Raw genomic sequence first — 72089 nt, 5'->3', positions numbered from 1 at the left:
GGTGGAGGTGTGTGAATGTGTAAGGGCCTCTTGTGGTGAAGTCCATCCATGCACCCTTCTGGGTTCTGCGGCACTACTGCGCAGCAGGTTGCCACATTCCCCCCTAGTAAAACTCAGTACTCCTGGACTGAAGCATTTTTGCAAAACAGGTTAACATTAACATTTCTTCCCTTTATGGGAGGCACTTTCTTGAGCGTTACAGATAACATTATGAACTAATATTTATAAAGCAAGTTCAGAGTTTTTCAAGTAAATGGTGTCCATTTCACCGATGAAGGAATATGAGGGACCCGCCTGAAAACACTCAACTAAGGCCCTGGGCGTGGCTACAGGGCATAGGTGATCCAGGTGGTGGACCACGTCTTCCGCCACGCCAAACGGGTTTTTGTTCAGTGGTCACTTAAAAGGGCACTCCATGGAGTGCAACTATGTACAGGACAGTTTTTGGGCTGCTCACAGTCCTCAGCCTACAAGTCTCTTTTTACCCTTACGGGTAACTAAATGCACATATATTTAATTTCAGTTCATACAATAAACATTATGCAATACCCTACTGGGTAACTATTTATACTACAGGTATTTTTAACTTACTCCTTATACCTGACAGGGACCTGGCCTTTTGTACTGCGTGTTGACCTACGTAGTACTGGGGTGTTGTTGTTGTCTGTGTTTGCATTGTCCGCTACCCTATCAGATCTACGTGTGGGTAAATTGTAGAACTGTCTTAACCTCTCTATTGGGCTGGCAAGTACAATGGTTACTGGGCCTTCTGGCTCTGCTTCTACTGGTGATCACTCTTCCGGGGATTCTTCCTGAGCACGCTCTTCTGGGGCACTTACAGGTTCTACTTGCTGTGGAGGGTCTTCTGGCTGTTGGTAGAAGTGGATCACAGGTATTATCACTGCTCCTCCTAGTTGGGGCCAATCTGCCGGGAAATCTCCTAATTCAGTATGTATTACTGCTTCTTTAGGCTCCTCCGGTACGATGAGAGGCACTTCTTTCTGGGTCTTTAGCAGACCTGGACACAACTTCAGATGGTCTCTAGATACCGTTGCAGTCGTTTTTCCTCCGTCCTTGGTAATTACACAGGTCTTCCTGTTATCAAATCTTGAATTTAACACAGTGTAGGGTTCCCTCTCCCACTGGTCATCAAGTTTGTGGTTTCTTCTTTTTCTCTTTAGCACAACTTCTCCAGGTGCTAGGGGTTTTGCTGGCGCATTCTTGTTGTACTGTGCTTCCTGCTTGTCTCTTACCCTATTCAGACTGTCTTCGACACAGGTTTGTACTCTCCTGTACTGTTCCTGTCGCGTCGTGTCCCAGTCCTCAGTGGACATATCTGCTTCGGGTTCTACTACACCAAGCTAAAGGTCCATGGGCCACTTTCCGGGTCTTGCTCGCATGAGATATGCCTGAGTACAATTGGTGGAACTCACAGGTATGTGGTTGTACAGATCTACCAGGTCAGATAGCTTGTCTGGCCACTGGTTTCTTTCTTCTAGCGGTAAGGTCTTCAATAGGTCGATGACGATGTTATTCATTTTTTCATATAACCCATTGGTTTGGGGGTGGTACGGTGTAGTCTGTATCTTCTTACACCCGTACAGATGGCAGAACTCCTTGAACAATTCGGCTTCAAAGGCAGGGCCTTGATATGTGAGCACCTGCTCTGGGTATCCATGGGGCCTGCAGAAGTATGCCTGAAACATCTTCGCCGCAGTTTCTGCCGTCAGATCCTGGACGGGGGCGACCACCAGGAACCGGGAGTAGTGATCCACCATGGTCAGGGCATAGGAATATCCTGACCTGCTGGGTGACAGCTTGACATGATCTAGGGCCACGATCTCCAAGGGTCGAGTTGTCTTGATGAGTTGCAGGGGTGCCTTCTGCCTGCTGTAGTCTTTTCTTCTGAGGCTACAGGGTCCACAATCCCGGCACCATCTCTCTATGGAACTGCGCATTCCAACCCAATAAAACCGACCTTTCAGCAGGGTTTCTAGCTTCTTCCAGCCAAAGTGCCCCGCTTGATCGTGGTAGGCCTCCAACACCATCTGGATGTCCGTCCTAGGCACTACGATCTGCCATACCATCTCATGGGTCCTCGGGTTGACGTACCTTCGGCACAGCTTCTCTCTATAGGTAAACATCCGGCTTCTCTCATTCCACAGTTGCTTGGCTTGTGAAGACGCGTCCTTCTCCAGGGAGGAACCTTCCTGGGTTATCAGTTCTTTGATACGGCTGACAACCAGGTCACTGTCCTGGGTCTCCTTCCCGCTGTGGTGAGGCAAAGGGTTTAACGTCTTACCACGATGCCTCCTGGAGGCTCGTTGCTCGTGGACCTTTCCATTACGGTGGAAGGCAGCTAGCTCAATCTCCTCCAGGTCATCCACTTCTTCTTCAGTGTCCGACTGGTGAGGCATCCTGGACAGGGAATCGGCGTTGCCATTCTTGCGGCCTGCCCGATACTTAATGGTGAACTGGTAGTTTGACAGCCGAGCCATCCATCTTTGTTCCATGGCTCCTAACTTGGCTGTTTCCAGATGAGTCAAGGGGTTATTATCAATGTAGGCAGTGAACTTACTGGAGGCCAGGTAGTGCTTGAACCGCTCAGTGATCGCCCAGACCAGGGCCAGGAACTCCAACTTGAAGCTGATATAGTTCTCTGGGTTCCTCTCAGCCGGGCAGAGCTTCCTGCTTGCATAGGCGATCAACTTCTCTCGGCCATTCTGCATCTGACTTAACACAGCTCCTGCATCATCAGGATTAGTCTCTACTACAATTAGTCCCTGGTCCTTCAGTTCCACTCTTCCCACCTTTACTGCCACATCCTTAACCCCGACTAGGTTAAGGGGAAGGCCATTGGAGGCATACACGGAAAGGTTTGGAGCCGGCGGGCGAAGTTCGTCTATGGACCAGAACCTTTTGTAGAGTACATCTGGCATGATGGTTACTTGAGATCCAGTGTCCAGCAGGGCAGGTGTCGCGATGCCGTCCAGTACAATGGACAGGAAATGTCTTCCTCCCATGAACCGATGGTACCAGTTTGATGTGCCTGCTTGATTTACTCCTGGGTGTCGGCCCTCGGCCCCAGGGTTTGCTCGCTTAAAGGACAGTTCCGCACTGTGTGGCCTGCCTTCTGGCAGCGGTAGCAGATGAATTCTCCTGGAGGGTGACGTTGGTCGTTGGTCCTCCCATGGGGTGGCGTTGTCCTCCTCCGGGGCGGCGTTGTCCTCCTATGGGGTGGCGTTGTCCTCCTTCTTCTTCTCATCCAGGGGATATCCTCAGGGCTGTTGGCGAGTTATATCCTTCCATCTAGCTCGGGCTCCTCGTGTAGCTGCAGGGTGCTCAGGACAGTGGCAAGGGTTTTATTTAATGGGCGCACTTCAGAGAATAGGCTGTCCAGCTCGCTAGGAGGCACTCTTTGCATCTTTGTTTCGGCCATTAGTGAAGGAGCAGTGGGTGCTGCGGCCACTGGGGTGGCCCCACCCTGGTAACGTTGGACAGCAGTATCTGTTGTTTCCAGGGGCTGTAGACCCTTTATAGCCATGTCCTTCAGGGTGGCAAAGGTGGCATCTGGATGATCTAAGACCCACCACCGTACAGTTCTGCTCTCCTCCTGGGACCTTAACCCCCGGATAAACTGTTCCGTCAGCATTTTATTTTCATCTTGTATGCTGGCTGGGCTAACCTGTTTCAGGGCCCGCAGGGCTTCCTGTAAGCACCAGGCATAGTCCCGGATACTGTCCTCAGTTTTCTGGACACAATGGTAGAACCTCATCCTGAGATCCGTCTCGGTTCGGTTTTCAAACACAGTCTGCAGTCTATTAAAGATGATGGATACTGATTCCTGGTTTGTGGCTGGCCAGGTTTCAACCTCCCGCTCTGCGGCACCAGTCAATTGTCCCAAAACTACAGCAGCTCTCTGTTTGCCAGTCAAAGAATACATACAGTATCCATCACACTGCATATTCTTCTCTTGAATCTGGACAGGGTGTCCGGTTTGCTGTTATACTGGGGGAGCCACTTCGCTCCAGGGATATACGGCAGGGCCATAGGTAATAACAGGGTCACGACCCCTGCTGGTGGAGCGGCCGCTCTGGCCTATGCAGCGCCGGGCGTTAGTTGGGCATCAGAAGCGTTAACCAGTCCTCCGGCGGCTTGCTGGTCTTCAGCCATGGTTGCGCCCCCCTAGTGAACCGGAGCCTACCTTCTTCACTGTTTTTATCAGGTAGGACGCAGCTCCGCGGGCGATGGTCTTCTTCCAGGACCTTGCGTCGCTCGCGTCTGACATCAGAGCTTCCTCTCGGCTCCTTCCAGGACCTGACGCTTCCTGGTTCGACGTCAGGGGCTGGGCGTTTCCTGGGCTTCGAGAGCTTTTCACAATCACGCCTCTCGGGTTCCCGCGGTTACGCCCCTCTTCTTCCCGCGCTGCATATCGATAATGGCGGCGGTCCTCACCGCAATTTGACACACAGTTTAGTTTAATAAAGGCGCACAGTACCCGGTGACAACGGGCACACAATCCTGTTCGTGACGCCAAAACATGACGCGCCCCCAGGGCCGTGGGGTACTCGGCAGCCTGGCATCTGGTTGCCGGGAGGATATCACGGTGGCTGGCCCGATCCGTGGCCCAGGGCGGTCAGTGAAATGGGGAAAACTTCTATTATTTGGGGTATTCTTTTGGAATTATTCGTGATGCCACCTGTGGAATGCGGCTACGGGGTGCCGCCGCTGCAGAGCAGTTCTCTGAGGCAGATGATAGGGCAGCTTGTGATGGAATGGCTCCTCACAGGTGGAGCGGGCCTCAGGGCAGCGTCGGGGATGTACTGGATGGTGGTGCAGGGGAGAGACGGCAGGACAGTCCTGGAGGAAGGATGGACACTCAAACAGGGGTAAGCTTCAGTACCTTTACTGATGATGCTGCAGGCACGTTCCAGGGTACTCCAGGTGAAGGGCGCATTTCTGGACTCTCCCCAGTGAGCGGCTATAGGGCCTCCTGATCCATTTCTTTATTCTCTAAGCTTCTGGCCTGCCTGGAGCTGGGACTAGCTTGGTTACTGTCTCTCTCTGCACCTGCTGACCTCGTGGTAGGGCCTTCTCTTTGGAGATCACTTTCCTGGACGCTGGGACCTCCGAGACTCCTAGCCCTGGTACTTTAGTCAGTGTTCGGTGAACCTGGGACCTGTAGTCCTCCAGGGGTTCCGGTGGTTCCTACTGGGTGTAAAGGGGTCCCTGTAGGCGCGGACCCAGTGTCTGGTATATATATCGGGGTGAGCCTGGTATGCTTCTCTGCCTCCTCACTACTTCTTCCTTCTCATCTCGCCTTCGGCCCAATCAAGGCCCTCACTAGGCTTCCACACGTGCTTTAGGCCTTGACTCGCCTAAGCACAGCAGCCAGCTTGCTGCTTTCTTCACTGCTCTCTGAGCGTCAACACACTCTCAGCTCACTTTGAGCTCTGTCCCTCTCTGTGTCTCAGCAGGAACTAGTCTCTTCTCTAGACTGACTGCCTGGCTCCACCCTCCCTTTATATATGCCTAACAGGCTCCCTCTGCTGGTCTGAGGTGGTAGGGTGGAGGTGTGTGAATGTGTGAGGGCCTCTTGTGGAGAAGTCCATCCACGCACCCTTCTGGGTTCTGTGGCACCACTGCGCAGCAGGGCGCCACATTTGCAAAAGACTGTGGGCCAACCTCTGTCTTCTAAAGTGAGGAATCTCCTATTCTATTTCATAGAATAGCCTTGTAATCTGCGGTGTAACAATCAATACCACAATTACAAGAGACTGAACACATTATTAAGACTACACTATGGACTGAATGACCACAGCATTTAAAATGACTGACTGTCCACAGCGTTTTAATTAGTTGTGGACTGACTGACAACAGCATTTACACTAGTCTAAGGACTGAATGGAAGACAGCAATCACTGGAAAAGGACATTATACTTTGAAGTATAAATCGAAGAAAGCAAAGAGGAAGACCTGCAGCCAATCCAAAGGATTGACACTATCAAGATAATGGTGGAGAAGACCCTAGTGGACCTATGTAGTCTTTCACAAAATTGATCTTCCTAAAGATCGTTAATTCATCCAGTCATCATGGCTCGAGTTTCATTTTAAGGCCATTATTAATAAAAAATGGGCTGACTGACCACAGCATTCACAGTAGGTGTGGACTGCCTGACTACAGCATTCACACTAGGTGTGGACTGCTTGACCACATTTGCAGTAGACTAGACTGTGGGCCAACCTCTGACTTCTAAAGTGATGAATCCCGTATTCTATTTTATAGAATAGCCTTGTAATCAGTGGTGTAAAAATCAATACCGCGATTACAAGAGTCTGACCACACTATTAAAATTACACTGTGGACCCAATGACCACAACATTTAAAAGGACTGACAGTTCGCAGCATTTCAATTAGTTGTGGACTGACTGACAACAGCATTTACACTAGTCTAAGGATTGAATGGAAGACAGCAATCACTGGAAAAGGACATCATAATTTGAAGTATAGAAGGAAGAAAGCTAAGAGGAAGACCAGCAACCAATCCAATGGATTGATACTATCAAGATAATGGTGAAGAAGACCCTAGTGGACCGATATTGTCTTGCACAAGATTGATCATATTAAAGATTGGTAACTCATCAAGTCGTCATGGCTCGAGTTTCAACCGAAGGCCATTAATTATAAAGAACGGACTGACTGACCACAGCATATACACTAGATGTGGACTGCCTGACCACTTTTACAGTAGACTGCGATTGAACATAAAATTTAAAATAGACTGTGGAATGTCTGACTACAATTTTTATAATAAAATGCAGATCGACTGACCACAGTCTTTCTTTGAAATAAGTAAATTTTGGCCCTAGAGTGTTGTACTTTTTGATGTATATAGCATGTAGCAGGAACATATTATCACTCTTTTGAATATTTACAGGTGACTGACGCCCATTGACATGGTGGGATTTGAAATGTTTCATTGTGAACTCCAAGAAAAGAATGTGGAAAGTCACATAACAGGTAATTAATATTCATATTAATTACTGATAATAGTCAGTCTAGGCATAAGTTCTAGAACTGCGGAGGTGTGACAACACCTTTATGATACATAAGAATATACTGTTAGTGGTTTACATATGTATATTTTCTATACACAACTCCTAGTATAACACAACCATATCTTAGGTAGAGACATAAGGAACATTTCTTTTTCTTATCCTCTGTCTTCTAAAGTGAGGAATCCCTTATTCTGTTTCATAGAATAGCCTTGTAATCCGCGGTGCAGCAATCAATACCGCGATTACAAGAGGCTGACCACAGTATTAAGACTACACTGTGGACCAATTGACTACAGAAATTACGAGAACTGACAGTCCACAGCGTTTGAATTAGTTGTGGATTGACTAACAACAGCATTTACACTAGTCTATGGATTGAATGGAAGACAGCATTCACTGGAAAAGGACATCATACTATGAAGTATAGAAGGAAGAAAGCAAAGAGCAAGACCAGCAACCAATCCAATGGATTGATACTATCAAGATAATGGTGAACAAGACCATAGTGAACCTATCTAGTCTTGCACAAGATTGATCTTCCTAAAGATCGTTAATTCATCAAGTCGTCATGGCTTGAATTTCAACCGAAGGCCATTAATTATAAAGAATGGACTGACTGACCACAGCATTCACACTAGTTGTGGACTGCCTGATCATATTTACAGTAGACTGTGGGCCAACCTCTGTCTTCTAAAGTGAGGAATCCCCTATTCTATTTCATAGAATAGCCTTGTATTAAGCAGTGTAACAATCAATACCGTGATTACAAGAGACTAACCACACTATTAAGCCTACACTGTGGACTGAATGACCACAGCATATAAAAGGACTGACAGTCCACAGCATTTGAATTAGTTGTGGACTGACTGACAACAGCATCTACACTAGTCTAAGGATTGACTGGTAGACAGCAATCACTGGAAAATAACATCATATTTTGAAGTATAGAAGGAGGAAAGTAAAGAGGAAGACCAGCAGCCAATCCAAAGGATTGACACTATCAAGATAACGGTGGAGAAGACCCTAGTGGACCTATGTAGTTTTTCACAAAATTGATCTTCCTAAAGATCGTTAATTCATCCAGTCATCATGGCTTGAATTTCCACCGAAGGCCGTTAATAAAAAGAATGGTCTGACTGACCACATCATTCACACTAGGTGTGGACTGCCTGACTACAGCATTCACACTAGGTGTGGACTGCTTGACCACATTTACAGTAGACTAGACTGTGGGCCAACCTCTGTCTTTTAAAGGGAGGAATCCCTTATTCTGTTTCATAGAATAGCCTTGTAATCAGCGGTCTAACAATCAATACCGTGATTACAAGAAACTGACCACAGTATTAAGACTACACTGTGGACCAATTGACCACAAAATTTACGAATACTGACAGTCCACAGCATTTAAATTAGGTGTGCACTGACTGACAACAGCATTTACACTAGTCTATGGATTGACTGAAAGACAGCAATTAATGAAAAGGGATATCATACTCGGAAGAATAGAAGGAAGAAGGCAAAGAGGAAGACCAGCAACCAATCAAAAGGATTAACACTATCAAGATAAAATGGTGAAGAAAACCCTAGTGGACCTATCTATTCTTGCACACAATTGATCTTCCCAAAGATCGTTAATTCATCCAGGCGTCATGGCTAGAGTTTCAACTGAAGGCCGTTAATAATAAAAAATGGACTGACTGACCACAGCATTCACACTAGTTGTGGACTGCCTGATCATATTTACTGTAGACTGTGGGCCAACCTCTGTCTTCTAAAGTGAGTAATCACCTATTCTATTTCATAGAATAGTCTTGTAATCAGCGGTGTAACAATCAATACCGTGATTACAAGAGACTGACCACACTATTAAGCCTACACTGTGGACTGAATGACCACAGCATTTAAAAGAACTTACAGTCCACAGCGTTTGAATTAGTTGTTGACTTACTGACAACTGCATTTGCTAAAGTCTAAGGATTGACTGGATGACAGCAATCACTGGAAAAGGACATCATACTTTGAAGTATAGAAGGAAGAAAGCAAAGAGGAAGACCAGCAGCCAATCCAAAGGATTGACACTATCAAGATAACGGTGGAGAAGACTCTAGTGGACCTATCTTGTCTTGCACAAGATTGATCTTCCTAAAAATCATTAATTCATCAAGTCTTCATGGCTCGAGTTTCAACCGAAGGCCATTAGTTATAAAGAATGGACAGACTGACTAACTGACCACAGCATATACATGAGATGTGGACTGCCTGACCACATTTACAGTAGACTGTGAACCGATTGAGCATAAAATTTAAAATAGACTGTGGACTCTCTGACTACAATTTTTATAATAAAATGCAGACCGACTGACCACAGTCTTTATCTTTGAAATAAGTAATTTTGGCCCTAGAGTGTTATACTTTTTGGTGTGTATAGCATGTAGCAGGAACATATTATCACTCTTTTGAAAATTTACAGGTGACTGACGCCCATTGATATGGTGGGATTTGAAATGTTTCCTTGTGGACTCCAAGAAAAGAATATGGAAAGTCACATAACAGGTAATTAATATTCATATTAATTACTGATAATAGTCAGTCTAGGCATCAGTTCTAGGCCTGCGGAGGTTTGACAACACCTTTCTGATACATGAGAATATACTGTTAGTGGTTTACATATGTACATTTTCTATACACAACTCCTAGTATAACACAACCATATCTTAGGTAGAGACATAAGGAACATTTCTTTTCATTTTCCTCTGTATTCTAAAGTGAGGAATCCCTTATTCTGTTTTATAGAATAGCCTTGTAATCAGCGGTGTAACAATCAATACTGCGATTACAAGAGACTGACCACAGTTTTAAGACTACAGTGTGGACCAATTGACCACAAAATTTACAAGCACTGACAGTCCACAGCATTTAAATTAAGTGTGGAGTGACTGACAACAGCATTTACACTAGTCTATGGATTGACTGGAAGACAGCAATTACTGGAAAGGGACATCATACGCGGAAGAATAGAAGGAAGAAGGCAAAGAGGAAGACAAGCAACCAATCCAAAGGATTGACACTATCAAGATAATGGTGAAGAAAACCCTAGTGGACCAATCTAGTCTTGCACAAAATTGATCTTCTCAAATATCGTTAATTCATCCTGTCGTCATGGCTAGAGTTTCAACCGAAGGCCGTTAATAATAAAAAATGACTGACTGACCACAGCATTCACACTAGGTGTGGACTGTCTGTCTACAGCATTCACACTAGCTGTGGGTTGCCTGATCATATTTACAGTAGACTGTGGGCCAACCTCTGTCTTCTAAAGTGAGAAATCCGCTATTCTATTTCATAGAATAGCCTTGTAATCAGCGGTGTATCAATCAATACCGCTATTACAAGAGACTGACCACAGTATTAAGACTACACTGTGGACAAATTGACCACAAAATTTACGAGGACTGACAGTCCACAGCATTTAAAGTAGGTGTGGACTGACTGACAACAGCATTTACACTAGTCTATGGATTGACTGGAAGACAGCAATTACTGGAAAGGGATATCATACTCGGAAGAATAGAAGTAAGAAGGCAAAGAGCAAGACCAGCAACCAATCCAAAGTATTGACACCATCAAGACTATGGTGAGGAAAACCCTAGTGGTTCTATGTAGTCTTGCACAAAATTGACCTTCCCAAAGATCATTAATTCATCCAGTCTTCATGGCTAGAGTTTCAACCGAAGGTCGTTAATAATAAAAAATGGACTGACTGACTACAGCATTCACACTAGTTGTGGACTGCCTGATCATATTTATGACGTGCCCCCAGGTTCGTGGGGTACTCGTCAGCCGGGCCTCTGGTTGCCGGGGGGATATCACGGTGGCTGGCCCAGTCCGTGGCCCAGGGTGGTCAGTGAAATGGGGAAAACTTCTATTATTTGGGGTTTTCTTTAGGAATTATTTGTGACCCCACCTGTGGAATGTGGCTACGGGGTGCCCCCGCTGCGGAGCAGTCCTCTGAGGCAGATGGTAGGGCAGCTTGTGATGGAATGGCTCCCCACAGGTGGTGCGGTCCTCAGGGCAGCGTGGGGGATGTACTGGATGGTTGTGCAGGGGAAAGACGGCAGGACGTTCCCGGAGGAAGGATGGACACTCACGCAGAGGTAAGCTTCAGTACCTTTACTGGTAATGCTGCAGGCACGGTCCAGGGTACTCCAGGTGAAGGGTGCACTTCTGGACTCTCCCCAGTGAGCGGGTATAGGGCCTCCTGATCCGTTGCTTTATTCTCTAAGCTTCTGGCCTGCCTGGAGCTGGGCCTAGCTTGGTTACTGTCTCTCTCTGCACCTGCTGACCTGGTGGTAGGGCCTTCTCTTTGGAGATCACGCTCCCTGCATGCTGGGAGCTCCGTGACTCCTAGCCCTGGTACTTTAGTCAGTGTTCGGTGAACCTGGGACCTGTAGTCCTCCAGGGGTTCCGGTGGTTCCAACTGGGTGTAAAGGGGTCCCTGTAGGCGCGGACCCGGTGTCTGGTATATATATCGAGGTGAGCCTGGTATGCTTCTCTGCCTTCTCACTACTTCTTCCTTCTCCTCTCACCTTCGGCCCACTCAAGGCCATCACTAGGCTTCCACACGTGCTGTAGGCCTTGTCTCGCCTAAGCACAGCAGCCAGCTTGCTGCTTTCTTCACTGCTCTCTGAGCGTCAACACACTCTCAGCTCACTTTGAGCTCTGTCCCTCTCTGTGTCTCAGCAGGAACAAATCTCTTCTCTAGACTGACTGCCTGGCTCCACCCTCCCTTTATATATCCCTAACAGGCTCCCTCTGCTGGTTTGAGGTGGTAGGGTGGAGGTGTGTGAATGTGTGAGGGCCTCTGGTGGAGAAATCCATCCATGCACCCTCCTGGGTTCTGTGGCACCACTGCGCAGCAGGGCGCCACATTTACAGTAGACTGTGGGCCAACCTCTGTCTTCTAAAGTGAGGAATCCCTATTCTATTTTATAGAATCGCCTTGTAATCAGTGATGTAACAATCAATACTGCGATTACAAGATACTGACCACACTATTAAAATTACACTGTGAACTGAATGACCACAACATTTAAAAGGACTGAGAGTCCACAGCGTTTGAATTAGTTGTTGACTTACTGACAACAGCATTTACACTAGTCTAAGGATTGAATGGATGACAGCAATCACTGGAAAAAGACATTATACTTTGAAGTATAGAACGAAGAAAGCAAAGAGGAAGACCAGCAGCCAATCCAAAGGATTGACACTGTCAAGATAACGGTGGAGAAGACCCTACTGGACCTATGTAGTCTTTCACAAAATTGATCTTCCTAAAGATCGTTAATTCATCCAGTCGTCATGGCTCGAGTTTCAACCGAAGGCCGTTAATAATCAAAAATGGACTGACTGACCACAGCATTCACACTAGTTGTGGACTGCCTGATCATATTTACAGTAGATTGTGGGCCAAACTCTGTCTTCTAAATTGAGGAATCCCCTATTCTATTTCATAGAATAGCCTTGCATTCAGCGGTGTAACAATCAATACCGCTATTAAAAGAGACTAACCTCACTATTAAGACTACACTGTGGACTAAATGACGACAGCATTTAAAAGGACTGACAGTCCACAGCGTTTGAATTAGTTGAGAACTGACTGACAACAGCATTTACACTAGTCTATGGATTGACTGGAAGACAGCAATCACTGGAAAAGGACATCATACTTAGAAGTATAGAAGGAAATAAGCAAAGAGTAGGACCAGCAGCCAATCCAAAGTATTGACACTATCAAGATTACGGTGGAGAAGTCCCTAGTGGACCTACTAAATTAATCTTCCCAAAGATCGTTAATTCATCCAGTCGTCATGGCTAGAGTTTCAATCGAAGGCCTTTAATAATAAAAAATGGACTGACTGACCACAGCATTCACACTAGTTGTGGACTGCCTGATCATATTTACAGTAGACTGTGGGCCAACCTCTGTCTTCTAAAGTGAGGAATCCCCTGTTCTATTTCATAGAATAGCCTTGTAATCAGCGGTGTAATAATCAATGCCGCAATTACATGAGACTGACCACACTTTTAAGCCTTCACTGTGGACTGAATGACCACAGCATTTAAAAGGACTGACAGTCAACAGCGTTTGAATTAGTTGAGGACTGACTGACAACCGCATTTACACTAGTCTAAGGATTGAATGGAAGACAGCAATCACTGGAAAAGGACATCGTGCTTTGAGGAATAGAAGGAAGAAAGCAAAGAGGAAGACCAGAAACCAATCCAATGGATTGATACTATCAAGATAATGGTGAAGAAGACCCTAGTGGACCTATCTAGTCTTGCACAAGATTGATCTTCCTAAAGATAATTAATTCATCAAGTCGTCATGGCTCGAGTTTCAACCGAAGGCCATTAATTATAAAGAATGGACTGACTGACTGACCACAGCATATGCACTAGATGTGGACTGCCTGACCACATTTACAGTAGACTGTGAACCGATTGAGCATAAAATTTAAAATAGACTGTGGACTGTCTGACTACAATTTTTATAATAAAATGTAGACCGACTGACCACAGTCTTTGTATTTGAAATAAGTAATTTTGGCCCTAGAGTGTTATACTTTTTGGTGTGTATAGCATGTAGCAGGAACATATTATCACTCTTTTGAATATTTACAGGTGACTGACGCCCATTGACATGGTGGGATTTGAAATGTTTCCTTGTGGACTCCAAGAAAAGAATATATAAAGTCACATAACAGGTAATTAATATTGATATTAATTACTGATAATAATCAGTCTAGGCATGAGTTCTAGACCTGTGGAGGTGTGACAACACCTTTCTGATACATGGGAATATGCTGTTAGTGGTTTACATATGTATATTTTCTATACACAACTCCTAGTATAACACAACCATGTCTTAGGTAGAGACATAATGAACATTTATTTTCCTTATCCTCTGTCTTCTAAAGTGAGGAATCCCTTATTCTGTTTCATAGAATAGCCTTGTAATCAGCGGTGTAACAATCAATGCCGCGATTACAAGATACTGACCACAGTATTAAGACTACACTGTGGACCAATTGACCACAAAATTTATGAGGATTTAAAGTAGGTGTGGACTGACTGACAACAGCATTTACACTAGTCTATGGATTGACTGGATGACAGCAATCACTGGAAATGGACATCATACTTTGAAGTATAGAAGGAAGAAAGCAAAGAGGAAGACCAGCAGCCAATCCAAAGGATTGACACTATCAAGTTAACCGTGGAGAAAACCCTAGTGGACCTATCTAGTCTTTCACAAAATTGATCTTCCTAAAGATTGTTAATTCATCCAGTCGTCATTGCTCGAGTTTCAACCGAAGGCCGTTAATAAAAAAAATAAGATGACTGACCTCAGCATTCACACTAGGTGTAAACTGCTTGACCGCATTTACAGTAGACTAGACTGTGGGCCAACTTCTGTCTTTTAAAGGGAGGAATCCCCTATACTATTTCATAGAATAGCCTAGTAATCAGCGGTGTAACAATCAATACCGCAATTACAAGACACTGATCACACTATTAACACTACACTGTGGACTGAATGACCACAGCATTTAAAAGGACTGACAGTCCACAGCATTTGAATTAGTTGTGGACTGACTGACCACAGCAATTACTCTAGTCTAAGGATTGAATGGAAGACAGCAATCACTGGAAAAGGACATCATACTTTGAAGTATAGAAGGAAGAAAGCAAAGAGTAAGACCAGCAACCAATCCAATTTACTGATACTATCAAGATAATGGTGAAGAAGATCCTAGTGGACCCATCTAGTCTTGCACAAGATTGATATTCCCAAAGATCGTTAATTCCTCAAGTCGTCATGGCTAGAGTTTCAACCGAAGGCCGCTAATAATAAAAAAAGGACTGACTGACCACAGCATTCACACTGGTTGTGGACTGCCTGATCATATTTGCTGTAGACTGTGGGCCAATCTCTGTCTTCTAAAGTGAGGAATCCCCAATTCTATTTCATAGAATAGCCTTGTAATCAGCGGTGTAACAATCAATAACGCGATTACAAGAGACTGACCACACTATTAAAATTACACTGTGGACTGAATGACCACAGCATTTAAAAGGACTGACAGTCCACAGCGTTTGAATTAGTTGTGGACTGACTGACTACAGCATTTACAATAGTCTAAGGATTGACTGGAAGACAGCAATCACTGGAAAATGTCATCATGCTTTGAAGTATAGAAGGAAGAAAGCAAAGAGGAAGACCAGCAGCCAATCCAAAGGATTGACACTATCAACATGAAGACCAGCAGCCTATCCAAAGGATTGACACTATCAAGATAGTGGTGGAGAAGACCCTAATGCACCTATGTAGTCTTTCACAAAATTGATCTTCTTAAAGATGGTTAATTCATCCAGTCGTCATTGCCCGAGTTTCAACTGAAGGCCGTTAATTAAAAAAAAATGAGCTGACTGACCACAGCATTCACACTAGGTGTGGACTGCCTGACTACAGCATTCACACTAGGTGTGGACTGCTTAACCGCATTTACAGTAGACTAGACTGTGGGCCAATCTCTGTCTTTTAAAGGGAGGAATCCCCTATTCTAATTCATAGAATAGCCTTGTAGTCAGCGGTGTAACAAGCAATACCGCGATTACAAGAGACTGACCACACTATTAAAATTACACTGTGGACTGAATAACCACAACATTTAAAAGGACTGACAGTCCACAGCATTTAAATTAGGTTTGGACAACAGCATTTACACTAGTCTATGGATTGACTGCAAGACAGCAATTACTGGAAAGGGACATCATGCTCGGAAAAATATAAGGAAGAAGGCAAAGAGGAAGACCAGCAACCAATCCAAAGGATTGACACTATCAAGATAATGGTGAAGAAAACCCTAGTGGACCTATCTAGCCTTGCACAAAATTGATCTTCCCAAAGAACGTTAATTCATACAGTCGTCATGGCTAGAGTTTCAACCGAAGGCCGTTAATAATAAAAAATGGACTGACTGACCACAGCATTCACACTAGCTGTGGGCTGCGTGATCATATTTACAGTAGACTGTGGGCCAACCTCTGTCTTCTAAAGTGAGGAATCCCCTATTCTATTTCATAGAATAGCCTTGTAATCGGCAGTGTAACAATCAATACCGCGATTACAAGACACTGACAATTCTATTAAGACTACACTGTGGACTGAATGACCACAGCATTTAAAAGGACTGACAGTCCACAGCGTTTGAATTATTTGTGGACTGACTGACAACAGCATTTACACTAGTCTAAGGATTGACTGGATGACAGCAATCACTGGAAAAGGACATCATACTTTGAAGTATAGAAGGAAGAAAGCAAAGAGGAAGACCAGCTGCCAATCCAAAGTAATGACACAATCAAGATAATGTTGCAGAAGACCCTAGTGGACCTAAGTAGTCTTTCACAAAATTGATCTTCCCAAAGAACGTTAATTCATACAGTCGTCATGGCTAGAGTTTCAACCGAAGGCCGTTAATAATAAAAAATGGACTGACTGACCACAGCATTCACACTAGCTGTGGGCTGCCTGATCATATTTACAGTCGACTGTGGGCCAACCTCTGTCTTCTAAAGTGAGGAATCCCCTATTCTATTTCATAGAATAGCCTTGTAATCAGCGGTGTAACAATCAATACCGCGATTAAAAGAGACTGACCACACTATTAAGACTACACTGTGGACTGAATGACCACAACATTTAAAAGGACTGACAGTCCACAGCGTTTGAATTAGTTTTGGACTGACTGACAACAGCATTTACACTAGTCTAAGGATTGACTGGAAGACAGCAATCACTGGAAAATGACATCATACTTTGAAGTATAGAAGGAAGAAAGCAAAGAGGAAGACCAGCAGCCAATCCAAAGGATTGACACTATCAAGATAATGGTGGAGAAGACCCTAGTGGACCTATGAAGTCTTTCACAAAATTTATCTTCCTAAAGATCATTAATTCATGCAGTCATTATGGCTCGTGTTTCAACCGAAGGCCGTTAATAATAAAAAATCGGCTGACTGACCACAGCATTCACACTAGGTGTGGACTGCCTAACTACAGCGTTCACACTAGGTGTGGACTGCTTGACCACATTTACAGTAGACTAGACTTTGGGCCAACCTTAGTCTTCTAAATGGAGGAATCCCCTATCCTATTTCACAGAATAGCCTTGTAATCAGCGGTGTAACAATCAATACCGCGATTACAAGAGATTGACCACACTATTAAAATGATACTGTGGACTGAATGACCACAACATTTAAAAGGACCGACAGCATTTACACTAGTCTAAGGATTGAATGGAAGAGAGCAATCAATGGAAAAGGACATCATACTTTGAAGTATAGAAGGAAGAAAGCAAAGAGCAAGACCAACAACCAATCCAATGGATTGATACTATCAAGATAATGGTGAAGAAGACTCTAGTGGATCATTCTAGTCTTGCATAAGATTGATCTTCCTAAAGATCATTAATTCATCAAGTCGTCACGGCTCGAATTTCAACCTAAGGCCATTAATTATAAAGAATGGACTGACTGACTGACCACAGCATTCACACTAGTTGTGGACTGCCTGATCATATTTATGACGCGCCCCCAGGGCCGTGGAGTACTCGGCAGCCGGGCCTCTGGTTGCCGAGGGGATATCACGGTGGCTGGCCCGGTCCGTAGCCCAGGGCAGTCAGTGAAATGGGGAAAACTTCTATTATTTGGGGTTTTCTTTTGGAATTATTCGTGACACCACCTGTGGAATGCGGCTACGGGGTGCCGCCGCTGCGGAGCAGTCCCCTGAGGCAGATGGTAGGGCAGCTTGTAATGGAATGGCTCCCCACAGGATGTACTGGATTGTTGTGCAGGGGAGAGATGGCAGGACGGTCCCGGAGGAAGGATGGACACTCACACAGGGGTAAGCTTCAGTACCTTTACTGGTGATGCTGCAGGCACGGTCCAGGGTACTCCAGGTGAAGGGTGCACTTCTGGACTCTACCCAGTGAGTGGGTATAGGGCCTCCTGATCCGTTGCTTTATACTCTAAGCTTCTAGCCTGCCTGGAGCTGGGCCTAGCTTGGTTACTGTCTCTCTCTGCACCTGCTGACCTGGTGGTAGGGCCTTCTCTTTGGAGATCACTCTCCCTGGACACTGGGACCTCAGTGACTCCTAGCCCTGGTACTTTAGTCAGTGTTCGGTGAACCTGGGACCTGTAGTCCTCCAGGGGTTCCGGTGGTTCCTACTGGGTGTAATGGGGTCCCTGTAGGCGCGGACCCGGTGTCCGGTATATATATTGGGGTGAGCCTGGTATTCTCCTCTGCCCCCTCACTACTTCTTACTTCTCCTCTCACCTTCGGCCCACTCAAGGCCCCCACTAGGCTTCCACACGTGCTGTAGGCCTTGGCTCGCCTAAGCACAGCAGCCAGCTTGCTGCTTTCTTCACTGCTCTCTGAGCGTCAACACACTCTCAGCCCACTCTGAGCTCTGTCCCTCTCTGTGTCTCAGCAGGAACTAATCTCTTCTCTAGAGTGACTGCCTGGCTCCACCCTCCCTTTATATATCCCTAACAGGCTCCCTCTGCTGGTCTGAGGTGGTAGGGTGGAGGTGTGTGAATGTGTGAGGGCCTCTTGTGAAGAAGTCAATCCATGCACCCTTCTGGGTTCTTTGGCACCACTGCGCATCAGGGCGCCACATTCCCCCCTAGTAAAACTCAGTACTCCTGGACTGAAGCATTTTTCCAAAACAGGTTAACAATAACATTTCTTCCCTTTCTTGAGCGTTACAGATAACATTATGAACAAATATTTATAAAACAAGTTCAGAGTTTTTCAAGTAAATGGTGTCCATTTCACCGATCAAGGAACATGAGGGACCCGCCTGAAAACCCTCAACGTTGGCCCTGGGCGTGGCTACAGGGCATAGGTGATCCAGGTGCTGGACCACGTTTTCCGACACGCCAAACGGGTTTTTGTTCAGTGGTCACTTAAAAGGGCACTCCATGGAGTGCAACTATGTACAGGACAGTTTTTGGGCTGCTCACAGTCCTCAGCCTACAAGTCTTTTTTTACCCTTACGGGTAACTAAATGCACATATATTTAATTTCAGTTTATACAATAAACATTATGCAATATCCTACTGGGTAACTATTTATACTACAGGTATTTTTAACTTACTCCTTGTACCTGACAGGGACCTGGCCTTTTGTACTGCGTGTTGACCTACGTAGTACTGGGCTGTTGTTGTTGTCTGTGTTTGCATTGTCCGCTACCCTATCAGATCTACGTGTGGGTAAATTGTAGAACTGTCTTAACCTCTCTATTTGGCTGGCAAGTACAATGGTTACTGGGCCTTCTGGCTCTGCTTCTACTGGTGTTCCCTCTTCCGGGGATTCTTCCTGAGCAGGCTCTTCTGGGGCACTTACAGGTTCTACTTGTTGTGGAGGGTCTTCTGGCTGTTGGTAGAAGTGGATCAAAAGTATTATCACTGCTCCTCCTAGTTGGGGCCAATCTGCCGGGAAATCTCCTAATTCAGTATGTATTACTGCTTCTTTAGGCTCCTCCGGTACGATGAGAGGCACTTCTTTCTGGGGCTTTAGCAGACCTGGACACAACTTCAGATGGTCTCTAGATACCGTTGCAGTCGTTTTTCCTCCATCCTTGGTAATTACACAGGTCTTCCTGTTATCAAATCTTGAATTTAACACAGTGTAGGGTTCCCTCTCCCACTGGTCATCAAGTTGGTGGTTTCTTCTTTTTCTCTTTAGCACAACTTCTCCAGGTGCTAGGGGTTCTGCTGGCGCACTCTTGTTGTACTGTGCTTCCTGCTTGTCTCTTACCCTATTCAGACTGTCTTCGACACAGGCTTGTACTCTCCTGTACTGTTCCTGTCACGTCGTGTCCCAGTCCTCAGTGGACTTATCTGCTTCTACTACACCAAGCTCCAGGTCCATGGGCCACTTTCCGGGTCTTGCTCGCATGAGATATGCCGGAGTACAATTGGAACTCACAGGTATGTGGTTGTACAGATCTACCAGGTCAGATAGCTTGTCTGGCCACTGGTTTCTTTCTTCTAGCGGTAAGGTCTTCAATAGGTCGATGACGATATTATTCATCTTTTCACATAACCCATTGGTTTGGGGGTGGTACGGTGTTATCCGGATCTTCTTACACCCGTACTGATGGCAGAACTCCTTGAACAATTCGGCTTCAAAGGCAGGGCCTTGATCTTTCAGCACCTGCTCCGGGTATCCATGGGGCCTGCAGAAGTACACCTGAAACGTCTTCGCCGCAGTTTCTGCCATCAGATCCTGGACGGGGGCGACCACCAGGAACCGGGAGTAGTAATCCACAATGGTCAGGGCATAGGAATATCCTGACCTGCTGGGTGACAGCTTGACATGATCCAGGGCCACGATCTCCAAGGATCGAGTTGTCTTGGTGGGTTGCAGGGGTGCCTTCTGGCGGCTGTAGTCTTTTCTTCTGAGGCTACAGGGTCCACAATCCCGGCACCATCTCTCTATGGAACTGCACATTCCAACCCAATAAAACTGACCTTTCATCAGGGTTTCTAGCTTCTTCTTGTGGAGACGCGTCCTTCTCCAGGGAGGAACCTTCCTGAGTTATCAGTTCTTTGATACGGCTGACAACCGGGTCGCTGTCCTGGGTCTCCTTACAGCTGTGGTGAGGCAAAGGGTCTAACGTCTTACCGCGATGCCTCCTGGAGGATCGTTGCTCGTGGACCATTCCATTACGGTGGAAGGCAGATAGCTCAATCTCCTCCAGGTCATCCACTTCTTCTTCAGTGTCTGACTGGTGAGGCATCCTGGACAGAGCATCGGCATTGGCATTCTTGTGGCCTGCCCGATACTTAATGGTGAACTGGTAGTTTGACAGCCGAGCCATCCATCGTTGTTCCATGGCTCCTAACTTGGCTGTTTCCAGATGAGTCAAGGGGTTATTATAAGTGTAGGCAGTGAACTTACTGGAGGCCAGGTAGTGCTTGAACCGCTCAGTGATGGCCCAGACCAGGGCCAGGAACTCCAACTTGAAGCTGCTATAGTTCTCTGTGTTCCTCTCGGTCGGGCGGAGCTTCCTGCTTGCATAGGATCTCCTTCATCACCTCAAAGGATTCAGCTTTCTCCTTACCCCACTGGAGCGCGGGGTTTCTGCCTCTTCTGGACTGTCCTACCAGGAGATCTTGCAAAGGCGCCGCTTTCTTGGTATAGTCCTTCACAAAACTCCGGTAATGCCCGACTTGTCCCAGGAACTGACGTACTTCCTTGAGGCTCTTCGGCTCCGGCCATTTCTGGATGGCAGCGACCTTCTCCGGGTCCGGTGCTACTCCTTCTGGACTGACGATGTGCCCCAGGTACTGTACCTTTCGCTTGAGCAGGTGGCACTTGGAGGGCTACAGCTTCATCCCATACCGGGACATCGACTCAAATACCTCTGCCAGGTGCTACAAATGGTCCTCGTACGATTTGGAGTACACTATCATGTCATCCAGGTATAGCAGTACAGTCTTGAAGTTGCGGTGTCCCAGGCAGCACTCCATCAATCTCTGGAACGTTCCTGGGGCGTTGCAGAGTCCGAACGGCATACTGTTGAGCTTGCAGAGTCCCATCGGGGAAGTGAAGGCCGTCTTTTCCCGATCCTCCTCAGCAACAGCTACTTGCCAGTACCCACTAGTGAGGTCAAGGGTGGAGAAGTAATTTGCAGACTTTAATGCAGCCAGGGATTCCTCTATACGGGGTAAAGGGTATGCATCTTTGTGTGTTATGCGATTTACCTGTCTGTAATCTACACACATTCTCATGCTTCCATCCTTTTTCCTGACTAGAACCAGGGGAGCTGCCCAGGGACTACAGCTATCCCTTACTACCCCTGCCTTCTTCATGTCGTGCAACATCTCCTTCGCCTTCTGGTAGTGTGCTGGTGGTATGGGCCTGTAACATTCTTTGATGGGTGGATGGTCACCTGTGGGTATATGGTGTTGTACCCCTTTAATCCTCCCAAAGTCAAGTGGGTGTTTACTGAATACCTGCTCGTATTCCTGAACCACCCGGTGTACACCCTGTTTCTGATGGGCAGGAGTGGTGTCTGTCCCAACATGGAGCTGTTGACACCAATCCTCCACCTGTGTTCACGGGTCATTATCCTCCACTCTGTTTGGTGAGGTTAAGGACTCCGCCGTGTGTATGGAGCTGTTATCTACTGTGTACAGTTTGGCAACAGTGGCGTAGCATGGTAATCTAACCTCGTCCTCCCCATAGTTTAGGAGGCGTATGGGCACCCTCCCATTGCGTACATCCACTACCCTTCTGGCAGTCAAGAGTGTAGGTCTATGCTCTGAGCTAAGGGGCTCTACTACCGCCTGGTAGCTCCGTCCTTTGAGACCTATTGCTGCTCTACAACAAATCAGCATCTCACTCACAGGGGGGATCACAATGGGTATCGGGTCTGTCACCCGTACATTAACAATTTCACCACCTGCTAGCTTTACCTGTTGCTGGTACATAAGGGCTCGGATCTCTTTCTGGAGCACCCTCCGCTGCCCTGGTTTGGCAGTGTCGAGGGGAAGGCCATTGGAGGCATACACGGAAAGGTTTGGACCTGGCGGGCGAAGTTCGTCTATGGACCAGAACCTTTTGTAGAGGACATCTGGCATGATGGTTACTTGAAATCCAGTGCCCAGCAGGGCAGGTGTCGCGATGCCGTCCAGCACAATGGACAGGAAAGGTCTTCCTCCCACGAACCGATGGTACCAGTTTGATGGGCCTGCTTGATTTACTCCTGGGTGTCGACCCTCAGCCCCAGGGTTTACTTGTTTAAAGGACAGTTCCGCACTGTGTGGCCTGCCTTTTGGCAGCGGTAGTGTTATGTTCTTCTACCAAAGCTAAGGAAAGAGAGGAGATCTGTCCCTACTATAGGACTCAGCTGAATCCCTACGATGTAACAGGGAACCTGATCCTGCGATCAGACCTGCTAAAGTCCTAATCTAGTCTGTACGGAGACCTATAGATGTGGGGAGGGAATCCCTACAAGTACTAAGGACTGGGAGGAATATGGGACACCTCCTAACAGAAATAGTAGCAGACAGACGAACAAACAAAATAGATAGAACATAGAGGTCCGTAGACCAAGCAAACTAACAGAGTTAGATACAGAGCACAGGCTAGCTAGAAAGTAGATATACAATGAAGTCCAGCAAAGCCAGAAGGGCGGAGCAGGATTAAATAGGCCAACAAGGTCATGTGACCAGCAAAGGAAAAAAAACCTAACAGCAAGGTTCTAACAGTACCCCCCCTTCTAAGAGGATCCTCCGGATCCCCTAGGACCAGGCTTATCAGGAAATCTCCTGTGAAACGCTCTGATAAGTCTGGACGCGGAAACATCATCTGACCTCACCCAAGAGTTATCCTCGGGTCCGAAACCTTTCCAGGCCACAAGATACTGCAAACTACCTCTATACCGTCTAGAGTTAAGGATGCGAGAAATTTCATATTCCCCGTCCTCCACCACCGGAGGAACAGAGGCAGAGGCGTCACCATCCGACACAACAGCTTTTTTTTAACAGAGACACATGAAAGACCGGATTAATTCTCCAGGAGGTAGGAACCTCCAACCTAACAGCAGATTGGTTGACAACCTGAAGCACCTTAAAGGGCCCTACAAACTTGGGACCCAATTTCTTAGAAGGAATCCTCAACCGCAGATTCCTAGAGGACAACCAAACCATGTCACCAACAGCGAACAAAACCTCCTGTCGTTTCCTATCAAAGTAGTCTTTAGATTTTCTGTTGGCCTCCTGAAGATTACCACGCACATCCGTCCAAACTCTTTCCAAATCACCGGAAAAATTCTCCTCCTCAGGCACGGCAGATCCCAACTTGGAGAACGACCCAAACGACGGATGTCTCCCAGAACAACAAAAAAAAGGCGAACAACCAGCAGAAGAAGATGTATGATTGTTCAGAGCAAATTCGGCAAGTGGCAGAAACTCAGACCACCCCTCTTGATTGTCTGCCACAAAACAACGCAAGAACTGCTCAACATCCTGGTTTTTCCTTTCTGTCTGGCCATTAGATTCAGGATGATATCCGGACGAAAACGACAAATGAATTCCCAACCTGTCACAAAAGGCACGCCAAAAACGAGCCACGAACTGAGGACCCCTATCAGAAACAATGTCAGTAGGAACGCCATGAAGTCTGACAATTTCCTTGACAAAGGCCTTAGCGAGAGTTTTAGCGCAGGGCAGTTTGACGAAGGGAACCAAGTGACACATCTTGCTAAAACGGTCCACGACCACCCAGATGACAGTAAAACCCTCAGAGGGGGGAAGGTCAGTTATAAAGTCCATAGCCAAATGTGTCCAAGGAGCACTGGGGACCTCCAAAGGACAAAGCAACCCCGCAGCAGGAGTATGTGAGGACTTAGATCTAGCACATATAGTACATTGGCGCACCCACTTAATGACTTCCTTCTGCCATCCAGGCCACCAAAAACTGCGACCCACCAGTCTCTTGGTCTCAGAGATTCCGGGATGACCTGCCAACCGAGATTCGTGACACTCAACAAACAAATCTCTCCTAAAGGTCCCAGGCACAAACAACCTCCCATGAGGAGTGTTAGATGGGGCATTCTCCTGAGCTTTAAGAATCTCATCTTCCAAAACGGAGTCTAAAGCAGCTATCACAACACCTTCTTGTAAAATGTTTTCCTCTTTCTCAGCACCGACTATGGGAGAAAAACTGCGAGACAAGGCATCCGCCTTAACATTCTTAGTACCAGGGATGTAAGTAACGGAGAAATTAAACCGCGAGAAAAACAGTGCCCACCTAGCCTGACGGGCATTCAGGCGCTTGGCAGCATCAAGATATATCAGATTTTTATGATCCGTAAGAACCTGAACGGGAAATTCCGCACCTTCCAAGAAGTGGCGCCAGTGTTCAAATGCGAGTTTAATAGCCAATAATTCCCGATTACCAATATCGTAATTCAGTTCAGTCTCTGAAAATTTTTTTGAAAAAAAGGCACAGGGATGTAATCCATCCCCGTTATCCTGAGACAATACTGCGCCAACCCCCACAGAGGAAGCATCAACCTCAACCAAAAACGGCCTAGTAACATCAGGCTGCATAAGGATGGGAGCAGATGTGAACCTCTCCTTGAGATACACAAAAGCTTCAATGGCCTCAGAAGACCACTGAACCGCATCAGCACCTTTCCTGGTGAGATCAGTCAGAGGTTTGACAATACTAGAAAAATTTTTTATGAATTTTCTGTAGTAATTGGCGAAACCCAAAAACCTCTGTATCGATTTCAAACCAATAGGCCTAGGCCATTCCTGCACAGCCTGAACCTTAACCGGATCCATCTCAAAACCTTTGCTGGAGATAATGTAGCCCAAAAAACTAATTCTCTGTACAGCGAACTCACATTTCTCCAGCTTAGCAAAAAGCGAATTGTCCATTAATAACTGTAATACCTCACGCACGCTCCGCCAATGAGACTCCAGATCTGGCGAATAAATCAAAATGTCATCCAAATACACAACCACATTTTTACCGATCAAAGGTCTAAGGATGTCATTAATCAGATTCTGAAAAAATGCAGGAGCATTAGTAAGACCAAAAGGCATAACCAGATTCTCAAAATGACCCACAGGAGTGTTAAAAGCAGTCTTCCATTCATCACCCTCCTTCATGCGCAACAGATTGTATGCCCCCTTAAGGTCAATTTTAGAGAACCACTTGGCCCCCAATAACTGGTTAAACAGATCAGGAATCAATGGCAGTGGGTAAGGATTGCGTACCGTAATTTTGTTAATCTCACGAAAATCCAGACAAGGACGTAAACCGCCGTCCATTTTTTTTTACAAAAAAAAATCCAACCGCCACAGGAGACTTAGAGGGCCTAATGTGACCGGCGGCCAAACTTGTCTGTATGTATTCCTTCAAAGCCTTCCTCTCAGGAATAGTAAGGTTAAATAAACGACTTTTAGGAAGAGTCGCTCCAGGGACAAATTCAATAGAACAATCATAGTCTCTATGGGGAGGCAAAACCTGCGATTCCTTCTCAGAAAAAACTCTCCAAAAATCCTGAATAGGAACAGGCAATTCTCCCCTATCCAAAGCTGCAATACGCCCGTTACAACACTTGTCATAACATTTATGGCTCCAGGATTTAATTTCACTGGTAGACCAATCCAGTACAGGATTGTGAAATTTTAACCAGGGCAAACCCAATATTACTGGAGAAGGCAAGTTACTCAACACTACCAAATCCAATTTCTCATGGTGAACACCATTAATAGTGAGAGGAAATTCACTGACCTTGAGAGTAATATTCTTCAAAGGGGAGCCATCCACAGAAACCACAGCAATGGGGGATGATAAAGGTTCAGGTTTTAAATTGAGTTTTTCCACGAATCCCCCATCAATTACATTCAGTGTAGACCCGCAATCAACAAACACCCGAAATTCCATTAATTTTTCCTGAGCAATCGTGGAAGCAGCTAAAAATATACCCTTGGAATTTAAACAGGCAATACGGGCGTGACTGACCATTTTTTTTTCTTTCTTCATACGAAGCTCACAGCCTTTAATCAAATGACCAGATTTTCCTCAATAGAAACACAAGCCTTCCGAAAAACGACGGTCTTTTTCTTGAGAGCGAGGTGCCACCGATCCAATCTCCATCGGTTCACCACTGTTAGTACACACATTATCATAACCAGAAACTGACATAGCAGAGGATTTGCTCTCATTAACCCTAGCACGCAGTCTTCTATCCACCCGTATAGCTAATTGCATAGCCTGTTGCAAATCCTCAGGTGTAGGATAAGCAATTAGCAGGTCTTTAACCCTTTCACTGAGCCCAGCAAGAAATAGACTTTTCAGAGCAGAATCGTTCCACCCTGTTTGAGTGGACCAACGACGAAAATGAGTACAATATTTTTCGACATTACCTGATCCTTGTTTTAAACGTCTCAACTCAGTCTCAGCTGATGCCACACGGTCAGGATCATCATATAATAGTCCTAAAGCAGAAAAAAAACTATCCACTGATCTGAAGCATGTATCACTAGGTTGCAAAGAAAAGGCCCACTCCTGAGGCTCTTTGCGCAAAAGTGACATTATGAACCCTACGCGCTGGGATTCATCCCCAGAGGACTTGGGTTTCAAACGAAAATACAATAAGCAAGCATTTTTAAATGAAAAAAATTCTCGATGTTCACCAAAAAATAAATCCGGCAAACATACCTTAGGCTCCAAGAAATATGCTCCAGGACAGTTACTCACGTGCTGACGGAGCTCGGCCACTTCCAGAGAGAGTCCCTGCAGGTGTTTAGCCAAATCCTGAACCGACACCATGATGGAACAAAAAAAAAAAAATCTTTCCTTAGAGAATTTGCAGGCTGGACTTACTGTTATGTTCTGCTACCAAAGCTAAGGAAAGAGAGGAGATCTGTCCCTACTATAGGACTCAGCTGAATCCCTACGATGTAACAGGGAACCTGATCCTGCGATCAGACCTGCTAAAGTCCTAATCTAGTCTGTACGGAGACCTATAGATGTGGGGAGGGAATCCCTACAAGTACTAAGGACTGGGAGGAATATGGGACACCTCCTAACAGAAATAGTAGCAGACAGACGAACAAACAAAATAGATAGAACATAGAGGTCCGTAGACCAAGCAAACTAACAGAGTTAGATACAGAGCACAGGCTAGCTAGAAAGTAGATATACAATGAAGTCCAGCAAAGCCAGAAGGGCGGAGCAGGATTAAATAGGCCAACAAGGTCATGTGACCAGCAAAGGAAAAAAAACCTAACAGCAAGGTTCTAACAGGTAGCAGATGAATTCTCCTGGAGGGTGACGTTGGTCGTTGGTCCTCCCACGGGGTGGCGTTGTCCTCCTCCGGGGCGGCGTTGTCCTCCTACAGGGTGGCTTTGTCCTCCTTCTTCTTCTCATCCAGGGGACATCCTCAGGGCTGTTGGTGAGTAGTATCCTTCCATCTGGCTCGTGCTCCTTGTGTAGCTGCAGGGTGCTCAGGACAGTGGCAAGGGTTTTATTTAACAGGTGCACTTCAGAGCGTAGGCTGTCCTGCTCGCTAGGTGACACTGTTTGCATCTTTGTTTCGGCCATTAGTGAAGGAGCAGTAGGTGCTGCGGCCACTGGGGTGGCCCCACCCTGGTAACGTTGGACAGCAGTATCTGTTGTTTCCAGGGGCTGCAGACACTTTATAGCCATGTCTTTCAGGGTGGCAAAGGTGGCATCTGGATGATCTAAGGCCCACCACCGTACAGTTCTGCTCTCCTCCTGGGACCCTAACCTCCGGATAAACTGTTCCGTCATCATTTTATTTTAATCTTGTATGCTGGCTGGGCTAACCTGTTTCACGGCCCGCAGGGCTTCTTGTAAGCACCAGGCATAGTCCCCGATACTGTCCTCAGTTTTCTGAACACAATGGTAGAACCTCATCCTGAGATCCGTCTCGGTGCGGTTTTCAAACACAGTCTGCAGTCTCTTAAAGATGATGGATACTGATTCCTGGTCTGCGGCTGGCCAGGTTTCAACCTCCCTCTCTGCGGCACCAGTCAATTGTCCCAAAACTACAGCAGCTCTCTGTTTGCCAGTCAAAGAATACATATCTAGCACACCGCATATTCTTCTCTTGAATCCAGACAGGGTGTCCGGTTTGCCGTTATACTGGGGGAGCAACTTTGCTCCAGGGATATACGGCAGGGCCATAGGTAATAACTGGGTCATGACCCCTGCTGGTTGAGCGGCCGCTCAGGCCTGTGCAGTGCCGGGTGCAAATTGGGCATCAGGAGCGTTAACCGGTGCTCTGGCGGCTTGCTGGTCGTCAGCCATGTTTGCTCACCCCTAGTGAACCAGAGCCTACCTTCTTCACTTTCTTTATCAGGTAGGCCGCAGCTCCGCGGGCGACAGTCTTCTTCCATGACCTTACGTTGCTCGCATCTGATGTCAGAGCGTCCTCTCGGCTCCTTCCAGGACCTGACGCTTCCTGGTTCGACGTCAGGGGCGGGGCGTGTCCTTAGCTTCGAGCACTTTTCACAATCACGCCTCTCGGGTTCCCCCTGTTAGGCCCCTCTTCTTCCCACGCTGCAGCGCGATAATGGCGGCGGGCCTCACCGCAGTTTGACACACAGTTCAGTTCAATAAAGGCGCATAGTACCCGATGACAATGGGCTCGCAATGCTGTTCGTGACGCCAAAAGTTGACTCGCGCCCAGTGCCGTGGGGTACTCGGCAGCCGGGCCTCTGGTTGTCGGGGGGATATCACGGTGGCTGGCCCGGTCCGTGGCCCAGGGCGGTCAGTGAAATGGGGAAAACTTCTATTATTTGGGGTTTTCTTTTGGAATTATTCGTGACGCCACCTGTGGAATGCGGCTACGGGGTGCCGCCGCTGCGGAGCAGTTCTCTGAGGCATATGGTAGAGCAGCTTGTGATGGAATGGATCCCCACAGGTGGAGCGGGCCTCAGGGCAGCGTGGGGGATGTACTGGATGGTGGTGCAGGGGAGTGACGGCAGGACGGTCCCGGAGGAAAGATGGACACTCACACAGGGGTAATCTTCAGTACCTTTACTGGTGATGCTGCAGTCACGGTCCATGGTACTCCAGTTGAAGGGCGCATTTCTGGACTCTCCCCAGTGAGCGGGTATAGGGCCTCCTGATCCATTGCTTTATTCTCTAAGCTTCTGGCCTGCCTGGAGCTGGGCCTAGCTTGGTTACTGTCTCTCTCTGCACCTGCTGACCTGGTGGTAGGGCCTTTTCTTTGTAGATCACACTTCCTGGATGCTGGGAACTCCTAGCGTTGGTACTTTAGTCAGTGTTCGGTGAACCTGGGACCTGTAGTCCTCCAGGGATTCCGGTGGTTCCTACTGGGTGTAAAGGGGTCCCTGTAGGTGCGGACCCGGTGTCTGGTATATATATCGAGGTGAGCCTGGTATGCTTCTCTGCCTCCTCACTACTTCTTCCTTCTCCTCTTGCCTTCGGCCCACTCAAGGCCCCCACTAGGCTTCCACACGTGCTGTAGGCCTTGGCTCGCCTAAGCACAGCAGCCAGCTTGCTGCTTTCTTCACTGCTTTCTGAGCATCAACACACTCTCAGCTCACTTTGAGCTCTGTCCCTCTATATGTCTCAGCAGGAACTAATCTCTTCTCTAGACTGACTGCCTGGCTCCACCCTCCCTTTATATATCCATAACAGGCTCCCTCTGCTGGTCTGAGGTGGTAGGATGTAGGTGTGTGAATGTGTGAGGGCCTCTTGTGGAGAAGTCCATCCATGCACCCTTCTGGGTTCTGTGGCACCACTGTGCAGCAGGGCGCCACATTTACAGTAGACTGTGGGCCAACCTCTGTCTTCTAAAGTGAGGAATCTCCTATTCTATTTCATAGATTTGCCTTGTAATCAGCGGTGTAACAATCATTACCGCAATTACAAGAGACTGACCACATTATTAAGACTACACTGTGGACTGAATGACCACAGCATTTAAAAGGACTGACAGTCCACAGCATTTTAATTAGTTGTGGACTGACTGACAACAGCATTTACACTAGTCTAAGGACTGAATGGAAGACAGCAATCACTGGAAATGGACATCATACTTTGAAGTATAGAACGAAGAAAGCAAAGAGGAAGACCAGCAGCCAATCCAAAGGATTGACACTATCAAGATAATGGTGGAGAAGACCCTAGTGGACCTATGTAGTCTTTCACAAAATTGATCTTCCTAAAGATCGTTAATTCATCCAGTCGTCATGGCTCGAGTTTCAACCGAAGGCCATTATAAAAAAAATGGGCTGACTGACCTCAGCATTCACACTAGGTGTGGACTGCCTGACCACATCATTCACAGTAGGTGTGGACTGCTTGACCACATTTGCAGTAGACTAGACTGTGGGCCAACCTCTGTCTTTTCAAGGGAATCCCCTATTCTTTTTCATAGAATAGCCTTGTAATCAGCGGTGTAACAATCAATACCGCGAATGGAAGACAGCAGTCACTGGAAAAGGACATCATACTTTGAAGTATAAAAGGAAGAAAGCAAAGAGGAAGACCAGCAACCAATCTAGTGGACCGATCTAGTCTTGCACAAGATTGATCTTCCTAAAGATCATTAATTCATTAAGTCGTCATGCCTCGAGTTTCAACCGAAGGCGTTTCAATTAGTTGTGGACTGACTGACAACAGCATTTACACTAGTCTAAGGATTGAAAGGAAGACAGCAGTCACTGGAAAAGGACATCATAATTTGAAGTATAGAAGGAAGAAAGCAAAGAGGAAGACCAGCAACCAATCCAATGGATTGATACTATCAAGATAATGGTGAAGAAGACCCTAGTGAACCGATCTAGTCTTCCAGAAGATTGATCTTATTAAAGATCGTTAATTCATCAAGTCGTCATGGCTCGAGTTTCAACCGAAGGCCGTTAATTATAAAGAATGGACTGACTGACCACAGCATATACACTAGATGTGGACTGCCTGACCGCATTTACAGTAGACTGTGTACCGATTGAGCATAAAATTTAAAATAGACTGTGGACTGTCTGACTACAATTTTTATAAAAAAATGCAGACCGACTGACCACAGTCTTTATCTTTGAAATAAGTAATTTTGGCCCTAGAGTGTTATGCTTTTTGATGTATATAGCATGTAGCAGTAACATATTATCACTCTTTTGAATATTTACAGATGACTGACGCCCATTGACATGGTGGGATTTCAAACGTTTCCTTGTGGACTCCAAGAAAAGAATGTGGAAAGTCACATAACAGGTAATTAATATTCATATTAATTACTGATAATAGTCAGTCTAGGCATAAGTTCTAGACCTGCGGAGGTGTGACTACACCTTTCTGATACATGAGAATATACGGTTAGTGGTTTACATATGTATATTTTCTATACACAACTCCTAGTATAACACAACCATATCTTAGGTAGAGACATAAGGAACATTTCTTTTCCTTATCCTCTGTCTTCTAAAGTGAGGAATCCCTTATTCTGTTTCATAGAATAGCCTTGTTATCAGCGGTGTAACAATCAATACCGCGATTACAAGAGACTGACCACAGTATTAAGACTACACTGTGGACCAATTGACTACAGAATTTACGAGGACTGACAGTCCACAGAAATTAAATTAGGTGTGAACTGACTAACAACAGCATTTACACTAGTCTATGGATTGACTGGAAGACAGCAATTACTGGAAACGGACATCATACTCGGAAGAATATAAGGAAGAAGGCAAAGAGGAAGACCAGCAACCAATCCAAAGGATTGACACTATCAAGATAATGGTGAAGAAAACCCTACTGGACCTATCTAGTCTTGCACAAAATTGATCTTCCCAAAGATCGTTAATTCATCCAGTCGTCATGGCTAGAGTTTCAACCGAAGGCCGCTAATAAAAAATAGAGTGATTGACCACAGCATTCACACTAGTTGTGGACTGCCTGATCATATTTACAGTAGACTGTGGGCCAACCTCTGTCTTCTAAAGTGAGGAATCCCCTATCCTATTTCATAGAATAGCCTTGTAATCAGCGGTGTAACAATCATTACCGTGATTACAAGAGATTGACCACACTATTAAAATTACACTGTGGACTGAATGACCACATTTAAAAAGACTGACAGTCCACAGCGTTTGAATTAGTTGTGGACTGACTAACAAGAGCATTTACACTAATCTAAGGATTGAATGGAAGACAGCAATCACTAGAAAAGGACATCATATATTGACGTATAGAAGGAAGAAAGCAAAGAGGAAGACCAGCATCCAATACAAAGGATTGACACTATGAAGATAATGGTGGAGAAGACCCTAGTGGACCTATGTAGTCTTTCACAAAATTGATCTTCCTAAAGATCGTTAATTCATCCAGTCGTCATGGCTCGAGTTTCATCCGAAGGCCTTTAATAATAAAAAATGGACTGACTGACCACAGCATTCACACTAGTTGTGTACTGCCTGACCTTATTTACAGTAGACTGTGGGCCAACCTCTATCTTATAAAGTGAGGAGTCCCCTATTCTATTTCATAGAATAGCCGTGTAATCAGCTTTGTAACAATCAATTCCGCGATTACAAGAGACTAACCACACTATTAAGACTACACTGTGGACTGAATGACGACAACATTTAAAAGGACTGACAGTCAACAGCATTTGAATTAGTTGTGGACTGACTGACAACAGCATTTACACTAGTCTAAGGATTGACTGGAAGACAGCAATCACTGGAAAAGGACATCATACTTTGAAGTATAGAAGGAAGAAAGAAAAGAGGAAGAACAGCAGCCAATCCAAAGGATTAACACTATCAGGATAATGGTGGAAATGACCATGGTGGACCTATCTAGCCTTTCACAAAATTGATCTTCGTAAAGATTATTTATTCATCCAGTCGTCATGGCTCGAGTTTCAACCGAAGGCCGTTAATAATAAAAACTGAGCTGACTGACCACAGCATTCACACTAGGTGTGGACTGCCTGACTACAGAATTCACAATAGGTGTGGACTGCTTGATCACATTTACAGTAGACTAGACTGTGGGCCAATCTCTGTCTTTTAAAGTGAGGAATCCCCTATCCTATGTCATAGAATAGCCTTGTAATCAGCGGTATAACAATCTATACCGCGATTACAAGAGATTGACCACACTATTAAAATTACACTGTGGACTGAATGACCACAACATTTAAAAGGACTGACAGTCCACAGCATTTGAACTAGTTGTGGACTGACTAACAACAGCATTTACACTAGTCTAAGGATTGAATGGAAGACAGAAATCAGTCTAAAAGGACATCATACTTTGAAGTATAGAAGGAAGAAAGTAAAGAGCAAGACCAACAACCAATCCAATGGATTGATACTATTAAAATAATGGTGAAGAAGACCCTAGTGGACCTATCTTGTCTTGCACAAGATTGATCTTCCTAAGGATCATTAATTCGTCAAGTCGTCATGGCTCGAGTTTTCACCGAAGGCCATTAATTATAAAGAGTGGACTGACTGACTGACTGACCACAGCATATCCTCTAGATGTGGACTGCCTGACCACATTTACAGTAGACTGTGAACCGATTGAGCATAAAATTTAAAATAGACTGTGGACTGTCTGACTACAATTTTTATAATAAAATGCAGACTGACTGACTACAGTCTTTATCTTTGAAATAAGTAATTTTGGCCCTAGAGTGTTATACCTTTTGGTGTGTATAGCATGTAGCAGGAACATATTATCACTCTTGAATATTTATAGGTGACTGACGCCCATTGACATGGTTGAATTTGAAATGTTTCCTTGTGGACTCCAAGAAAAGAATATGGAAAGTCACATAACAGGTAATTAATATTCATATTAATTACTGATAATAGTCAGTCTAGGCATAAGTTCTAGACCAGCGGAGGTGTGACAACTCCTTTCTGATACATGAAAATATACTGTTAGTGGTCTACATATGTATATTTTCTATACACAACTCCTAGTATAACACAACCATATCTTAGGTAGAGACATAAGGAACATTTCTTTTCTTTATCCTCTGTATTCTACAGTGAGGAATTCCTTATTCTGTTTCACAGAATAGCCTTGTAATCAGCGGTGTAACAATGAATACCGCGATTACAAGAGACTGACCACAGTATTAAGACTACACGGTGAACCAATTGACCACAAAATTTACGAGGACTGACAGTCCACAGCATTTAAATTAGGTGTGGACTGACTGACAAATGCATTTACACTAGTCTATGGATTGACTTGAAGACAGCAATTACTGTAAAGGGATATCATACTGGGAAGAATAGAACGAAGAATGCAAAGAGGAAGACCAGCAATCAATCCAAAGGATTGACACTGTCAAGATAATGGTGAAGAGAACACTAGTGGACCTATCTAGTCTTGCACAAAATTGATCTTCCCAAAGATCGTTAATTCATCCAGTCATCATGGCTAGAGTTTCAACCGAAGGCTGTTAATAAAAAATAGAGTGATTGACCACAGCATTCACACTAGTTGTGGACGGCCTGATCATATTTACAGTGGATTGTGGGCCAACCTCTGTCTTCTAAAGTGAGGAATCCCCTATCCTATTTCATAGAATAGCCTTGTAATCAGCGGTGTAACAATCAATACCGTGATTACAAGAGATTGACCACACTATTAAAATTACACTGTGGACTGAATGACCACAACATTTAAAAGGACTGACAGTCCACAGCGTTTGAATTAGTTGTGGACTGACTAACAACAGCATTTACAGTAGTCTAAGGATTGAATGGAAGGCATCAATCACTAGAAAAGGACATCATACATTGACGTATAGAAGGAAGAAAGCAAAGAGGAAGACCAGCAGCCAATCCAAAGGATTAACACTATCAGGATAACGGTGGAGAAGACCCCAGTGGACCTATCTAGTCTTTCACAAAATGGATCTTCCTAAAGATTATTTATTCTTACAGTCGTCATGGCTAGAGTTTCAACGGAAGGCCGTTAATAATAAAAATTAGGCTGACTGACCACAGCATTCACACTAGGTGTGGACTGCCTGACTACAGAATTCTCACTAGGTGTGGACTGCTTGATCACATTTACAGTACACTAGACTGTGGGCCAACCTCTGTCTTCTAAAGTGAGGAATCCCCTATCCTATGTCATAGAATAGCCTTGTAATCAGCGGTGTAATAATCAATACCGCGATTACAAGAGATTGACCACACTATTAAAATTACACTGTGGACTGAATGACCACAACATTTAAAGGGACTGACAGTCCACAGCGTTTGAACTAGTTGTGGACTGACTAACAACAGCATTTACACTAGTCTAAGAATTAAATGGAAGACAGAAATCAATCTAAAAGGACATCATACTTTGAAGTATAGAAGGAAGAAAGCAAAGAGCAAGACCAACAACCAATCCAATGGATTGATACTATTAAGATAATGGTGAAGAAGACCCTAGTGTACCTATGTAGTCTTGCACAAGATTGATCTTCCTAAAGATCATTAATTCATCAAGTCGTCATGGCTCGAGTTTCAACCGAATGCCATTAATTATAAAGAATGGACTGACTGACTGACTGACCACAGCATATACACTAGATGTGGACTGCCTGACCACATTTACAGTAGACTGTGAACCGATTGAGCATAAAATTTAAAATAGACTGTGGACTCTCTGACTACAATTTTTATAATAAAATGCAGACCGACTGACCACAGTCTTTATCTTTGAAATTAGTAATTTTGGCCCTAGAGTGTTATACTTTTTGGTGTGGATAGCATGTAGCAGGAACATATTATCACTCTTTTGAATATTTACAGGTGACTGACGCCCATTGACATGATTGGATTTGAAATGTTTCCTTGTGGACTCCAAGAAAAGAATATGGAAAGTCACATAACAGGTAATTAATATTCATATTAATTACTGATAATAGTCATTCTAGGCATAAGTTCTAGACCAGCGTAGGTGTGACAACACCTTTCTGATTCATGAGAATATACTGTTAGTGGTTTACATATGTATATTTTCTATACACAACTCCTAGTATAACACAACCATATCTTAGGTAGAGACATAAGGAACATTTCTTTTCATTATCCTCTGTATTCTAAAGTGAGGAATCCCTTATTCTGTTTCATAGAATAGCTTTGTAATCAGTGGTGTAACAATCAATACCGCAATTACAAGAGACTGACCACCGTATTAAAACTACACTGTGGACCAATTGACCACAAAATTTACGAGGACTGACAGTCCACAGCATTTAAATTAGGTGTGGACTGACTGATAACAACATTTACACTAGTCTATGGATTGACTGGAAGACAGCAATTACTGGAAAGGGACATCATACTCGGAAGAATAGAAGGAAGAAGGCAAAGAGGAAGACAAGCAACCAATCCAAAGTATTAACACTATCAAGATTATGGTGAAGAAAACCCTAGTGGTTCTATGTAGTCTTGCACAAAATTGATCTTGCCAAAGATCGTTAATTCATCCTGTCGTCATGGCTAGAGTTTCCACCGAAGGCCGTTAATAATAAAATATGGACTGACTGACCACAGCATTCACACTAGGTGTGGACTACCTGATCATATTTATGACGCGTCCCCAGGGCCGTGGCGTACTCGTCAGCCGGGCCTCTGGTTGCCGGGGGGATGTCACTGTGGCTGGCTAGGTCTGTGGCCCAGGGCGGTCAGTGAAATGGGGAAAACTTCTATTATTTGGGGTTTTCTATTGGAATTATTCGTGACGCCACCTGTGGAATGCGGCTACGGGGTTCCGCCGCTGCAGAGCAATCTTCTGAGCCAGATAGTAGGGCAGCTTGTGATGGAATGGCTCCCCACAGGTGGTGCGGTCCTCAGGGCAGCGTGGGGGATGTACTGGATGGTTGTGCAGGGGAGAGACGGGAGGATGGTCCCGGAGGAAGGATGGACACTCACACAAGGGTAAGCTTCAGTACCTTTACTGGTGATGCTGCAGGCACGGTCCAGGGTACTCCAGGTGAAGGGTGAATTTCTGGACTCTACCCAGTGAGCGGGTAGAGCACCTCCTGATCCGTTGCTTTATTCTCTAAGCTTCTGGCCTGCCTGGAGCTGGGCCTAGCTTGGTTACTGTCTCTCTCTGCACCTGCTGACCTCGTGGTAGGGCCTTCTCTTTGGAGATCACTCTCCCTGGACGCTGGGACCTCCGTGACTCCTAGCCCTGGTACTTTAATCTGCGTTCGGTGAACCTGGGACCTGTAGTCCTCCAGGGGTTCCGGTGGTTCCTACTGGGTGTAAAGGGGTCCCTGTAGGCGCGGACCCGGTGTCTGGTATATATATCGGGGTGAGCCTGGTATGCTCCTCTGCCCCGTCACTACTTCTTCCTTCTCCTCTCGCCTTCGGCCCACTCAAGACCCTCACTAGGCTTCCACATGTGCTGTAGGCCATGGCTCGCCTAAGCACAGCAGCCAGCTTGCTGTTTTCTTCACTGCTCTCTGAGCGTCAGCACACTCTCAGCTCACTCTGAGCTCTGTACCTCTCTGTGTCTCAGCAGGAACTAATCTCTTCTCTAGACTGACTGCCTGGCTCCACCCTCCCTTTATATATCCCTAACAGGCTCCTTCTGCTGGTCTGAGGTGGTAGGGTGGAGGTGTGTGAATGTGTAAGGGCCTCTTGTGGTGAAGTCCATCCATGCACCCTTCTGGGTTCTGCGGCACTACTGCGCAGCAGGTTGCCACATTCCCCCCTAGTAAAACTCAGTACTCCTGTACTGAAGCATTTTTGCAAAACAGGTTAACATTAACATTTCTTCCCTTTATGGGAGGCACTTTCTTGAGCGTTACAGATAACATTATGAACTAATATTTATAAAGCAAGTTCAGAGTTTTTCAAGTAAATGGTGTCCATTTCACCGATGAAGGAATATGAGGGACCCGCCTGAAAACACTCAACTAAGGCCCTGGGCGTGGCTACAGGGCATAGGTGATCCAGGTGGTGGACCACGTCTTCCGCCACGCCAAACGGGTTTTTGTTCAGTGGTCACTTAAAAGGGCACTCCATGGAGTGCAACTATGTACAGGACAGTTTTTGGGCTGCTCACAGTCCTCAGCCTACAAGTCTCTTTTTACCCTTACGGGTAACTAAATGCACATATATTTAATTTCAGTTCATACAATAAACATTATGCAATACCCTACTGGGTAACTATTTATACTACAGGTATTTTTAACTTACTCCTTATACCTGACAGGGACCTGGCCTTTTGTACTGCGTGTTGACCTACATAGTACTGGGGTGTTGTTGTTGTCTGTGTTTGCATTGTCCGCTACCCTATCAGATCTACGTGTGGGTAAATTGTAGAACTGTCTTAACCTCTCTATTGGGCTGGCAAGTACAATGGTTACTGGGCCTTCTGGCTCTGCTTCTACTGGTGATCACTCTTCCGGGGATTCTTCCTGAGCAGGCTCTTCTGGGGCACTTACAGGTTCTACTTGCTGTGGAGGGTCTTCTGGCTGTTGGTAGAAGTGGATCACAGGTATTATCACTGCTCCTCCTAGTTGGGGCCAATCTGCCGGGAAATCTCCTAATTCAGTATGTATTACTGCTTCTTTAGGCTCCTCCGGTACGATGAGAGGCACTTCTTTCTGGGTCTTTAGCAGACCTGGACACAACTTCAGATGGTCTCTAGATACCGTTGCAGTCGTTTTTCCTCCGTCCTTGGTAATTACACAGGTCTTCCTGTTATCAAATCTTGAATTTAACACAGTGTAGGGTTCCCTCTCCCACTGGTCATCAAGTTTGTGGTTTCTTCTTTTTCTCTTTAGCACAACTTCTCCAGGTGCTAGGGGTTTTGCTGGCGCATTCTTGTTGTACTGTGCTTCCTGCTTGTCTCTTACCCTATTCAGACTGTCTTCGACACAGGTTTGTACTCTCCTGTACTGTTCCTGTCGCGTCGTGTCCCAGTCCTCAGTGGACATATCTGCTTCGGGTTCTACTACACCAAGCTAAAGGTCCATGGGCCACTTTCCGGGTCTTGCTCGCATGAGATATGCCTGAGTACAATTGGTGGAACTCACAGGTATGTGGTTGTACAGATCTACCAGGTCAGATAGCTTGTCTGGCCACTGGTTTCTTTCTTCTAGCGGTAAGGTCTTCAATAGGTCGATGACGATGTTATTCATTTTTTCATATAACCCATTGGTTTGGGGGTGGTACGGTGTAGTCTGTATCTTCTTACACCCGTACAGATGGCAGAACTCCTTGAACAATTCGGCTTCAAAGGCAGGGCCTTGATATGTGAGCACCTGCTCTGGGTATCCATGGGGCCTGCAGAAGTATGCCTGAAACATCTTCGCCGCAGTTTCTGCCGTCAGATCCTGGACGGGGGCGACCACCAGGAACCGGGAGTAGTGATCCACCATGGTCAGGGCATAGGAATATCCTGACCTGCTGGGTGACAGCTTGACATGATCTAGGGCCACGATCTCCAAGGGTCGAGTTGTCTTGATGAGTTGCAGGGGTGCCTTCTGCCTGCTGTAGTCTTTTCTTCTGAGGCTACAGGGTCCACAATCCCGGCACCATCTCTCTATGGAACTGCGCATTCCAACCCAATAAAACCGACCTTTCAGCAGGGTTTCTAGCTTCTTCCAGCCAAAGTGCCCCGCTTGATCGTGGTAGGCCTCCAACACCATCTGGATGTCCGTCCTAGGCACTACGATCTGCCATACCATCTCATGGGTCCTCGGGTTGACGTACCTTCGGCACAGCTTCTCTCTATAGGTAAACATCCGGCTTCTCTCATTCCACAGTTGCTTGGCTTGTGAAGACGCGTCCTTCTCCAGGGAGGAACCTTCCTGGGTTATCAGTTCTTTGATACGGCTGACAACCAGGTCACTGTCCTGGGTCTCCTTCCCGCTGTGGTGAGGCAAAGGGTTTAACGTCTTACCACGATGCCTCCTGGAGGCTCGTTGCTCGTGGACCTTTCCATTACGGTGGAAGGCAGCTAGCTCAATCTCCTCCAGGTCATCCACTTCTTCTTCAGTGTCCGACTGGTGAGGCATCCTGGACAGGGAATCGGCGTTGCCATTCTTGCGGCCTGCCCGATACTTAATGGTGAACTGGTAGTTTGACAGCCGAGCCATCCATCTTTGTTCCATGGCTCCTAACTTGGCTGTTTCCAGATGAGTCAAGGGGTTATTATCAATGTAGGCAGTGAACTTACTGGAGGCCAGGTAGTGCTTGAACCGCTCAGTGATCGCCCAGACCAGGGCCAGGAACTCCAACTTGAAGCTGATATAGTTCTCTGGGTTCCTCTCAGCCGGGCAGAGCTTCCTGCTTGCATAGGCGATCACCTTCTCTCGGCCATTCTGCATCTGACTTAACACAGCTCCTGCATCATCAGGATTAGTCTCTACTACAATTAGTCCCTGGTCCTTCAGTTCCACTCTTCCCACCTTTACTGCCACATCCTTAACCCCGACTAGGTTAAGGGGAAGGCCATTGGAGGCATACACGGAAAGGTTTGGAGCCGGCGGGCGAAGTTCGTCTATGGACCAGAACCTTTTGTAGAGTACATCTGGCATGATGGTTACTTGAGATCCAGTGTCCAGCAGGGCAGGTGTCGCGATGCCGTCCAGTACAATGGACAGGAAATGTCTTCCTCCCATGAACCGATGGTACCAGTTTGATGTGCCTGCTTGATTTACTCCTGGGTGTCGGCCCTCGGCCCCAGGGTTTGCTCGCTTAAAGGACAGTTCCGCACTGTGTGGCCTGCCTTCTGGCAGCGGTAGCAGATGAATTCTCCTGGAGGGTGACGTTGGTCGTTGGTCCTCCCATGGGGTGGCGTTGTCCTCCTCCGGGGCGGCGTTGTCCTCCTATGGGGTGGCGTTGTCCTCCTTCTTCTTCTCATCCAGGGGATATCCTCAGGGCTGTTGGCGAGTTATATCCTTCCATCTAGCTCGGGCTCCTCGTGTAGCTGCAGGGTGCTCAGGACAGTGGCAAGGGTTTTATTTAATGGGCGCACTTCAGAGAATAGGCTGTCCAGCTCGCTAGGAGGCACTCTTTGCATCTTTGTTTCGGCCATTAGTGAAGGAGCAGTGGGTGCTGCGGCCACTGGGGTGGCCCCACCCTGGTAACGTTGGACAGCAGTATCTGTTGTTTCCAGGGGCTGTAGACCCTTTATAGCCATGTCCTTCAGGGTGGCAAAGGTGGCATCTGGATGATCTAAGACCCACCACCGTACAGTTCTGCTCTCCTCCTGGGACCTTAACCCCCGGATAAACTGTTCCGTCAGCATTTTATTTTCATCTTGTATGCTGGCTGGGCTAACCTGTTTCAGGGCCCGCAGGGCTTCCTGTAAGCACCAGGCATAGTCCCGGATACTGTCCTCAGTTTTCTGGACACAATGGTAGAACCTCATCCTGAGATCCGTCTCGGTTCGGTTTTCAAACACAGTCTGCAGTCTATTAAAGATGATGGATACTGATTCCTGGTTTGTGGCTGGCCAGGTTTCAACCTCCCGCTCTGCGGCACCAGTCAATTGTCCCAAAACTACAGCAGCTCTCTGTTTGCCAGTCAAAGAATACATACAGTATCCATCACACTGCATATTCTTCTCTTGAATCTGGACAGGGTGTCCGGTTTGCTGTTATACTGGGGGAGCCACTTCGCTCCAGGGATATACGGCAGGGCCATAGGTAATAACAGGGTCACGACCCCTGCTGGTGGAGCGGCCGCTCTGGCCTATGCAGCGCCGGGCGTTAGTTGGGCATCAGAAGCGTTAACCAGTCCTCCGGCGGCTTGCTGGTCTTCAGCCATGGTTGCGCCCCCCTAGTGAACCGGAGCCTACCTTCTTCACTGTTTTTATCAGGTAGGACGCAGCTCCGCGGGCGATGGTCTTCTTCCAGGACCTTGCGTCGCTCGCGTCTGACATCAGAGCTTCCTCTCGGCTCCTTCCAGGACCTGACGCTTCCTGGTTCGACGTCAGGGGCTGGGCGTTTCCTGGGCTTCGAGAGCTTTTCACAATCACGCCTCTCGGGTTCCCGCGGTTACGCCCCTCTTCTTCCCGCGCTGCATATCGATAATGGCGGCGGTCCTCACCGCAATTTGACACACAGTTTAGTTTAATAAAGGCGCACAGTACCCGGTGACAACGGGCACACAATCCTGTTCGTGACGCCAAAACATGACGCGCCCCCAGGGCCGTGGGGTGCTCGGCAGCCTGGCATCTGGTTGCCGGGAGGATATCACGGTGGCTGGCCCGATCCGTGGCCCAGGGCGGTCAGTGAAATGGGGAAAACTTCTATTATTTGGGGTATTCTTTTGGAATTATTCGTGATGCCACCTGTGGAATGCGGCTACGGGGTGCCGCCGCTGCAGAGCAGTTCTCTGAGGCAGATGATAGGGCAGCTTGTGATGGAATGGCTCCTCACAGGTGGAGCGGGCCTCAGGGCAGCGTCAGGGATGTACTGGATGGTGGTGCAGGGGAGAGACGGCAGGACAGTCCTGGAGGAAGGATGGACACTCAAACAGGGGTAAGCTTCAGTACCTTTACTGATGATGCTGCAGGCACGTTCCAGGGTACTCCAGGTGAAGGGCGCATTTCTGGACTCTCCCCAGTGAGCGGCTATAGGGCCTCCTGATCCATTTCTTTATTCTCTAAGCTTCTGGCCTGCCTGGAGCTGGGACTAGCTTGGTTACTGTCTCTCTCTGCACCTGCTGACCTCGTGGTAGGGCCTTCTCTTTGGAGATCACTTTCCTGGACGCTGGGACCTCCGAGACTCCTAGCCCTGGTACTTTAGTCAGTGTTCGGTGAACCTGGGACCTGTAGTCCTCCAGGGGTTCCGGTGGTTCCTACTGGGTGTAAAGGGGTCCCTGTAGGCGCGGACCCAGTGTCTGGTATATATATCGGGGTGAGCCTGGTATGCTTCTCTGCCTCCTCACTACTTCTTCCTTCTCATCTCGCCTTCGGCCCAATCAAGGCCCTCACTAGGCTTCCACACGTGCTTTAGGCCTTGACTCGCCTAAGCACAGCAGCCAGCTTGCTGCTTTCTTCACTGCTCTCTGAGCGTCAACACACTCTCAGCTCACTTTGAGCTCTGTCCCTCTCTGTGTCTCAGCAGGAACTAGTCTCTTCTCTAGACTGACTGCCTGGCTCCACCCTCCCTTTATATATGCCTAACAGGCTCCCTCTGCTGGTCTGAGGTGGTAGGGTGGAGGTGTGTGAATGTGTGAGGGCCTCTTGTGGAGAAGTCCATCCACGCACCCTTCTGGGTTCTGTGGCACCACTGCGCAGCAGGGCGCCACATTTGCAAAAGACTGTGGGCCAACCTCTGTCTTCTAAAGTGAGGAATCTCCTATTCTATTTCATAGAATAGCCTTGTAATCTGCGGTGTAACAATCAATACCACAATTACAAGAGACTGAACACATTATTAAGACTACACTATGGACTGAATGACCACAGCATTTAAAATGACTGACTGTCCACAGCGTTTTAATTAGTTGTGGACTGACTGACAACAGCATTTACACTAGTCTAAGGACTGAATGGAAGACAGCAATCACTGGAAAAGGACATTATACTTTGAAGTATAAATCGAAGAAAGCAAAGAGGAAGACCTGCAGCCAATCCAAAGGATTGACACTATCAAGATAATGGTGGAGAAGACCCTAGTGGACCTATGTAGTCTTTCACAAAATTGATCTTCCTAAAGATCGTTAATTCATCCAGTCATCATGGCTCGAGTTTCATTTTAAGGCCATTATTAATAAAAAATGGGCTGACTGACCACAGCATTCACAGTAGGTGTGGACTGCCTGACTACAGCATTCACACTAGGTGTGGACTGCTTGACCACATTTGCAGTAGACTAGACTGTGGGCCAACCTCTGACTTCTAAAGTGATGAATCCCGTATTCTATTTTATAGAATAGCCTTGTAATCAGTGGTGTAAAAATCAATACCGCGATTACAAGAGTCTGACCACACTATTAAAATTACACTGTGGACCCAATGACCACAACATTTAAAAGGACTGACAGTTCGCAGCATTTCAATTAGTTGTGGACTGACTGACAACAGCATTTACACTAGTCTAAGGATTGAATGGAAGACAGCAATCACTGGAAAAGGACATCATAATTTGAAGTATAGAAGGAAGAAAGCTAAGAGGAAGACCAGCAACCAATCCAATGGATTGATACTATCAAGATAATGGTGAAGAAGACCCTAGTGGACCGATATTGTCTTGCACAAGATTGATCATATTAAAGATTGGTAACTCATCAAGTCGTCATGGCTCGAGTTTCAACCGAAGGCCATTAATTATAAAGAACGGACTGACTGACCACAGCATATACACTAGATGTGGACTGCCTGACCACTTTTACAGTAGACTGCGATTGAACATAAAATTTAAAATAGACTGTGGAATGTCTGACTACAATTTTTATAATAAAATGCAGATCGACTGACCACAGTCTTTCTTTGAAATAAGTAAATTTTGGCCCTAGAGTGTTGTACTTTTTGATGTATATAGCATGTAGCAGGAACATATTATCACTCTTTTGAATATTTACAGGTGACTGACGCCCATTGACATGGTGGGATTTGAAATGTTTCATTGTGAACTCCAAGAAAAGAATGTGGAAAGTCACATAACAGGTAATTAATATTCATATTAATTACTGATAATAGTCAGTCTAGGCATAAGTTCTAGAACTGCGGAGGTGTGACAACACCTTTATGATACATAAGAATATACTGTTAGTGGTTTACATATGTATATTTTCTATACACAACTCCTAGTATAACACAACCATATCTTAGGTAGAGACATAAGGAACATTTCTTTTTCTTATCCTCTGTCTTCTAAAGTGAGGAATCCCTTATTCTGTTTCATAGAATAGCCTTGTAATCCGCGGTGTAGCAATCAATACCGCGATTACAAGAGGCTGACCACAGTATTAAGACTACACTGTGGACCAATTGACTACAGAAATTACGAGAACTGACAGTCCACAGCGTTTGAATTAGTTGTGGATTGACTAACAACAGCATTTACACTAGTCTATGGATTGAATGGAAGACAGCATTCACTGGAAAAGGACATCATACTATGAAGTATAGAAGGAAGAAAGCAAAGAGCAAGACCAGCAACCAATCCAATGGATTGATACTATCAAGATAATGGTGAACAAGACCATAGTGAACCTATCTAGTCTTGCACAAGATTGATCTTCCTAAAGATCGTTAATTCATCAAGTCGTCATGGCTTGAATTTCAACCGAAGGCCATTAATTATAAAGAATGGACTGACTGACCACAGCATTCACACTAGTTGTGGACTGCCTGATCATATTTACAGTAGACTGTGGGCCAACCTCTGTTTTCTAAAGTGAGGAATCCCCTATTCTATTTCATAGAACAGCCTTGTAATCAGCGTTGTTGTGACGCCTCTCCTCGCTCGCTAGCCCTTACCCTGAGAGATGGGGATACTCTGACGGCGGGCCGATGCTGTAAGGTGGATGCAGTCGTGGCCTAGGCCCGGTCCGTGCCCAGGGTCGTCACAGCAAAAACAACAAAAATAGGGGCTAGGAGGAACGATGTTGATCGAGTGGACAAATGACTACACCACCTGTGGTGCCTGGTGATTACCACCAGCACTGCAGCAGTCCTCTGATGCGGGTGTCGTGGCAGCTCAGCTGGTACTGCTCCCCACAGGCGGAGCAGGGCCTCAGGGCAGTGTAAGAGAGGGAATTAAGATTTCTGGAGGCAAATAATGTGTGCAGAGCCGCGTGGGATGGAATTACAGAGACCAGGGTTTAGTCTTCCAACTTTACTCACGGTAGCAGGTGCAAAGCTTCCCTCCGCTTTCCGCAGCGCGCTGCTTCCACCAGGAAGGGGGTTCAGCACACTCCCGGTAGTTCGGGTGCATCTGACAGGACCCCTGCACCAGAGTGTTCCTCTCTCTAGCTGTACTTGAACCGCCTTATGTTCCGCACTAAGTCCCTTACGGGTACTGCGATGTCCTATAAGGGTAGCTTTTAGCTCCCGGACCGACTGGGTCCCTTATTGTTGACTGTGGCGTGAAACGTGGCGTTAGGCTGGGTCCCTCTGGATGAACACAGAATATGGGATACAGGTGGCGTACGCCGCTCCATCCATATCCCCCTGGGATCCACTTCAGCCTCCGGACTTCTCTGACAGGGACGTGAAGTGCAAAGTCAGATAATCGGGGACTGGAACCCCCTCTTGCGGCAGGATCTCTCTGGCTTGGCCAGAATAAGGGTAGCAGGTGGCGACTCTGCTCCTTCCGCAGCCCCTGAGATCCTTTCGCCTGTGGAGCTTTCCTCTTCTGTTCCCCTCCTGGGTCTTCTGGTACGGACTAAGAGCCAAGACAGAGCCGGCTATAACTCAGCTCTGTCCCGACCCCCAGTCTCAAGGCCTGAAACCGGGAATCACTGCATCCTGAGCAGCTGCAGATGTACTGGCTAACCACTCCAGGGAACTGCGACCAAAGACCCGGTTATCACAATGGCCACCAAATTTATATAAATTCTGTTAGTGTTAAGTAAAGTGCTTCCTCCACCCACACTAGCCACTAGGTTCCCCCTATCTTTGGTTCCCCCCTTGCTCTTCCATTCAGGAACGGGGCAGCACATTGTGCTTTACACCCCCTGCAGAATGGAAGCAGTGTGGTGTTGGGTGTGCAGTGGGGTCTGTGTGGTGCTCCATCCTTACCTCGGAGAGGAAATACCACACCTCTTTTACAAGGTGCAGTACCCCTGTGGCGACTGAACCCTCAGGGGCGGCACATTCCCCCCTGGTGAAACCCAGCTGGTCCCCGGGTTGCAAGGAGAGAAAAAACATTGGTACAGACTTTTTATATGCTTTACAACAATAAACTATCTTCCCTTTAAGGGAGGCTCAAATTCTTGAACGTTGCAGATTAAATAGTATAAAATATAATATAGTATAAAACATTACGAGACATTATGCATGTAGACAGATTGGCAGTAAGAAAGTGTCAGTTCAGTAGCATGAGGGACCTGTCCCATACCCTCAACGTAGGCCCTGGGGTGGCTGCAGGGCATGGAGATTCCGAGTTGGATCTCCAGGAGAGCCACTCCAGACAGGTTTTGCTTCTGAGGTCTGAGGTAGTAGTAAAAGTGGGTTTTGTATAAAACCAATATGGAGCACCTAAATAGATGCAAAACTATTTACAAAATGAGTCTGTCTACTGCTAGCATCTGCAGGGACAAATGTCTCTCTAAACCGGGAGGAAAAAGGGCAACATGATAAAACAAAAAACAACTGGTCAAATTAGGAAGTGCAACCTCCGAGGCTGCCTATTCAAGGTATCCCCACCGGGGAAAAGGCTCATTCCTCCCAACGGAGCCGAGCCGGCCCTCTGTTGCCAGGTGCGTGGGGGCATCCTCCCTGAACACCCTGTGGACGTCCAGGGCGTACCATTCACGCTCCCCATGATGGCGGGTGTAAGAAACTAAATCACCCGGGTAGAGGTTCCGGCCAGGGTGACCCTTCTTCAGTTGCGGCTCGACGTCCCGCCTGCTGACGAAGACGTCCTCGGCAAACTGGGAGCTTCGAATAAAGCCCCATCCAGCCTCCTGGTGGAAGCGGACAATAAGACCTTCCTCCCGGGAGATTGGACGGGCGGTCTCTGCCTGGCGGGCCCTTGTCTTGGCAGCTTTGGAGCGCACCTCCAGACGCTCGCAACGGATCCGCCTCTCCCGCCGCTCCTTATCGAGTTGGATGAGCTCTTTTCTGCAAAACTCCTTCCTCCTCTGCGCTTCAGCCCGGGTCTCCTGGGGGAAGCCCATCAGGCCCCCCCCCCTGTTTGTCCCAGGCCATCTCTTCAGCTGCCGGGCAGGCGACCGGAGGTGTAGGTAACTGCGACAGCAGGGGTTGCTGCAGGTCCTCTGCTAGTACGGACCAGTCCGGGTTTGGGCTGGTGGTCTCCCCAGTAAGGGCAGGATCCTGTTGACCCGGGATCGGGAGGCATAGCAGGCCTCCGGCAGTGGCGGTTACTTGGGCCTCTAGCTCCGGAGCTCGGAGCTGCTCCCACACTACGGCGTCCAGGGACAGGGGTGCCGGCATAAGATCTAGGAGGGCCTCCGTGCGTATGGCGGTAGGGACGGGGGTTTCCAGCTTACCCGTTCCTGGGCTGCACGAGGCCTCCGGTGTTTCCTCTGCCTGGGCTTCGGTTCCGCTGAACGTGCTTGCAGAGCTCTGGCGGCGGGCCCGGATCTTGCGCAGCACCTCCTCTCGCCATTCCGCAGCAGCCTTTCGCTGGGCCTCTTCGACCCTCTGAGTCAGGTCCTGTGTTTCTCCGTGGAGGAACTTGGCCTCCTCCGGGGTTAGGTGAATTCCTTCCGTTCGCGGAAGGTAGCAGCTCGTGGGCCAGCGTTGTAGGACTTGCAAGAACTCTCCTCGGCGGCGTCCATCACTGCTGCATTGTGCGGTGAGTCTGGGATTGTTGCGGCCACACCTCGCTGTTGCTTTCTTCTCCTCCTCTTTTCGGGGCTGCTCCAGGGTGGCTGGCTGACGGGCACTCCCAGGGACGTCCCATCTTTTCTGACGGACATTACCATGCGGACAGTCTCTACTGGAAGGGGCGGTCTGCACTTTTGGCGCCGATGGGAGGTGCTGGGTTGCTGTCCTTTCTGCAGATAATGGCGTCCATTCTTCTTGGGCGGGCGCAACATGGAATGTGAAACGACAGTATTTTGGTAAAGGCGCACAGTACCCGGTAGCAATGGGGATAACCTCTTCCATTGCTGCGGTCACGCAATCCTGCCGACTACGCCACTTTTCTGTGACGCCTCTCCTCGCTCACTAGCCCTTACCCTGAGAGATGGACATACTCGAACGATGATCGAGTGGACAAATGACTACGCCACCTGTAGTGCCTGGTGATTACCACCAGCGCTGCAGCAGTCCTCTGAGGCGGGTGTCGTGGCAGCTCAGCTAGTACTGCTCCCCACAGGCAGGGCGGGGCCCAGGGCAGTGGAAGAGAGGGAATTAAGATTTCTGGAGGCAAATGGTGTGTGCAGAGCCGCGCGGGAAGGAATTACAGAGACCAGGGTTTAGTCTTCCAAGCTTTACTCACGGTAGCAGGTGTAAAGCTTCCCTCTGCTTACCGCAGCGCGCTGCGTCCACCAGGAAGGGGGTTCAGCACACTCCGAGTAGTTCGGGTGCATGTGACAGGACCCCTGCACCAGAGTGTTCCTCTCTCTAGCTGTATTTGAACCGCCTTATGTTCCCCACTTAGTCCCGTACGGGTACTGCAATGTCCTATAAGGGTAGTTTATAGCTCCCGGACCGACTGGGTCCCTTATTGGTGACTGTGGCGTGAAACGTGGCGTTAGGACGGGTCCCTCTGGGTGAACACAGAATATGGGATACAGGTGGCGTACGCCGCTCCGTCCATATCCCCCTGGGATCCACTTCAGCCTCCGGACTTCTCTGACAGGGACGTGAAGTGAAAAAGTCAGATAATCAGGGACCGATACCGCGTCTTGCGGCAGGGTCTCTCTGGCTTGGCCAGAATAAGGGTAGCAGGTGGCGACTCTGCTCCGTCCGCAGTCCCTGAGATCCTTTCGCCTGTGGGGCTTTCCTCTTCTTCTCCCCTCCTGGGCCTTCTGGTATGGACTAAGATCCAAGACAGAGCCAGCTATAACTCAGCTCTGCCCCGACCCCCAGTCTCGAGGCCTGAAACTGGGAATCGCAGCATCCTGAGCAGCTGCAGATGTACTGGCTAACCACCCCAGGGAACTGCGACCAAAGACCCGGTTATCAAATGGCCACCAAATTTATATAAATTCTGTTAGTGCTTCCTCCACCCACACTAGCCACTAGGTTCCCGCTATCTTTGGTTCACCCCTTGCTCTTCCATTCAGGACCGGGGCAGCACATTGTGCTTTACACCCCCTGCAGAATGGGAGTAGTGTGGTGTTGGGTGTGTAGTGATGTCCTGTGTGGTGCTCTATCCTTACCTCGGAGAGGAAATACCACACCCATTTTACAAGGTGCAGTACCTCTGTGACGACTGATTCCTCAGGGGCGCCACAGTGTAACAATCAATACCGCGATTACAAGAGTCTGAACACAGTGTTAAGACTACACTGTGGACCAACTGACCACAAAATTTACGAGGACTGACAGTCCACAGCATTTAAGTTAGGTGTGGACTGACTGACAACAGCATTTACACTAGTCTATAGATTGACTGGAAGACAGCAATTACTGGAAAGGGATATCATGCTCGGAAGAATAGAAAGAAGAAGGCAGGGAGGAAGACCAGCAACCAATCCAATGGATTGACTCTATCAAGATAATGGTGAAGAAAACCCTAGTGGACCTATCTAGTCTTGCACAAAATTGATCTTCCCAAAGAACGTTAATTCATACAGTCGTCATGGCTAGAGTTTCAACCGAAGGCCGTTAATAAAAAAAATGGACTGACTGATCACAGCATTCACACTAGCTGTGGGCTGCCTGATCAAATTTACAGTAGACTGTGGGCCAACCTCTGTCTTCTAAAGTGAGGAATCCCCTATTCTATTTCATAGAATAGCCTTGTCATCAGCGGTGTGACAATCAATACCGTGATTACAAGACACTGACAATACTATTAAGACTACACTGTGGACTGAATGACCACAGCATTTAAAAGGACTGACAGTCCACAGCATTTGAATTATTTGTGGACTGACTGACCACAGCATTTACACTAGTCTAAGGATTGAATGGATGACAGCAATCACTGGAAAAGGACATCATACTTTGAAATATAGAAGGAAGAAAGCAAAGAGGAAGACCAGATGCCAATCCAAAGGAATGACACTATCAAGATAACGTTTCAGAAGACCCTAGTGGATGTAAGTAGTCTTTCACAAAATTGATCTTCCTAAAGATCATTAATTCATCCAGTCGTCATGGCTCGTGTTTCAACCGAAGGCCGTTAATAATAAAAAATCGTCTGACTAACCACAGCATTGACACTAGTTGTGGACTGCCTGACTACAGCATTCACACTAGGTGTGGACTGCTTGACCACATTCATAGTAGACTAGACTGTGGGCCAAGCTCTGTCTTTTAAAGAGAGGAATCCCTTATTCTGTTTCATAGAATGGCCTTGTAATCAGCGGTGTAACAATCAATACCGCGATTACAAGAAACTGACCACAGTATTAAGACTACACTGTGGACCAACTTACCACAAAATTTACAAGGACTGACAGTCCACAGCATTTAAATTAGGTGTGGACTGACTGACAACAGCATTTACACTAGTCTATGGATTGACTGGAAGACAGATATTGCTGGAAATGGATATCATACTCGGAAGAATAGATGGAAGAAGGCAAAGAGGAAGACCAGCAACCAATCCAAAGGATTAACACTATCAAGATAAAATGGTGAAGAAAACCCTAGTGGACCTATCTAGTCTTGCACAAAATTGATCTTCCCAGAGATCGTTAATTCGTCCAGTCGTCATGGCTAGAGTTTCAACTGAAGGCCGTTAATAATAAAAAATGGACTGACTGACCACAGCATTCACACTAGGTGTGGACTGCCTGACCACAGCATTCACACTAGCTGTGGGCTGCCTGATCATATTTACAGTAGACTGTGGGCCAAACTCTGTCTTCTAAAGTGAGGAATCCTCTATTCTATTTCATAGAATAGCCTTGTATTTAGCGTTGTAACAATCAATACCGCGATTACAAGAGATTGACCACACTATTTAAATTACAATGTGGACTGAATGACCACAACATTTAAAAGGACTGACAGTCCACAGCGTTTGAATTAGTTGTGGATTGACTAACAACAGCATTTACACTAGTCTGAGGATTGAATGGAAGACAGCAATCACTGGAAGAGGACATCATACTATGAAGTATAGAAGGAAGAAAGCAAAGAGCAAGACCAGCAACCAATCCAATAGATTGATACTATCAAGACAATGGTGAAGAAGACCCTAGTGAACCTATCTAGTCTTGCACAAGATTGATCTTCCTAAAGATCGTTAATTCATCAAGTCTTCATTGCTCGAGTTTCAACCGAAGGCCATTAATAATAAAGATTGGAATGACTGACCACAGCATTCACACTACTTGTGGACTGCCTGATCATATTTACAGTAGACTGTGGGCCAACCTCTGTCTTCTACAGTGAGGAATCCCCTATTCTACTTCATAGAATATCCTTGTATTAAGCAGTGTAACAATCAATACTGTGATTACAAGACACTAACCACACTATTAAGACTACACTGTGGACTGAATGACCACAGCATTTAAAAGGATTGACAGTCCACAGCATTTGAATAAGTTGTGGACTGACTGACAACAGCAACTACACTAGTCTAAGGATTGATTGGTAGACAGCAATCACTGGAAAAGAACATCATACTTTGAAGTATAGAAAGAAGAAAGTAAAGAGGAAGACCAGCAGCCAATCCAAAGGATTGACACTATTAAGATAGCGGTGGAGAAGTCCCTAGTGGACCTATGTAGTTTTTCACAAAATTGATTGTCCTAAAGATCGTTAATTCATCCAGTCGTCATGGCTTGAATTTCAACCGAAGGCCATTAATAAAAAAAATGGGCTGACTGACCACATCATTCACACTAGGTGTGGACTGCCTGACTACAGCATTCACACTAGGTGTGGACTGCTTGACCACATTTACAGTAGTCTAGACTGTGGGCCAACCCCTGTCTTTTAAAGGGAGGAATCCCTTATTCTGTTTCATAGAATAGCCTTGTAATCAGCGGTGTAACAATCAATACCGCGATTACAAGAAACTGAGCACAGTATTAAGACTATACTGTGGACCAATTGACCACAAAATTTACGAGTACTGACAGTCCACAGCATTTAAATTAGGTGTGAACTAACTGACAACAGCATTTACACTAGTCTATGGATTGACTGGAAGACAGCAATTAATGGAAAGGGATATCGTACTCGGAAGAATAGAAGGAAGAAGGCAAAGAGGAAGACCAGCAACCAATCCAAAGGATTAACACTATCAAGATAAAATGGTGAAGAAAACCCTAGTGGACCTATCTATTCTTGCACAAAATTGATCTTCCCAAAGATCGTTAATTCATCCAGGCGTCATGGCTAGAGTTTCAACCGAAGGCCATTAATAATGAAAAATGGACTGACTGCCCACAGCATTCACACAAGTTGTGGATTGCCTGATCATATTTACAGTAGACTGTGGGCCAACCTCTGTCTTCTAAAGTGAGGAATCCCCTATTCTATTTTATAGAATAGCCTTGTAATCAGCGGTGTAACAATCAATACCGTGATTACAAGAGACTGACCACACTATTAAGACTACACTGTGGACTGAATGACCACAGCATTTAAAAGGACTGACAGTCCACAGCATTTGAATTAGTTGTTGACTTACTGACAACTGCATATGCTAAAGTCTAAGGATTGACTGGATGACAGCAATCACTGGAAAAGGACATCATACTTTGAAGTATAGAAGGAAGAAAGCAAAGAGGAAGACCAGCAGCCAATCCAAAGGATTGACACTATCAAGATAACGGTGGAGAAGACCCTAGTGGACCGATCTAGTCTTGCACAAGAATGATCTTCCTAAAGATCATTAATTCATCAAGTCGTCATGGCTCGAGTTTCAACCGAAGGCCATTAATTTTAAAGAATGGACTGACTGACCACAGCATATACACTAGATGTGGACTGCCTGACCACATTTACAGTAGACTGTGAACCGATTGAGCATAAAATTTAAAATAGACTGTGGACTGTCTGACTACAATTTTTATAATAAAATGCAGACCGACTGACCACAGTCTTTGTCTTTGAATTAAGTAATTTTGGCCCTAGAGTCTTATACTTTTTGGTGTGTATAGCATGTAGCAGGAACATATTATCACTCTTTTGAAAATTTACAGGTGACTGACGCCCATTGACATGGTGGGATTTCAAATGCTTCCTTGTGGACTCCAAGAAAAGAATGTGGAAAGTCACATAACAGGTAATTAATATTCCTATTAATTACTGGTAATAGTCAGTCTAGGCATAAGTTCTAGACCTGCGGAGGTGTGACAACGCCATTCTGATACATGAGAATATACTATTAGTGGTTTACATATGTAAATTTTCTATACACAACTCCTAGTATAACACATCCATATCTTATGTAGGGACAGAAGGAACATTTCTTTTCTTTATCCTCTGTCTTCTACAGTGAGTAATTCTTTATTCTGTTTCACAGAATAGCCTTGTAATCAGCGGTGTAACAATCAATAACGTGATTACAAGATACTGACCACAGTATTAAGACTACACGGTGAACCAATTGACCACAAAATTTACGAGGACTGACAGTCCACAGCATTTAAATTAGGTGTGGACTGACTGACAACAGCATTTACACTAGTCTATCTATTGACTTGAAGACAGCAATTACTGTAAAGGGATATCATACTCGGAAGAATAGAAGGAAGAAGGCAAAGAGGAAGACCAGCAATCAATCCAAAGGATTGACACTATCAATATAACGATGAAGAAAACCCTAGTGGACCTATCTAGTCTTGCACAAAATTGAACTTCCCAAAGATCGTTAATTCATCCAGTCGTCATGGCTAGAGTTTCAAACGAAGGCCGTTAATAAAAAATAGAGTGATTGGCCACAGCATTCACACTAGTTGTGGACTGCCTGATCATATTTACAGTAGATTGTGGGCCAACCTCTGTCTTCTAAAGTGAGGAATCCCCTGTCCTATTTCACAGAATAGCCTTGCAATCAGCGGTGAAACAATCAATACCGTGATTTCAAGAGACTGACCACACTATTAAAATTACACTGTGGACTGAATGACCACAACATTTAAAAGGACTGACAGTCCACAGCGTTTGAATTAGTTGTGGACTAACTGACAACAGCATTTACACTAGTCTAAGGATTGACTGGAAGAAAGCAATCACTAGAAAAGGACATCATACTTTGAAGTATAGAAGGAAGAAAGCAAAGAGGAAGACCAGCAGCCAATCCAAAGGATTACCACTATCAGGATAACAATGGATAAGACCCTAGTGGACCTATCTAGTCTTTCACAAAATAGATCTTCCTAAAGATCATTTATTCATCCAGTCGTCATGGCTCGAGTTTCAACCGAAGGCCATTAATAATAAAAAATGCGCTGACTGACCACAGCATTCACACTAGGTGTGGACTGCCTGACTACAGCATTCACACTAGGGGTGGACTGCTTGATCACATTTACAGTAGACTAGACTGTGGGCCAACCTCTGTCTTCTAAAGTGAGGAATCCCCTATCCTATGTCATAGAATAGCCTTGTAATCAGCGGTGTAACAATCAATACCGCGATTACAAGAGATTGACCACACTATTAAAATTACACTGTGGACTGAATGACCACAACATTTAAAAGGACTGACAGTCCACAGCGTTTGAACTAGTTGTGGACTGACTAACAACAGCATTTACACTAGTCTAAGGATTGAATAGAAGACAGAAATCAATCTATAAGGACATCATACTTTGAAGTATAGAAGGAAGAAAGCAAAGAGCAAGACCAACAACCAATCCAATGGATTGATACTATTAAGATAATTGTGAAGAAGACCCTAGTGGACCTATCTAGTCTTGCACAAGATTGATCTTCCTAAAGATCATTAATTCATCAAGTCGTCATGGCTCGAGTTTCAACCGAACGCCATTAATTATAAAGAATGGACTGACTTACTGACCACAGCATATACACTAGATGTGGACTGCCTGGCCACATTTACAGTAGACTGTGAACCGAATGAGCATAAAATTTAAAATAGACTGTGGACTGTCTGACTACAATTTTTATAGTAAAATGCAGACCGACTCACCACAGTCTTTATCTTTAAAATAAGGAATTTGGGCCCTAGAGTGTTATACTTTTAGGTGTGTATAGCATGTAGCAGGAACATATTATCACTCTTTTGAATATTTACAGGTGACTGACGCCCATTGACTTGGTTGGATTTGAAATGTTTCCTTGTGGACTCCAAGAAAAGAATATGGAAAGTCACATAACAGGTAATTAATATTCATATTAATTACTGATAATAGTCAGTCTAGGCATAAGTTCTAGACAAGTGGAGGTGTGACAACACCTTTCTGATGCATGAGAATATACTGTTAGTGGTTTACATATGTATATTTTCTATACACAACTCCTAGTATAACACATCCATATCTTAGGTAGAGACATAAGGAACATTTCTTTTCATTATCCTCTGTATTCTACAGTGAGGAATCCCTTATTCTGTTTCATAGAATAGCCTTGTAATTAGCGGTGTAACAATCAATACCGTGATTACAAGAGACTGACGACAGTATTAAGACTACACTGTGAACCAATTGACCACAAAATTTACGAGGACTGACAGTCCACAGCATTTAAATTAGGTGTGGACTGACTGACAACAGTATTTACACTAGTCTATGGATTGACTGGAAGACAGCAATTACTGGAAATGGATATCATACTCGGAAGAATAGAAGCAAGAAGGCAAAGAGGAAGACGAGCAACCAATTCAAAGCATTGACACTATCAAGATTATGGTGAAGAAAACCCTAGTGGTTCTATGTAGTCTTGCACAAAATTAACCTTCCCAAAGATCATTAATTCATCCAGTCGTCATGACTCGAGTTTCAACCGAAGGCCATTAATAAAAAAAATGGGCTAACTGACCACAGCATTCAAACTAGGTGTGGACTGCCTGACTTAAGCATTCACACTAGGTGTGGACTTCTTGACATTTACAGTAGACTAGACTGTGGGCCAACCTCTGTCTTTTAAATGGAGGAATCCCTTATTCTGTTTCATAGAATAGCCTTGTAATCAGCGGTGTAACAATCTATACCGTGATTACAAGAAACTGACCACAGTATTAAGACTTCACTGTGGACCAATTGACCACAAAATTTACGAGTTCTGACAGTCCACAGCATTTAAATTAGGTGTGGACTGACTGACAACAGCATTTACACTAGTCTATGGATTGACTGGAAGACAGCAATTACCAATCCAAAGGATTAACACTATCAAGATAAAATGGTGAAGAAAACCCTAGTGGACCTAAGTAGTTTTTCACAAAATTGATCTCCCCAAAGATCGTTAATTCATCCAGTCGTCATGGATAGAGTTTCAAGCGAAGGCCGTTAATAATAAAAAATGTACTGACTGACCACAGCATTCACACTAGTTGTGGACTGCCTGATGATATTTACAGTAGACTGTGGGCCAAACTCTGTCTTCTAAAGTGAGGAATCCCCTATTCTATTTCATAGAATAGCCTTATAATCAGCGGTGTAACAATCAATACCGCGATTACAAGAGACTAACCACACTATTAAGACTACACTGTGAACTGAATGACCACAACATTTAAAAGGACTGACAGTCCACAGCGTTTGAATTAGTTGTGGACTGACTGACAACATCATTTACAGTAGTCTAAGGATTGACTGGTGGAGAAGACCCTAGTGGACCTATGAAGTCTTTCACAAAATAGATCTTCCTACAGATCATTAATTCATCCAGTCGTCATGGCTCGTGTTTCAACCGAAGGCCGTTAATAATAAAAAATCGGCTGACTGACCACAGCATTCACACTAGGTGTGGACTGCCTGACTACAGCATTCACACTAGGTGTGGACTGCTTGACCACATTTACAGTAGACTAGACTCTGGGCCAACCTCAGTCTTCTAAAGGGAGGAATCCCCTATCCTATTTCATAGAATAGCCTTGTAATCAGCGGTGTAACAATCAATACAGCGATTACAAGAGATTGACCACACTATTAAAATGACACTGTGGACTGAATGACCACAACATTTAAAAGGACTGACAGTCCACAGCGTTTGAATTAGTTGTTGACTTATTAACAGCATTTACACTAGTCTAAGGATTGAATGGAAGACAGCAATCAATGGAAAAGGACATCATACTTTGAAGTATAGAAGGAAGAAAGCAAAGAGCAAGACCAACAACCAATCAAATGGATTGATACTATTAAGATAATGGTGAAGAAGAACCTAGTGGACCGTCTTGCATAAGTTTGATCTTCCTAAAGATCATTAATTCATCAAGTCGTCATGGCTCGAATTTCAACCTAAGGCCATTAATTATAAAGAATGGACTGACTGACCACAGCATTCACAATAGTTGTGGACTGCCTGATCATATTTATGACGCGCCCCCAGGGCCGTGGGGTACTCGGCAGCCGGGCCTCTGGTTGCCGGGGGGATATCACGGTGGCTGGCCCGGTCCGTGGCCCAGAGCGGTCAGTGAAATGGGGAAAACTTCTATTATTTGGGGTTTTCTTTTGGAATTATTCGTGATGCCACCTGTAGAATGCGGCTACGGGGTGCCGCAGCTGCGGAGCAGTCCCCTGAGGCAGATGGTAGGGCAGCTTGTGAAGGAATGTCTCCCCACAGGTGGAGCGGGCCTCAGGGCAGCGCGGGGGATGTACTGGATGGTTGTGCAGGGGAGAGACGGCAGGACGGCCCCGGAGGAAGGATGGACACTCACACAGGGGTAAGCTTCAGTACCTTTACTGGTGATGCTGCAGTCACGGTCCAGGGTACTCCAGGTGAAGGGTGCACTTCTGGACTCTACCCAGTGAGCGGGTATAGGGCCTCCTGATCCGTTGCTTTATTCTCTAAGCTTCTGGCCTGACTGGAGCTGGGCCTAGCTTGGTTACTGTATCTCTCTGCACCTGCTGACCTGGTGGTAGGGCCTTCTCTTTGGAGATCACTCTACTTGGACACTGGGACCTCCGTGACTCCAAGCCCTGGTAATTTAGTCAGTGTTCGGTGAACCTGGGACCTGTAGTCCTCCAGGGGTTCCGGTGGTTCCTACTGGGTGAAAAGGGGTCCCTGTAGGCGCGGACCCGGTGTCCGGTATATATAGCGGGGTGAGCCTGGTATGCTCCTCTGCCCGCTCACTACTTCTTACTTCTACTCTCTCCTTCGGCCCACTCAAGGCCCTCACTAGGCTTCCACACGTGCTGTAGGCCTTGGCTCGCCTAAACACAGCAGCCAGCTTGCTGCTTTCTTCACTGCTCTCTGAGCCTCTGCACACTCTCAGCCCACTCTGAGCTCTGTCCCTCTCTGTGTCTCAGCAGGAACTAATCTCTTCTCTAGACTGAGTGCCTGGCTCCACCCTCCCTTTATATATCCCTAACAGGCTCCCTCTGCTGGTCTGAGTTGATATGGTGGAGGTGTGTGAATGTGTGAGGGCCTCTTGTGGAGAAGTCCATCCATGCACCCTTCTGGGTTCTGTGGCACCACTGCGCAGCAGGGCGCCACATTCCCCCCTAGTAAAACTCAGTACTCCTGGATTGAAGCATTTTTGCAAAACAGGTTAACAATAACTTTCTTCCCTTTATGGGAGGCACTTTCTTGAGCGTTACAGATAACATTATGAACAAATATTTATAAAACAAGTTCAGAGTTTTTCAAGTAAATGGTGTCCATTTTAACGATGAAGGAACATGAGGTACCCGCCTGAAAAGCCTCAACGTAGGCCCTGGGCGTGGCTAGAGGGCATAGGTGATCCAGGTGCTGGACCACGTCTTCCGCCACGCCAAACGGGTTTTTGTTCAGTGGTCACTTAAAAGGGCACTCCATGGAGTGCAACTATGTACGGGACAGTTTTTGGGCTGCTCACAGTCCTCAGCCTACAAGTCTCTTTTTACCCTTACGGGTAACTAAATGCACATATATTTAATTTCAGTTTATACAATAAACATTATGCAATACCCTACTAGGTAACTATTTATACTACAGGTATTTTTAACTTACTCCTTATACCTGACAGGGACCTAACCTTTTGTACTGCGTGTTGACCTACGTAGTACTGGGGTGTTGTTGTTGTCTGTTTTTGCATTGTCCGCTACCCTATCAGATCTACGTGTGGGTACATTGTAGAACTGTCTTATCCTCTCTATGGGGCTTTCAAGTACACTGGTTACTGGGCCTTCTGGCTCTGCTTCTACTGGTGATCCCTCTTCCGGGGATTCTTCCTGAGCAGGCTCTTCTGGGGCACTTACAGGTTCTACTTGCTGTGGAGGGTCTTCTGGCTGTTGGTAGAAGTGGATCACAGGTATTATCACTGCTCCTCCTAGTTGGGGCCAATCTGCAGGAAATCTTCTAATTCAGTATGTATTACTGCTTCTTTAGGCTCCTCCAGTATGATGAGAGGCACTTCTTTCTGGGGCTTTAGCAGACCTGGACACAACTTCAGATGGTCTCTAGATACCGTTGCAGTCGTTTTTCCTCCGTCCTTGGTAATTACACAGGTCTTCCTGTTATCAAATCTTGAATTTAACACAGTGTAGGGTTCCCTCTCCCACTGGTCATCAAGTTTGTGGTTTCTTCTTTTTCTCTTTGACACAACTTCTCCAGGTGCTAGGGGTTCTGCTGGCGCACTCTTGTTGTACTGTGCTTCCTGCTTGTCTCTTACCCTATTCAGACTGTCTTCGACACAGGCTTGTACTCTCCTGTACTGTTCCTGTCGCGTCGTGTCCCAGTCCTCAGTGGACATATCTGCTTTGTGTTCTACTACACCAAGCTCCAGGTCCATGGGCCACTTTCCGGGTCTTGCTCGCATGAGATATGCCGGAGCACAATTGGTGGAACTCACAGGTATGTGGTTGTCCAGATCTACCAGGTCAGATAGCTTGTCTGGCCACTGGTTTCTTTCTTCTAGCGGTAAGGTCTTCAATAGGTCGATGACGATGTTATTCATCTTTTCACATTACCCATTGGTTTGGGGGTGGTACGGTGTAGACCGGATCTTCTTACACCCGTACAGATGGCAGAACTTGCTGAACAATTCGACTTCAAAGGCACGGCCTTGATCTGTCAGCACCTGCTCCGGGTATCCATGGGGCCTGCAGAAGTATGCCTGAAATATCTTCGCCGCAGTTTCTGCCGTCAGATCCTGGACGGGGGCGACCACCAGGAACCGGGAGTAGTGATCCACCATGGTCAGCGCATAGGAATATCCTGTCCTGCTGGTGACAACTTGACATGATCCAGGGCCACGATCTCCAAGGGATGAGTTGTCTTGATGGGTTGCAGGGGTGCCTTCTGGCTGCTGTAGTCTTTTCTTCTAAGGCTACAGGGTCCACAATCCCGGCACCATCTCTCTATGGAACTGCGCATTCCAACCCAATAAAACCGAACTTTCAGCAGGGTTTCTAGTTTCTTCCAGCCAAAGTGCCCCGCTTGATCGTGGTAGGCCTCCAACACCATCTGGATGTCCGTCCTAAGCACTACGATCTGCTATACCATCTCATGGGTCCTCGGGTTGATGTACCTTCGGCACAGCTTCTTTCTATAGATAAACAGCCGGCTTCTCTCATTCCACAGTTGCTTGCTTGGCTTGTGGAGACGCGTCCTTCTCCAGGGAGGAACCTTCCTGGGTTATCAGTTCTTTGATATGGCTGACAACCGGGTCGCTCTCCTGGGTTTCCTTCCAGCTGTGGTGAGGCAAAGGGTTTAACGTCTTACCGCGATGCCTCATGGAGGCTCGTTGCTCGTGGACCATTCCATTACTTTGGAAGGCAGGTAGCTCAATCTCCTCCAGGTCATCAACTTCTTCTTCAGTGTCCAACTGGTGAGGCATCCTGGACAGGGCATCGGCATTGGCATTCTTGCGGCCTGCCCGATACTTAATGGTGAACTGGTAGTTTGACAGTCGAGCCATCCATCGTTGTTCCATGGCTCCTAACTTGTCTGTTTCCAGATGAGTCAAGGGGTTATTATCAGTGTAGGCAGTGAACTTACTGGAGGCCAGGTAGTGCTTGAACCGCTCAGTGATGTTCCAGACCAGGGCCAGGAACTCCAACTTGAAGCTGCTATAGTTCTCTGGGTTCCTCTCGGTCGGGCGGAGCTTCCTGCTTGCATAGGCGATCACCTTCTCTCGGCCATTCTGCTTCTGACTTAACACAGCTCCTGTATAATCAGGATTAGTCTCTACTACAATTAGTCCCTGATCCTTCAGTTCCACTCTTCCCTCCTTTACTGCCACATCCTTAACCCCGACTAGGTTAAGGGGAAGGCCATTGGAGGCATACACGGAAAGGTTTGGAGCTGGGGGGCAAAGTTCGTCTATGGACCATAACCTTTTGTAGAGGACATCTGGCATGATGGTTACTTGATATCCAGATTCCAGCAGGGCAGGTGTCGTGATGCCGTCCAGCACAATGGACAGGAAAGGTCTTCCTCCCATGAACCGATGGTACCAGTTTGATGGGCCTGCTTGATTTACTCCTGGGAGGCGGCCCTCTGTCCCAGGGTTTGCTCGTTTAAAGGACAGTTCCGCACTGTGTAGCCTGCCTTCTGGCAGCGGTAGCAGATGAATTTTCCTGGAGGGTGACGTTGGTCGTTGGTCCTCCCTTGGGGTGGCGTTATCCTCCACTGGGGCGGCGTTGTCCTCCCACGGGGTGGCATTGTCCTCCTTCTTCTTCTCATCCAGGTGACATCCTCAGGGCTGTTGGAAAGTAGTATCCTTCCATCTGTCTTGGGCTCCTTGTGTAGCTGCAGGGTGCTCAGGACAGTGGCAAGGGTTTTATTTAACTGGCGCACTTCAGAACGTAGGCTGTCCAGTTCGCTAGGAGGCACTGTTTGCATCTTTGTTTCGGCCATTAGTGAACGAGCAGTGGGTGCTGCGGCCACTGGGGTGGCCCCACCCTGGTAACGTTGGACAGCAGTATCTGTTGTTTCCAGGGGCTGTAGACCCATTATAGCCATGTCCTTCAGGGTGGCAAAGGTGGCATCTGGATGATCTAATGCCCACCACTGTACAGTTCTGCTCTCCTCCTGGGACCTTAACCCCCGGATAAACTTTTCCGTCAGCATTTTATTTTCATCTTGTATGCTGGCTGGGCTAACCTGTTTCAAGGCCCGCAGGGCTTCCTGTAAGCACCAGGCATAGTCCCGGATACTGTCCTCAGTTTTCTGGACACAATGGTAGAACCTCATCCTGAGATCCGTCTCAGTGCTGTTTTCAAACACAGTCTGCAGTCTCTTAAAGATGATGGATACTGATTCCTGGTCTGCGGCTTGCCAGGTTTCAACCTCCCGCTCTGCGGCACCAGTCAATTGTCCCAAAACTACAGCAGCTCTCTGTTTGCCAGTCAAAGAATACATATCTAGCACACTGCATATTCTTCTCTTGAATCCGGACAGGGTGTCCGGTTTGCAGTTATTCTGGGGGAGCCACTTCGCTCCAGGGATATACAGCAGGGCCATAGGTAATAACGGGGTCACGACCCCTGCTGGTGGAGCGGCCGCTCTGGCCTATGCAGCGCTGGGCGTTAGTTGGGCATCAGAAGTGTTAACCGCTGCTCCGGTGGCTTGCTGGTCGTCGGCCATGGTTGCGCCGCCCTAGTGAACTGGAGCCTACCTTCTTCACTTTCTTAATCAGGCAGGCCGCAGCTCCGCGGGCGACGGTCTTCTTCCAGGACCTTGCGTCGCTCGCATCTGACATCAGAGCGTCCCCTCGGCTCCTTCCAGGACCTAACGCTTCCTGGTTCGACGTCAGGGGCGGGGCGTGTCCTGGGCTTCGAGCGTTTTTCACAATCACGCCTCTCGGGTTCCCGCGGTTACGCCCCTCTTCTTTCCGTGCTGCAGATCGATAATGGCGGCGGTCCTCACCGCAGTTTGACACACAGTTCAGTTCAATAAAGGCGCACAGTAAAAGGTGACGGGCACGCAATCCTGTTCGTGACGCCAAAACATGACGCGCCCCCAGGGCCGTGGTGAACTCGGCAACCGGGCCTCTGGTTGCCGGGGGGATATCATGGTGGCTGGCCCAATCCGTGGCCCAGGGCGGTCAGTGAAATGGGGAAAACTTCTATTATTTGGGGTATTCTTTTGGAATTATTCGTGATGCCACCTGTGGAATGCGGCTACGGGGTGCCGCCGCTGCAGAGCAGTTCTCTGAGGCAGATGATAGGGCAGCTTGTGATGGAATGGCTCCTCACAGGTGGAGCGGGCCTCAGGGCAGCGTGGGGGATGTACTGGATGGTGGTGTAGGGGAGAGACGGCAGGACGGTCCCGGAGGAAGGATGGACACTCACACAGGGGTAAGCTTCAGTACCTTTACTGGTGATGCTGCAGGCACGGTCCAGGGTACTCCAGGTGAAGGGCGCATTTCTGGACTCTCCCCAGTAAGCGAGTATAGGGCCTCCTGATCCATTGCATTATTCTCTAAGTTTCTGGCCTGCCTGGAGCTGGGCCTAGCTTGGTTACTGTCTCTCTCTGCACCTGCTGACCTGGTGGTAGGGCCTTCTCTTTGGAGATCAATTTCCTGGACGCTGGGACCTTCGTGACTCCTAGCGCTGGTACTTTAGTCAGTGTTCGGTGAACCTGGGACCTGTAGTCCTCCAGGGGTTCCGGTGGTTCCTACTGGGTGTAAAGGGTTCCCTGTAGGCGCGGACCCGGTGTCCGGTATATATATCGGGGTGAGCCTGGTATGCTTCTCTGCCCCCTCACTACTTCTTCCTTCTCCTCTCGCCTTCGGCCCACTCAAGGCCCTCACTAGGCTTCCACACGTGCTGTAGGCCTTGGCTCGCCTAAGCACAGCAGCCAGCTTGCTGCTTTCTTCACTGCTCTCTGAGCATCAACATACTCTCAGCTCAGTTTGAGCTCTATCCCTCTCTGTGTCTCAGCAGGAACTAATCTCTTCTCTAGACTGACTGCCTGGCTCCACCCTCCCTTTATATATCCATAACAGGCTCCCTCTGCTGGTCTGAGGTGGTAGGGTGGAGGTGTGTGAATGTGTGACGGCCTCTTGTGGAAAAGTCCATCCATGAACCCTTCTGGGTTCTGTGGCACCACTGCGCAGTAGGGCACCACATTTACAGTAGACTGTGGGCCAACCTCTGTCTTCTAAAGTGAGGAATCCTCTATTCTATTTCATAGAATAGCCTTGTAATCAGTGGTGTAACAATCAATACCACAATTACAACAGACTGACCACATTATTAAGATTACACTGTGGACTGAATGACCACAGCATTTGAAAGGACTGACTGTCCACAGCTTTTTAATTAGTTGTGGACAGACAACAGCATTTACACTAGTCTAAGGACTGAATGGAAGACCGCAATCACTGGAAAAGGACATTATACTTTGAAGTATAAAACGAAGAAAGAAAAGAGGAAGACCAGCAGCCAATCCAAAGGATTGACACTATCAAGATAAGGTGGAGAAGACCCTAGTGGACCTATGTAGACTTTCACAAAATTGATCTTCCTAAAGATCGTTAATTCATCCTGTCATCATGGCTCGAGTTTCATTTTAAGGCCATTATTAATAAAAAATGGGCTGACTGACCACAGCATTCTAAGTAGGTGTGGACTGCCTGACTACAGCATTCACACTAGGTGTGGACTGCTTGACCACATTTACAGTAGACTAGACTGTGGGCCAACCTCTGACTTCTAAAGTGATGAATCCCCTATTCTATTTTATAGAGTAGCCTTGTAATCAGTGGTGCAACAATGGTGGTGTGACCACACTATTAAAATTACACTGTGGACTGAATGACCACAACATTTAAAAGGACTGACAGTCCACAGCGTTTCAATTAGTTGTGGACTGACTGACAACAGCATTTACACTAGTCTAAGGATTGAATGGAAGACAGCAATCACTGGAAAAGGACATCATACTTTGAACTATAGAAGGAAGAAAGCAAAGAGCAAGACCAACAACCAATCCAATGGATTGATACTATTAAGATAATGGTGAAGAAGACCCTAGTGGACCTATCTAGTCTTGCACAAGATTGATCTTCCTAAAGGTCATTAATTCATCAAGTCGTCATGGCTCGAGTTTCTACCGAAGGCCATTAATTATAAAGAATGGACTGACTGACTGACTGACCACAGCATATACACTAGATGTGGACTGCCTGACCACATTTACAGTAGACTGTGAACCGATTGAGCATAAAATTTAAAATAGACTGTGGACTATTTTTATAATAAAATGCAGATCGACTGACTACAGTCTCTATCTTTGAAATAAGTAATTTTGGCCCTAGAATGTTATACTTTTTGGTGTGTATAGCATGTAGCAGGAACATATTATCACTCTTTTGAATATTTACAGGTGACTGACGCCCATTGACATTGTTGGATTTGAAATGTTTCCTTGCGGACTCCAAGAAAAGAATATGGAAAGTCACATAACAGGTAATTAATATTCATATTAATTACTGATAATAGTCAGTCTAGGCATAAGTTCTAGACCAGCGGAGGTGTGGCAACACCTTTCTGATACATGAGAATATACTGTTAGTGGTTTACATATGTATATTTTCTATTCACAACTCCTAGTATAACACAAACATATCTTAGGAAGAGACATAAGGAACATTTCTTTTCTTTTTCCTCTGTTTTCTAAAGTGAGGAATCCCTTATTCTGTTTCATAGAATAGCCTTGTAATCAGCGGTGTAACAATCAATACCGCGATTACAAGAGACTGACCACAGTATTAAAACTACACTGTGGACCAATTGACCACAAAATTTACGAGTACTGACAGTCAACAGCATTTAAATTAGGTGTGGACTGACTGACAACAGCATTTACACTAGTCTATGGATTGACTGGAAGACAGCAATTAACGGAAAGGGATATCATACTCGGAAGAATAGAAGGAAGAAAGCAAAGAGGAAGACTAGCAACCAATCCAAAGGATTAACACTATCAAGATAAAAGATTGTTAATTCATCCAGTCGTCATGGCTAGAGTTTTGACCGAAGGCCGTTATTTAAAAATAGAGTGATTGACCACAGCATTCACACTAGTTGTGGACTGTCTGATCATATTTACAGTAGATTGTGGGCCAACCTCTGTCTCCTAAAGTGAGGAATCCCCTATTTTATTTCATAGAATAGCCTTGTAATCAGCGGTGTAACAATCAATACCGCTATTAAAAGAGACTAACCTCACTATTAAGACTACACTGTGAACTGAATGACCACAGCATTTAAAAGGACTGACAGTCCACAGCGTTTGAATTAGTTGTGAACTGACTGACAACAGCATTTACACTAGTCTAAGGATTGACTGGAAGACAGCAATCACTGGAAAAGAACATCATACTTTGAAGTATAGAAGGAAAAAAGCAAAGAGGAAGACCAGCAGCCAATCCAAAGGATTTGCACTATCAAGATAAAGGTGGAGAAGACCCTAGTGGACCTATGTAGTCTTTCACAAAATTGATCTTCCTAAAAATCGTTAGTTCATGAAGTCATCATGGCTCGAGTATCAACCGAAGGCCGTTAATAATAAAAAATGGGCTGACTGACCACAGCATTCACACTAGGTGTGGACTGCTTCACCACATTTACAGTAGACTGTGGGCCAACCTCTGTCTTTTAAAGTGAGGAATCCCCTATTCTCTTTCATAGAATAGCCTTGTAATCAGCGTTGTAACAATCAATACCGCGATTACAAGAGACTGACCACATTATTAAAACTACACTGTGGACTGAATGACCACAGCATTTAAAAGGACTGACAGTCCACAGCTTTTTAATTAGTTGTGGACTGACTGACAACAGCATTTACACTAGTCTAAGGATTGACTGGAAGACAGCAATCACTGTAAAAGGACACTATACTTTGAAGTATAGAAGGAAGAAAGCAAAGATGAAGACCAGCAGCCAATCCAAAGGATTGACACTATCAAGATAACAGTGGAGAAGACCCTAGTGGACCTATGTAGTCTTTCACAAAATTAGATCTTTCTAAAGATCGTTAATTCATCCTGTCGTCATGGCTCGAGTTTAAACCGAAGGCCGTTATAAAAAAAATGGGCTAACCGACCACAGCATTCACACTAGGTGTGGACTGCCTGACTACAGCATTCAAACTAGGTGTGGATTGCTTGACCACACTTACAGTAGACTAGACTGTGGGCCAACCTCTGTCATTTAAAGGGAGGAATCCCCTATTCTGTTTCATAGAATAGCCTTGTAATCCGCGGTGTAACAATCAATACCGCGATTACAAGAGACTGACTGTTATGCACACGCCCGGACTGACTGGCGTGTGCGGGTGTTGTGGTTCCACTGGACCATGGACCGGAGAGTGCCTGGAGGGGCGTGACTAAGTATCTGGCCGATCCGACCAAGGTGGCACGACGGCATACGACGCCAGTGCACCAGGGAGAAACCGGGCAGAGGGACCAGGTGCTACTCCAGGTCAAACTCCAAACACGGGGGTTGACCCACACTGGGATTACTGGAACAGGCAGGTTAGGCTGGCACAGACTGGTGGATGTAAGCAAACACGGCAGGTATGCAGATGGGTGGATACAGGCGAGTATGCAGGCAGGGAGGTACTGGCTGAAAGGAGGGGCTGGAGCACAGAAAGGTTAAGACCCAGTACAGACTGGGTCACAGAACCGCAGATGCGGTAGACAACCACAGCAGAGAGGGAACGCCCGAAGCGGTGGGCAAGAACAGAGCAGGACGGGGCTGCAGGAGCAGCGAGCACAAGCAGGGCAGGACAGGACTGCCGGAGCAGCGGGCAGAAGCAGGGCAGGACAGGACTGCCGGAGCAGCGGGCAGAAGCAGGGCAGGACAGGACTGCCGGAGCAGCGGGCAGAAGCAGGGCAGGACAGGACTGCCGGAGCAGTGAGCAAAAGGGTCAGAGCGGAGCAAGGCTGCCGGAGCAGTGAGCAAAAGGGTCAGAGCGGAGCAAGGCTGCGGAGCAGTGAGCAAGGAGTCAGAGCAGGCTAGAACCGCCGGAGCGGTAAGCAAAGGAGTCAGAGCAGACTAGAACCGCCGGAGCGGTGAGCAAAGGAGTCAGAGCAGGCTAGAACCGACGGAGCGGTGAGCAAAGGAGTCAGAGCAGGCTAGAACCGCCGGAGCGGTAAGCAAAGGAGTCAGAGCAGACTAGAACCGCCGGAGCGGTGTGCAAAGGAGTCAGAGCAGGCTAGAACCGCCGGAGCAGTGAGCAAAGGAGTCAGAGCAGGCTAGAACCGCCGGAGCGGTGATCAAAGGAGTCAGAGCAGGCTAGAACCGCCGGAGCGGTGAGTAAAGGAGTCAGAGCAGGCTAGAACCGCCGGAGCAGTGAGCAAAGGAGTCAGAGCAGGCAAGGCTGAGTAGGGGGGACAGGGCTCTGTTCACACGGAACAGACAGGAAGGGAAAGGCAGAGCCAGACACCCACAGGGTACTTGCAGAGAAGTAGCGAGTGGACCACAAACTCACAAACGGGAGTACAGAGACAACAAGCAGGAGTTAGGTACGAGTTCAGACTCTGCAGAAAAAGGAAGGGAACGGACATAGAGGCAAAACAGGTAAAGGATAGGAGAGAGTTCAGACTGGAACTGAGTGTACGGAGGAGACCGACACTGCAGCGGAATACAGGAGCGGGTCTGGGAATACGGCCCCCAGAGAGGCAGGACGAACAGGCAAGGAGCGTGCTCAGACAGGACAGACAAGATACAGGAGCGGGTCTAGGTAATCGGCCCCTAGAAGGCGGGAGGAACAGGCTAGGAGCGTGTTCAGACAGGTCAGACAAGATCCAGGAACCGGTCTAGGTAATCGGCCCCTAGAAGGCAGGAGGAACAGGCTAGGAGCGTGTTCAGACAGGCCTGGAAATACAGCCTCCAGGATAGGCAGACAAGAGAACACAGAACGGGACCTGGCACCTTCAGAGTGCAAGCACACACTGAATGAAACACTATGCTCAGGCAGGGATAGATGGGAGCAGCTGAGCTATATACCAGGTGACAGACAGCAATAGGCTGAGGACGCACAAGGGGTGTTACCCACAGCAGGTACAAAAAGCAGGAAGTGATCGGGCGCCGCCCTTAAGCAGCAGAAACAGACACAAACAGACAGCATGGAGGGAAGCCAGAGAGACATTCTGGACTGGAGATCAAGTGCGCGCTCTTGCACAGTGGGAGATGGACCACCATGCAAGGACGCCGCCAGTTATGTTACACTGACCACACTATTAAAATTACACTGTGGACTGAATGACCACAACATTGAAAAGGACTGACAGTCCACAGCGTTTGAATTAGTTGTTGACTTACTGACAACTGCATTTACTAAAGTCTAAGGATTGACTGGATGACAGCAATCACTGGAAAAGGATATCATACTATGAAGTATAGAAGGAAGAAAGCAAAGAGGAAGACCAGCAACCAATCCAATGGATTGATACTATCAGATAATGGTGAAGAAGACCCTAAAGGACCGATCTAGTCTTGCACAAGAGTGACCTTCCTAAAGATCATTAATTCATCAAGTCGTCATGGCTCGAGTTTCAACCGAAGGCCATTAATTATAAAGAATGGACTGACTGACTGACCACAGCATATACACTAGATGTGGACTGCCTGACCACATTTACGGTAGACTGTGTACCGATTGAGCATAAAATTTAAAATAGACTGTGGACTGTCTGACTACAATTTTTATAATAAAATGGAGACCGACTGACCACAGTCTTTGTCTTTGAAATAAGTAATTTTGGTCCAAGCGTGTTATACTTTTTGGTGTGTATAGCATGTAGCAGGAACATATTATCACTCTTTTGAATATTTGCAGGTGACTGACGCCCATTGACATGGTGGGATTTGAAATGTTTCCTTGTGGACTCCAAGAAAAGAATATGGAAAGTCACATAACAGGTAATTAATATTCATATTAATTACTGATAATAATCAGTCTAGTCATAAGTTCTAGACCTGCGGAGGTGTGACAACACCTTTCTGATACATGAGAATTTACTGTTAGTGGTTTACATATGTATATTTTCTATACACAACTTCTAGTATAACACAACCATATCTTAGGTAGAGATATAAGGAACATTTCTTTTCCTTATCCTCTGTCTTCTAAAGTGAGGAATCCCTTATTCTGTTTCATAGAATAGCCTTGTAATCAGCGGTGTAACAATCAATACCGCGACTACAAGAAACTGACCACAGTATTAAGAATACACTGTAGACCAATTGACCACAAAATTCATGAGGACTGAAAGTCCACAGCATTTAAATTAGGCGTGGACTGACTGACAACAGCATTTACACTAGTCTATGGATTGACTGGAAGACAGCAATTACTGGAAAGAGATATCATACTCGGAAGAATAGAAGGAAGAAGGCAAAGAGGAAGACTAGCAACCAATCCAAAGGATTAACACTATCAAGATAAAATGGTGAAGAAAACCCTAGTGGACCTATCTAGTCTTGCACAAAATTGATCTTCCCAAAGATCGTTAATTCATCCTGTCTTCATGGCTAGAGTTTCAACCGAAGGCCTTTAATAATAATAAATGGACTGACTGACCACAGCA

Source organism: Phyllobates terribilis, unplaced genomic scaffold (genome assembly GCF_046119375.1).
Source record: "Phyllobates terribilis strain yellow unplaced genomic scaffold, ASM4611937v1 Scaffold_4__5_contigs__length_816908805, whole genome shotgun sequence".
NCBI lineage: Eukaryota > Metazoa > Chordata > Amphibia > Anura > Dendrobatidae > Phyllobates > Phyllobates terribilis.
Note: the sequence above shows the minus strand (reverse complement) of the source record.